This window comes from Setaria italica, chromosome VI, assembly GCF_000263155.2.
Source record: "Setaria italica strain Yugu1 chromosome VI, Setaria_italica_v2.0, whole genome shotgun sequence".
Classification (NCBI taxonomy): domain Eukaryota; kingdom Viridiplantae; phylum Streptophyta; class Magnoliopsida; order Poales; family Poaceae; genus Setaria; species Setaria italica.
The window spans coordinates 6,420,129-6,490,288 of record NC_028455.1 but is presented as its reverse complement, the minus strand read 5'-3'; the positions used below and the strand labels follow the sequence as shown (position 1 = coordinate 6,490,288).

The window sequence follows — 70,160 nt, the reverse complement described above, 5'->3', positions numbered from 1 at the left end:
GTGCTAAAATCACAGAGAACGTTGACACAGACATTTAGGAACACGTATCCATGCAGAAACGAGGAACCGTAGGCACATTACTCTTCGCATGATTTGAGAAAAAAAAAGATGGAACCATGAATGATGGACGGACTACAACAGAATGAACGAATACTGATAAAAAAACATTCAAGTTAACCGGTTCAAACTTTAACAATCTCCAAAGTCAAGTCAAATTAACTCAGGTGTACAGACACATTTGAGACACCAAGAATCCAAATAAAAGACACGCATGCATGGTCTAACTGCTTCTACTACAAACCTCTGGTGAGAGAGTGGCAGGTCGATCGGATGGGAGGACACAGAAAGAAGAAGAGAGTCAATGCCCGAACCAACCCCCTTGCAAAGTGTTGCGCCCCTCGCCTACTACCTCTGAATCAGAAGGCAACACCTTGCAAGGAGAGCACGCGGTGCGTTCTTGACTCCCCGCATTGCCAGATCCTCCCAAATCTCAATTTCATCTGATTTGATTTTGATTCAACCCGCTCTTCATCCCTCACCAGTTTCATTCATCACCTGCACCCACCAAATGCAAACAACAATTCATCAGCGGCCGAAGAAATTGATATTGATATGAATTCAGTTCAGCCATTCATGTGAGGAAGAAGCACTGGTGCTAACCATAGGGTGGTGGTCGGGCGCCACCGCCGGCAGTGTTGTCAGCAGCGAGGGCGGCCTTGATACGCTCGACGGTGCAGGCGATGAGGCTGTTGACGGTGGCGACGGAGCCCAGGGAGAGCTTGGCGGTGGGCACGGAGTCCACAAGGATCTGGAACGCCACGGTCAGGAGAGACCCACCGCCGCCCGCACCAGGACCGTCGGGCAGGATGGCAAAGCCCGATGGCAGCAGCGCCACGTAGTCTGGGTCCCCGCCGTTGAGCACCACATTCATGGCCACCACGTCCACGGGAGCATAGATCACGTAGGAACCTGTCTTGTCGGTGCAGCACTCCTGCAGGATCAGCATGTTGCTCTGGTTCGAGTTGGCGTTCTGCGTTCCACATCCACGGCCATGGCATCAATGTGTCGTCAGATCAAATGAGCAGGAAACAAGTATTAGCTACTAATGCAGGAGCTCAAGATGACATACATTGACACGGAGCAGTGAGACAGCGTTGCCGTGGTCTCGGCCGTTGGCGATGTGCGCCATCTCCTGCACGTCGCCGCCATTGGACAGGATGTCCCACTCACTGCGGGTGGCGTCGTCGCGGAGGAAGCCGAAGACGCGTGCGGGCGGCACAGGGAGCCAGAAGGAGGTGGCTGCGTTGAGGATGATGCCGGGAGGGCGGCCAGGGTCATCTACACTCTTGCGTGTCATCACGCGCACGTCCTCAGGGCCACTCCCCGACAGTGTCGTCCACTGGTGCGTTGTTGATGCAGTCACGCCACCACAGAAGCTTGCTACCATCCGCTCTGCAAGCCGGAGCATGCTCCGGCGTCCCTCAGCTGAGTTCACCACGCCTGCGGCATCACCTCCTGTGGATGCTGCAGGGACACCGCTGGCCATGGCGCTGGCAAGGCGCTCGCACTGCCTCTCCAGTGCAGCTGCCCACCGCTGCGCGCCGAACGCCAGCCCAGAGCTCACCAGTGGACGGTAAAGGTCATGCACCATCGCGTCATCTGCCTCCACATGCTCCACCCATGTCACGCGGGAGTAGCCATTTGGCATCTCTCGGATCAGGCAGCCCGAGGGGCGGCGGCGCCCACGCAAGCCCACTGCACCACCTGCACGCAGGCCGTCAAGGGACACATCCACCACTGCCCAGCTGCCGTCCGTGTGCTGCTTGCAATAGCGCACAAACTGGCTCTCACGGGTCGGCACCAGCGGTGACGGCACCTGGAACTCTGCTGTCATCTGCATCCATCGATCACCTCGTATTAGAAACAATCAATGAGATCAAACTGATGTGGACAAAATTAAAACTTTTGGAGACTACCAGCTGCAGTGCGCCATTGTAGTTGCCAGCGACACCGGTGGACAGCACCTCAAGCGTGGCAGCCCGCGACACGATGCTTGAGAACAATGTCGACCACTGGTTCTGCACACCATGGACAGATTGATTAGCAATCTCAACACACTGTATAGTGCATCTAGAAGGAAATTAGCATGTTCATTTGATTAAGTTGATTACCACATCCATGAGCATCTCGACGAGGTTGACATGGTTCATGATGACAACGACAGTCTCCCGTGAGGCCTCCGAGTGGAGTTCCGGTGACTTGGGCCCCACACCCCTGGGGAACCCATGAGCATACTCCTCTTCATTGAGAGTTTCAGTGGCAGCGCCGTCAACCAGGGCAGGGACCCAGAGTGGCTCGCCAAGCTGGGCCATCCGGACCAGCTCCTCCATGGCGGCCACAGCAAGCTCGATCACCAGAGGCTTGTCAAACCCTGCTGCAGCTCCACGATGGTGGAGGCCGCCAAACATGTCCGCTGCTCCAGGGATGATGTGGTGGGTGGAGAGCGGCTGCGGGTAAGGTGCGGCAGTAGCAACAACGGAGGAGATGTTTGATGAGTTGGGCAGCAGGCTGGCGACGGGCTTTCCAACGTACTTGGCGGCAATGGCAGAGATACGATCGATCTCATCGTGGAGGCGCGCGTTCTCAATGCGGAGGTGGTGCTCATCGAAGGACATCTCACCAATGACAGCTGTGGCAGGGCCGCCACAGTTGGGGCAGGCAGCATTGGCAAGTGCGTCCTTGTAGCGTGCGTTCTCAGCACGTAGCTTCTCGTTCTCAGCCCGCAGCTGTGTGTTCTCCTGCCGCTCCTGCTGCGTCTGCACCCATCCATGCAACAGCAAAAGCAAATATGTCATTAGCAACATAGCACGCAGCACAGCATGAATGCAAAGAGGTGATGATCAGCGATGATGCCAGTACCTTCATCTGGGTGCGCTTGTTCTGGAACCAAAACTTTACCTGCAGAGGCTCCAGGCCCAGCTCCCGGCTCAGCTCTTTCCTCTGTTTGTCGTCAGGGTGTGGGAACTCCTTGAAGAACCTGCATCATCCATGCATGGCAACATCGTCAAATACTCAAGAGAAAACCGGATGGATCACAAGCTACTGCATTGAGAATTTGAGATGAGACGGAGTGATGGACTTACGCTTCGAGCTCCTGGATCTGGTGCTGGGTGTGGCGGTGGTAGCGCTTCTTGCGGGGCTGCTGCAAGCTGAGGTCCTCCTCCTGCAGCTCTTCGCCACCAGAGCCTGACCCGGCACCGCCCTCCATGTTGTCGCTGCCGGACTTGCTCTCCATCAGCAGCTCATCGTGGCGTGAGCCATGCATGTCACTCTCGCTCGTGACAGGTTGCTGCTGTTGGCCATGGTTCTGATGCTGCTGCTGCTGCATCACCGCAAGTTGATGCTGCCCATCCATCATGTTCTAAATTAAACATAGCAATGTCAGCTGCAGTTCCTTTTCAAGCACAGTCGACCAAGATAACTTAAAATCCAATATGAAATTGAATCAAAAACGTGTGCTGGTGGTTCTTTGGCTTGATCTTACATCACCTCTTCAACTTCAACCTCTACGTTTTTTGAAACAAAATTTCTGAAGGTATATTGTTGTTTCAGAGGAAGGTAAACAAACATCATGTACTACAGTACCTTAGGTAGAAATAAAAACAGGAGCGGACGCATTTATTTTGCAGTAAAACGTGGATGGTTTAAGATGCCAGCATCTGTACTGACTTGCAAGACTGTAGGAAGTTCCGGTACGCTTTGGCGGGGCAATAAATTCGAGAAAGCACTGATTAAATTGGAGAACAAGGTGGGATTAAATCCGGAAGAAGAGCACGGCTCAGCACACTTGCTTGAGAAATAAAGGATGCCCCAACTTGAACATGTACAGGTATGCTGCTGGTGCAGCAGCATGTATGAACACAGAAAGAGCTGCACCAACCCCGCATTTCTCAATCTTCAGGTGAGTGATGAATGCAGTGATAGCGTATGCAATGCAGCGGATTAATCCTGGAGATACGTTGCCCCGCTTTTGGCATTTAATTATCTCCTACTTAAATGACCGCCTTCTTTTTTTAGCAATACGCCGCATAAAGGAATTCATATTAAGGATACCGATAAACCACCCATTTCCTCCGCTTTTGGCATTTAATTATCTTCTACTTAAACGACCGCCTTCTTTTTCTAGCAATACGCCGCATAAAGGAATTCATCTTAAGGATAACGATAAACCACCCATTTCCTCCTACTAGTAGTACTACATATAAAAGAAAAGGGGTTTATAACGTTTAAGAAAACTTTTTTGAGCAGAACGTTTAAGAAATCTTGACATTGAAGATACAGATTCATGAAAATAAAACATGAGAAGAAGATATCCTTCCTCCGGTTCTCACAGTACCCACGTGACCCACGAGTCGAGCACTCAAACCCGGGTAGCTGACCGGACTTCTCAACTAGAGGATCGACCAACTGAAGTATCACTTAGCTCCAAGATTCATGCACATACAGATCAGAATCATTGTTCGCGAGGACGAGATTAAATAAGCACCTTAAATAGCCCAAACTAAGCTTGCAGTATAGAACAGGTACTGTGTACTGCAGTTTTCCGTGAAAAATGTCTCAGCGAAATGAAACATAGAACCATACACACATGCATACTGAATCACTGATGACGGTGCACGGCGGTCGAGTACAACCAAGCAGAGAGTTTGCATAGAGGTGATAAGGATTGCTGCGTTACCTGGCCGAGGGAGGCGGCGTAGCTGGCGAGGCCGCCGATCATGGCCGCCGCCGTCGGCATGTTCCGGCCGGGGATCATCATCCCGCCGGGCATAACCAGCCTCCTCCTCTCCCACGAATGACGAACCCTAGAACCTCACCATGCACGCGCCTAGCTGCTGCCCCCTTCCCATCTCGCTCCACCGACCGTCCCCGAGCTTGGATCTACGCCTCCGCGACCTCGCCGGCTAGCTCCGATCCGAATATCCTATCGATCTTCTTCTCTTCCCCAGACGCGCGAGCCGATCGATCGGTCGATCCCGAGCTCACTGGCCGATGAAACAGGAAACTGGAGCTCAGTGAACAGACGAGGACATCGGAGGAGCTAGCCAGCGAGGGAGGGAGGGAGAAAGGGACGGCGGCGGCGATGGAGACGGGGGGATTGGAGGAGGAAGACGAAGTGGTGGTGGTGGTGGGGAGGGGAAGGGTGGAAGGTGCCGTATTGAATACCGGAGTTATTGCGGAGAGTAGCGAGAGGGTGCAACTGCATTCAATGTCGGCGTGGAGTTATTGCATGACACACAGCGCACACAGCAGCAGCCCGTCCGCCTGGACGCCCCCCCTCTCTCTCCTCACTGCGCTAGCTAGAGAGAGAAAACATGGACAGAGACAGAGAAACAGGTAATACTGTATGTAGAGAGAGAGAGAGAGAGAGAGAGAGAGAGAGTAGAGGGGGAGGAAGGGTACACGTATGGGAGTGATGTACGTATATAGTGAGCATCGATCGGCATCCATGGGTCGATGGATCCATCCATCCGTCTGCCATGGTTGACGCTTGTATAGGAGCATCTAGCGTTCTAGACATAGTAACTTGTGTAGCTGCTACAAGAAATCAAGAATAGTAGTCTGGACTGGAAGTATAGTACGACTGATACCGTAAAACAAGTATTTTTTTCAAAATAAAAAAGTCTGTTGTGTTTATACTCTTTTTTTTCGAAATGTTGTGTTCACATTCATGCATGCCTTATGCTATATATTAATGGGGAAACGCTAGGTCTACAATTTCAGTAATGTAATGGTGGACTTAGGGACTGTTTGGCTCCAGGTTGCTAAAGTTTAGCACCCGTCACATCGGATGTTTGGATACTAATCAGGAGTATTAAACATAGGTTAATTATAAAATTAATTGCACAGATGGAGTCTAATTCGCGAGACGAATCTATTAAGCCTAATTAGTCCATGATTTGATAATATGGTGCTATAGTAACCATTTGCTAATGATGGATTAATTAGGCTTAATATATTCATCTTGCGAATTAGACTCCATCTGTACAATTAGTTTTGTAATTAGCTCATGTTTAGTCCTCCTAATTAGCATCCGAACATCCGATGTGACACTGCTAAAATTTAGCACATAGTATCCAAACACCCCTTTAGTAGACAAGATATGCAATTGTATTAAAAATGATGAGTGTGTGTGCGTGTACACGAGCATATTGTGTTATGTAAAAAGAAAATACAATCGTAGAATGTGCGCAGCTCAGAGTGAGTTTAACTCTCAACTCTGACATTTTTAGAGACAATAATGACACTAGCTAGGCTAGTATTTGTGGTGTTCAACGCCAATGGAGCACCATAACACTCCGTAAATAGTTACAACTAAAGTTTCAACCGGACCACGTTCATGTAGGATGCAAAATGACATCCTTTGTTTTTTTTTTTTGCGTGAAGTGTACAATAGATCATCAAAGTTTAGAAAAGGACTGCGTGCAAAGTTTTTTTAAAAAAAATCTTTTCACTTCCGAAACAAGAGCTGACGTAGAGTAGACGCATCGGCTCCAGACTGTTATTAAACTTTGATTAAAAAACTTTACACTTGGTCACCTATCGTTAAAGATTTTTTTGGAATATTTACTTGTCCAAAAAACATGAGGGACAAACACAAAGGTAGGGGTTACCTGCATAAAACTCTCCACGTCACGTATCATGGTGGCAAAATACATCCACGAAACATATATACATGTGACCATATATGCACACAAGTGACAAGTATGTGTATCTATTTGTATGTTTTGCTATTTTATTAAACCAAAATGATACAACCGTACAAGTTGTTGTAAGGTGGGTGCAATTTATACTCAAAAGGTAAAGGTAAAAGTACTTCAACTTCGAGATGCATGCATGTATATATACAGTACACGACCCCATGACCATGAGACCAGCCAAAGAACATTATGTGTCAAGATCAAGGTATTTTGCATATTTTGGTGTCCTCTCATATATAGTTGGTGCTGATTCTATTCTGTGAGTCCAATTGTTAAATTGTTAAAAAGTGTAGTTTTATTTTTTAGAAAAAATATTCAGGGATAAAAATTGGGTTCCTCGTAGTTCATCGCAATTGGTTCTTAAAAGTATTCTTTTCCTTGAGAAGCATTAAGTCAATTCTATTAATTTACCACTACTTTTTTTAGCAGCACTTTATTAAGGTGTTGTGTCCTTTCATTACTCGTATGCCCGTTGCCTGTTTGGGCTCGATGTTGACAAGTTGTCACACAGCATGGGACGAGAAGCCTAGATAAACATATTTTTTAAAAAATAAGAGCTAGATTTTTTTATCTCATTTGATCATGTGTCCAATTTAAAAATTTCACGTCATGCATGAATTAAATATAGTGACACAAATGCAAGGGCTATTTCGTTTGAGGTTTCATTTCCCTCTAGATGATGTGTCAGTCTTGGAAATAGTGAAATCAATTCTCACCATCAACTGTGTGTTCGTTTCGATATGCTGGGATTTTTCAAGGCGAGCAACCAAAGGAAGAATCATAAAGTCAAATAATAAATATGTACTCAGTTGGCATATTGTATCTTGTTTTTTAGCTAACTCGATGAATAAAAACAACACCTACTCCCATGTCATAAAGAATATGATGCTCAGTTGGCGCTTTTGTTTTTTGTTTTGGTTGGGGGGGGGGGGGGGGGGAGCGGTGGTACTTTATACACTACACATGAACGAAGGGATTAAGAAAGGAAGACAAACAGTAGAGAAAATCATGACACCAGCAGAGAATTACCGTTGTGTCGAGATGTTTTCTTAGTTTTGGTCTGGTATCTATCGAGTGAGCCAGCTCCTTAAAACATACTGAGACTGTAGTTTTTCTAAAAGAAACAATAAAAACAAATAGTTCCTCGCAAAAGGTTCTTGAAAGTATATATAGTTTTTAAATATTGTAAAACATATATGTAATTCTATAAAATTTGCTATTACCTTCTTCTGCCGTACTTTAAGGCGTGTTGTTTTCATCTCATTCTTCTTGTGCCCATTTACATTATTATTGCCTAGCTGGGCTGCTGGTCCAAATGGTGGTATTGATAAGTTGTCATGCAGCAGGTGATGGGAAGCCTTTCAAGCTGCAAAAGCAATGCTGGAGAGTGAGCCCCCTGCAGCATTTCAGTTCTGGTCAGCAGAACCATTTCAGCGTGAATACACCTGCAGAAAGGTCAACCGTGCTTCACACTTGCAACTTTCCGGTTTTGCACACACATCAAGTCCTATGTCCCAACTTTGTTCGTTGTGACATAGTTTGGCCCCATTTTATTTGTTTCTCTCTCTCTAGAGCTGGGCCTATTCTCTGGAACTAGGTGTGGTCTAGGCGTGTAGTCCAAAGAAAAGAACAACTGAAGTGTACAATAGTGTCTATATGTAATGCCTAATACTCTGTTCTTCTCTTCGGAAGGTGTACATGCCTCTCAAGATTCATCAAGCCTTTAAATCTGTAGCTAATAACTAACCTAAATATTTGCAGATTAAACACATAATTTGAAATATCATTAGATTCATGTTTGAAAATACTTTTATATGATGCTAAACCTATGACCATGAGATAGTATAAGAGATGTATGTGCTAACGAACTTATATAACCGTTTGGAAGAAGTAAGTGCATATATAAGTTGTGACAAACTAAGGGGGCGTTTGGTTCCTCAAGCTAAAGTTTAGTCTGTGTCACATCGAATATTCGGAGGTTAATTACAAGGACTAAATATGAGTTAATTATAAAACTAATTGCACATATGGAGGCTAAACGACAAGATGAATCTATTAAACCTAATTAATCCATCATTAGCAAATGTTTAATGTAGCATCACATTGTCAAATCATGACCTAATTAGACTTAATAGATTCGTCTCGCCGTTTAGCCTCCAGCTGTGTAATGGGTTTTGTAAATAATCTATGTTTAATACTTCTAATTTTCTAATTAGTATCTAAACATTCGATGTGACATGTGCTAAAAATATTAAGTCATAGTAACCAAACGGCCCTAAGCAATTCTCCATGAATGATTGATTTGTCACACGACAACGCAATCGATACACGCATGGCTGCCTCCTCCTCATGTACACATGCACGCGTGATGTGATGTGACGCAGCAGCTGCAGAGGAAAGCCGGCCGGTGATGCTTGGGTCACTGCTGTCGTCTGCGTCGTTCTCAGATGTCAATCTCAGCTCACGAATTGAAGACCCCGGCCATTTCTCCTTTGCTTGCCTGCGTGTACCTTTCGATCAGATGGCACGCATCTGATTTGTAGGAGCAGGTGTGTTGCATTGTACACCGTCTAATTGCTGATTGGGTTTCTGGTAACATTGTGACCTGGCAACTAATTTGCCTACCTGATATGGTTGTTAAGTTATCTTATTCTGATTGTCATCATTTATTAAAATTGGAGGAGAGAGACGTCCCCTCCAACAATTTAAGTACAAGCTTGTCATTTCGAAGCCAATGGAGGAGCCGAACCTGGTTTGTTTTCGGTGTGCTTACCATTTTAGAATTTGAGGTTGCTTTTCTACGCGCGTCATCAGGGTAACTCAAATTATTTTAATAAGGTTCATTTACTACCCTGAGCAATCCACTTCGTCCGCGCTTAGCCGCTTGTCCTCCGAACTTTTCAATTAGTCCAATATACACTCTAATGAGGTTTGCATTTTTTGTCTCTTCATATATCAATTAAAGTTTAAGTTTTTAGTTCAATTTTTTTGGATTGACATATATAGGACATTGTAACTTATATTATGTTAGTAATATATATTAAGAATTTTTCATCATCATTTTCATAGATTAGGAACACCTAATTCTAAATTAATCCTAGATATACAAAATTCGTGAAACATATTATATGCATATCATATCCTCTATCATCTCACAAATTGAGCAAAAGGTAGATTAAATCTCAATAAAGGTAGATTAGAACAATTGAAATGTTTTTGGGGGTGGGGGTGTGGGTGGTAAATTGAGCAAAAGTTTTGTTCAAGGGTCAAATAGACACAAATAGACAACTCGGGTAGGATAATAGAATTTTTTCCTATTAACAATTATGCAAGTGCGCCATGATAATTAGGATTAACGTGACTGTTTTGTAAGCAAATCATGATAATTTAAATTATTTTGACCGCTCCAATTTACACGTCACAAAAAGCGTGGCTGCCAACCCTAGTCTAGTTTCTAGTACTGAGTTGCTTGGTCAAGATTAATCTGGGCCACTCAAATGCAAGTTCCTTTTATTTGAAATGATTGCAGGCAGGAAGAATAACCATGGTTATCCATAACTGTTGGACATAGCCCAGTCAGGCAGTCGACGTACCGTAACATCGATCATTCTCTGGCTAACCAGAGTTCATTCATGACCACTCGATCGCAGGTTAGAAACTAGAAAGGTTATGTGTATGAAATATTCATCTTGAATACGTTGACAGTGAGCTCTGAATCTTAGACGGCCATGCCATGCAATTTATTTTTCAGAAAAATCCAATACCATCCATTGCGCAAAAGTACTAAATGAACAAGAACACATTAATGTTCTTGAGGCAAATATGAAACACAAATTTCATATTTTTTTTATACTTGTACTGGTTAGAAGTGGTTTGTTCAGCCAATTCTCTCCGACACAAATTACTCTAAACCCCCCTTCTGTCCAACAGGCTAGTCACACCGCCATTCAATACCGCTGGCTTAGTGTATATAAAGCGACAGCAACACTTGACCCCCTCAAAGCCTCACAACCTACTACCTGCACCTTCTTCCCAATGGAGAATTCAGGCGAGGAGCTCTCTTCCACGGCCAACCGCTCCTTCTCCGGCGACGGCAGCGCCGCCGCTTCTGAGGAGGAGAGCGGCTGGACGTCGTACATCGACTACTTCATGAAGACGCAGCGGCGACAGAAGGGGGAGGCGAGTCTTTCCGCTGATGCTCTCTCAACTGACGATGCTGGAGGATGCCGTTCTACATCGGAATGCAGTGGTGATTGTGGAGTAGGAGCCTCCACACGGCTGCCGGCGCTCGTCGAGCCGTCGGTGGTGTCGAGAAGGTTGAGCCTCAAGGAGGGTTGGAGGAAGAAGAAGAAGGTCTTGTATGATGAGTCCTTGGAGGATACAGCAACATCTCCTATCAGTAGCCCTAAGGTTAGAGCTTAATTACAAGCTTATGCTACTTTAGATTTTTGTTTGCGTGTTTATTTGTTTTGCACATAAAAAATTGGACCCTTTTTGATTTGGGAGATTTAACTTAATTTTCTCGTGGAAGTAAATTTTATTTTATGATTCAGTTGATTGAGCCGAGGGATTCAGATGCCACCCACCAGAAGAAAAATAATCCCAGCGATGAGATTTTGCATTCTAAGGTGATGTCAATTATCTATCAGAACTTTTTTTTTTGCCTCTGCTCCATTTCTTCCTTTTTTTTTTCGCGGTATGTCGCATCAGAAACACCAACCTCGAGTACTACCACTAAATTTAATTGCAACATGTTTTGCAATCTTTTGGAGAAATCAGGCTACTGAAGTTTTCGCAATGAGCTGTTAGAAACTCATCATTTACTTTATTTTATTGAACGAGATTCGTCATTTACTTTGAGTCTTTGATATAGCTTGACCTTCAAGACACATAAAAGAGCATTTTAAAGAAAACAAAATCTCACTTTGATGTACATTCTCCTCAATTTACAGAAGAATACAACTGGTGATGTAAATGGGGCAAACACAACAACAGACACGACAATCAAAGAAGAAGACGGTGCATATGACAACAATGAGCTGAGGAAGAAAGGCCTTTGCTTGGTCCCAGTGTCTGCTTTCCGTGTATATAATAGCTGATCTGATCCCAGTAAACTCATTCGTTGCTAGCTAGCTGGTTGTACATTTGGTAATAAGCTAGCACCGAACCTTATCACACATTGCTTGCATACATGTACACACACTTGCACATATGAAAAGAAGGTTGATAACCTTGTGAAATTCTTGTAAACGTTAGTCTGTTCCTGTTCATGAAAATGGTACAAACTTTACATGTAAAAAGGTACAAACTAAAGGTTTAGTGTTAGGTGACGCATCACACTGGTGTGTTAGATACGGGGTCTATTCCATCTTGTGAAGGAGATTAGTTATTCTGTTCGTGTATGAGCTGGTTGTTGATCTATCTGTTCCTTCCTCCATTTGAGTTCAATCATGAATCCATGACCAAGATATACAATTGAAAGTGCACAACATGAAAACGACACGGTATCAGGATTTGTTTAAAATGGCAACGGCTTGATTGAGTGAAAATGAAAGGGGTCCAAAATCGATCCAAAGAAGCTGTGCACGCATGGGTGCACGCGCATTTGTCGGGTGGAAATTTCCCCATCATTTTCTGAGGAAGGTCGTCCGGTGTCAAAATCGAGCCAATTAATTCTAGACATAGAAATGTAAAGTTGAATTGTAAAGATACAAGTGAAGAAATAAAAAAAGTTCGGGAGATTTGAGGCAATTCACTGTGTTGTGGATGTTTTTGTTAGCAAATTGTCTACATGGTTGTCCACATAAATGTATATGTCTTCCTTATAAACAAGAGAGAGATTTAATTAAGTGGGTCTTGAATAAGGGACATTGTTCTGTAATTTACTTAGATTTTTTGAAATTCAAACTACTTATAGGATCTAGTTTCAATATGAATCAAATAGTTAGGAATTTTAATCCAAATTTTGCTATCCTGAAAAACATACAAGTTGTCGTACCTGCGATCTTTGGAAATTTGAACTGAGATACCATTATTCTCATAACAATATATCTGTCACCACTAAAACTTGACCAAAATGTATCCATGATAACAGGCAAGTGATTTCAGGATGCCTTTTGCATTAACAAGATGATTGGGGCTAGCCTTTTGTTTTCTGAGACATGCGTTGGCTATCTAGGTAGTAGACTAGTAGCTAGTACCAGGAGTAGAACAGGTAGAGCCATGTGCTGCAACAGATAGTCAGATAGGCAGTTGAGAAGAACAAGGCCGGCACTGTTGCAGTTGCCAGTTGGTCCTTTTCAGACTTAATTTTTCTATATAAAAAGAAGTGCATTTGCTATTGGTTATTGAATTCCATTCTTGACTCCTACTGGCAAACAGCCACAAACATTTCAGGCTGTGCACATCTTCCCCAACCCTGCCAAACTTCACTGTCGGATTTGACTAGGCGCATCACTTGTACAAACAAAACTTGATTTCAAACTCAGAAAGGTGTACAAGGGTGTTCAGTTAGCCCTGATAAAATTAATAAAGGTACATGCAGAGTTTTATTTTCGGTATGGGAATCTACATCAGGTGTGCATCTCTGGTGCTTTTCAGGATTAAGCTCAATATAACATCAAGCCAAGAATTTCATGATACCTGGACCCAATGTTGCTTGTTCAGAATCAGATTCCCGTGACCGACTGACCGTGTGCAACAAAAAGGAGGAGCTGAATTCCTTGTTTCGTTGGGTTGTGGATTATCTGCCAACAATGAATTTGTTGCCATATCTTTCACGCGGACTTCCAACCAAGCTTTAGACGTGCTGTCTCCAACAAAAAGGCGTGTCCACATTTTGCTGAAACATTGCACACTGGTGTTATTCTTTTTTTTTTTGCAAATTACACAGTACAAACGCAGCCGCTCACAAACACGCACACACACTCACCCCTACGAACACACATACGCAACCCTACACCTATGAGCACCTCCGAAAAACTGAGCTGGCAAATCCTCGAGATTGACGAAGTCACCACTGGGTGCCTCGCTGTCGACGGGCACGTCGCCTACCACTGAAAGAATAGTGCTGGCTAAACCTTGGAATAAATTCAGAAAAATACGAACACCAGTGCCGGATCGATTACACGAACCATGATGGGCATGTTCCACCACAAGAAACCTTACCAGCTAAGCTTCGCTCAGTTTGCTACAGTGGTGATATTCACATGAACATACTACCATTGAACATCTGAACTTGATCCTGTTTATGCTCATGTGCTTTATTTACCGATCAACATTTTATTGGACCCTTAATTTTGTATGTAAAATAGTTTTCTACACCTTGCAATCCTCCTCATTCTACCACACTTGCTGCTTTTATATTATCTTAGTGACTGGCCAAGAAAATAAGACACTGCTCCTTCACTCTAAAGATGACCAGACTAATCTAAAAATAAAATCAAGTACCCGTATACATGTTTATAACTTATCCATCACTGAGACTATGAGAAAATAACCATACAATGGTTTCTCTATTACCCACTTCTACCATTATTTTTAAAATAAATGAATAATTGGCTGCACCCTATATATATATGATTATGTGAGTTTAGAGTTGCAATTCAAATGATCTTTGGATGTCAAATGTAATAGAAAAAATGGCCCAATATGATGGGTGTAAAAGCAAAGAAAAAGAGAGAAGAACCAATACAAGAGGACGTCTGATTCCTTCGTGTTGTTTTTTTAAGACGTGCAGCACGTTTTTCATTAAGAAGAAAAGAGTTACAATGATGCAACTTCAGGAGAGATCCCAAAACGCAGAGTTACAAAAACCACCACTTGCGACCAGGAATAGAAACACAACAACAGAAAAAAAAAGAAGCCACATCACCACCACCACACTAAACACGACCTAAGACGACTGAAACCTACAGGAGATAAAGGACACCATGAACACACGCACATCACCGATTGCCTAACAACTCGGAGCCAGCGGAGGTAGAGCGAGAATGTCATGTAAGACGATGCCTCCAAGGGGGGAGCAACGCGTACGCCACCATCGTCCGTCTGTCCACGGAGTAGCAGACCAAGTCTTCACTTGGCAAAACCAAATGGATTTGGTGGCCGCAACAACGCCCCCAACGAGGTGAGTTACGTTAAGGAACACAACCATTGTCGGCACCGGCAAATGCAAGGCAAAGCTTTCGCAAAGATCCCCAAAACCAACTCCACACAGCAGACCGCCAAGGCCTGGATAAGAGCCAATCGATGGGATGGCAGCGAGAAATCCACAATAACGACAATGGCCTTGCAAGCAGACCGCCAAGGCCTTGCAAGCTGCAACTGCGCCCTCCTCTGCTCAGAGTAGGTGCAAGCTTGCCAGTGATGCATGTGTGCACGGCTCAAGCTCCTAGTAGTCATCTTGAGTTGCAATTATCCCCTAAAAGAAAAATAGTTGCATTAAGGCCTCAACTATGTGGAGTGACTCTAGGAAAAAAAGTCGAGGCCCATGTGAGAAAAGTTGGCATCTGTTTTGTTCCGTCATAGTGTTGCTCCTGGTTTCAACTTGGACACTTGGGGGAGTGATTGATGCCCAAACCTCCTCTCTTCATTTCAAGCAATACTCCAAGCAAATCCTTATAACAAAATAAGACAAAATAGTACTGTAGCTGCAGCAAAAAACAAAATAAGAACCCTTCGGGATGCTTAAAACACAATCAGCCATCCACCATGGACAAAATAGAACATTCCTACCAAATTCTTATATTTCTGGAGCTGGAGCACTACAATCTGCCAAACACGTACATCAGTTCCATGTTTTTCTGAAGTTGGTGGAGTGGAGCTGGGAAAGTGTGGAGTTGGTGGAGTGGAGCTAGTTTTTATGAGATGGAGTGCTGCCAAACACTCTAATTTCAGATATTAACAAATTTTGATATTAGGATCGGGATCCTATATATAAGTGATCTTACCAATTCTTTTTGATGGTACAGGACTATACACCAGTATCATAAATCATAATACCATAAAATTATGATCCATGATGGGTCCAGATCATTTCAGCTTCATGGGTCCTAGGATTATGAAATTCTATGGTCTGTAGGTGCACTAAATTCTTCCAGTAATCCTTAAACTTGCACACTAATCTCACCCACCCCACTATTATTAGCAAATTAATGTGTTGAACCAGCATCAAACCATTGCCTAACACGTGGCACAACAAAGATGAGGGGGTTGGGGAAAGTAATTTGCAACAAGTGAAAGGGTCGGTGAGGTTACCACACAAGTTTTGGCCATTTAGAGACTATTAATGCAATTTTCTCAAAATAAAATAATGGAGACGTTTTTCATTAAGAAGAAAAGAGTTACAATGATGAACCTTCAGGAGAGATCCCAAAACGCAGAGTTACAAAAACCACCACCTGCGAACAGAAATAGAAACATAACAACAGAAAAAAAAAGAAGCCACATCACCACCACCACACTAAACACGACCTAAGATGACTGAAACCTACAGGAGATAAAGGACACCATGAACACACGCACATCACCGATTGCCTAACAACCTGGAGCCAGCGGAGGTAGAGCGAGAATGTCATGCAAGACGATGCCTCCAAGGGGGGAGCAACGCGTACGCCACCATCGTCCATCTGTCCACGGAGGAGCAGACCAAGTCTTCACTTGGCAAAACCAAATGGATTTGGTGGCCGCAACAACACCCCCAGCGAGGTGAGTTACGTTAAGGAACACAACCATTATCGGCACCGGCAAATGCCGGACAAAGCTTTCGCAAAGGTCCCCAAAACCAACTCCACACAGCAGACCACCAAGGCCTGGATGAGAGCCAATCGATGGGATGGCAGCGAGCAATCCACAACGACGATGATGGAACATCCGCAGGCCAGCGCTTGCCATCACAACGACCCAAAGAGGACCAGGGGTGACTGCGATGACCAAAAGACGACCAGGGGAGAGGAGTAGAGCCGAAGTCCTCCCTCCTCCCCGCAACACTCGACGATGACGATAGGGGACGACCCGTAGTAGCAGTAGCCGTCGTAGGGTGGAAGCGACACGAAGCACCATGGGGAGGACGAAGACCCATCCTCCCATCCCTGCCAGCGAAGAAGACGACTGGAGGAGGCATGGCCCCACGAGTGACAACCATTGGTAGAAGAGTTAGGAACCCAAGAGCGAGCGACCCCAACGGCAAGACGGGAGGCACCGGTGGTAAGCGGGTCACCCCAAGGCCGTCCTTGAAGAGCAATCGAAGCATGATTAGGGTGGGGTGAAGGGAGGAGGGGGAGAAGGAAGAGAAACGAGAGACCTTGGAGCCCGCGCCACCCCGGCTGGAAGGAAGCAATGGTGACCTACGGCAGCGGTGCGAGGGAACCCCCATGCTGCCCCGAGAAGGGCAGACCGCACCGGTGGGAGGTGGATCCGACAACACCGGACGCATCAGTGACGGTGGCAGCGAAGGCTGCCGCCTGGCGGCTTGGGTGAGACCCTAGCATTGTGAGGGGAGCCCGCTGCCGCTCTCGCGGGTGGCAGCTCGTCGGGGAGCCCGACCCGTGCCGCCACCCCGCGGGGGAGGGGGGCGCCCGCCGGGCCGTGCTGCCGTTGCTTCAGGCGGCCGACTGCCAGGGAGCCCAACGCTACGCCGCGCGCAAGCAGCTGCCGCTGCTACCGCCTCGACCCCGCTGCGGGCCACCGACTGCAGTTGCCGCCGGCACGGCATCCACGCCTTGTCCCATCACGGACACACCAGATCCGGTCAAGATGGACCGGATCTAGGCCGAGAGACCCCAGATCCGCAGTCTCGACTGGCTGCCATGGCCATGGACGCCATTAGAGCTCTAAGCTCAAAACAGAGAGGAAGGGAAATTGGAGGGATGGGAGAGGGAGGGGATGAATTGCGAATGAGGCCAGCTTCGGCGCCGTTGCGGGCCGCCGCCGCCGCTGGACAGGCTGCAACGGCGGTGGCTGGAGGGGGCTGCCGATGGAGGCTTAGGGACGGAGGTGGAGTCGCCCCTCCGGTCGCCCAGAGAGGCGACGCGGAGGGGGTTACGGGATATTTCCCGAGCGTCTTTGGATGTGCTATTTCTTCATATTGTTAAAAACACCACCAATATATAGCCCAATACGTCCGTGGATCACTAAAGCAAGTCCCTCAGCTACAGGAGGAGATTGCTAGGGGAGAATATGAATGCCACTACACAAGGGTTTTTGACAGTGTACCTCAAGGTTGCAGCATCATGCCAATTGCGAGCAACATAGATGATAGATCGCCTACACATATGGTGGAGATGCGATGATAGAAGTTATCGACGATGCCATGGATTGGCTAGACATAGAGGTTAGCTTGGTCATACCTTGTTTTTGTGTATATATCATCAGGATGAATTATAAATATCACGTTACTAGTTTTTATGTATGGTGACTATCCTCTCTCGCTTCTCTCTCCCCATTGCTATCATTGTGTTACGCCGTTACCATAGAAATTTCTTAATTGGGAAGCACTTGGGAGATAGAGATAAGAGAGGAGAAAGTTTTCCATCTAGCATGTTCAAACATAAATACTAACCTTTTCTATTGCTTTTTGAGAGGACAAACCAACCAACTTAACAATTACAAATTTGAAACAGTTAAGAGGGAGCTCTTGCAGCATTTGCTGGATAGTAAGAACCTACCATTAAAGCTACACATAATTACCCACCTCTTCTTGGTATAAAAGGTGCCCATTCTCCTGAAATCCTACTACCACATTCCCCTCTATCTTCTCCTGGAAGTTCCATCATCGACCCTAATGGAGTCTGGTTGCAAGAAACAAGAGTCACATGGCAAGAAACAAGGCCAATCTGATGGCAAGAAGAAGGATTTCACTGGCAACAAACAGGTGTCCGGTGGCAACAAGAATCAAGTTTCGGGTGGTAATAAGGAGCACGACCCCAATAGCAAGAAACATGAATCGCATAGAAAGAGGTAAGGCATATTCTCAAAAAATCTTGGCTGCAAATTCTAATGAAATCAATGAACGTGCGTTTAATTTGACTTCTCAAGATTTTTATGCTGATCGAATAACTTCATGTGCATGAGTTTTTGGACAGCTTTGGTGATAAAATAAATAACACATAGTTTTGGTGATAAAATAAATAACACAACATTATACATGAAATTTGTCGAGATTGAATCTAGTTTAAGCTACATGGTCGTAACACGATGAATATGCGACATTTGTTTCCAATATAACAAGTTTTCTTAACTCTTTTACTCGAAACATTGATAGAATGAGATGCATGGTATAGATTTGACAAATCCTTGCCTTCTGTTGTGTTATATCATCAATTTGTTGTGCTTTGTATCTAGTCCCACCCCTTCTTCTTTAAACCCCCCAAACCTATTGTTTTTGCACACAGCATGGCCCACCACTGTAAACCTCCCATTTGGATATTACAAAATATACCCATGTGTTACAATGGAGGAATAGAAAAATGGAAAAACTTATAAAATAGTAAAAGCTGATGAGATAACTTCTTGTCAGCCTTGCCTTGGTCTTAGTCATCGATCCGAATACATATGGTCAAGATCGATTGCACACCAAACTTAACTAAAATCGGTCCGTAGTGGAATCTATAGTTAGGGCTTTGCAATAGGTTCGACTTTGCTCAAACCTAAAACCGGTCTGCAGTGGCATTGCAAAAAGATGCGATAGTTGGGGCTGCTGCAGCACGCGCACTAGAGCTTAATGCAGCGGTGCGAGATGGTACCGCGCAGTGGATGCTGCTGCAACGGTGCAATGACAATAGCGACACCATAGTCGACACAGAAGCACGCTCACACACTGCTCTCAAAAACCTAGGTCTGACTTTTCCCTATCTGGCCCGGTGATCCGTTTAGGCTAATGTCATAAGTTAAATCTCTACCTTACTCAAAATCTCCTAGCTCTTTACCTTAAAACCCCAATCCTAGCCTCCTAACATTTTATTTGACAGCAGATCGACCATTTCCTTTTTAGCGTAAGCTTTTCCCTCTATCTTGCATGTTCTTTTTTCCATATCAACTTCCTCTTTACCCATTTGATCTAGATTTGACATTAACACAAAATGATCTGGAATTAACCTAGATCCGAAATTCCTACTATATTGCCATTGCCGGAACAACTCCTCTCTTGTACCCTAATCTACTCACCTTTCTCACCCATTTTTTCTTTTCTACTAACACCAACACCGCCTCCCTCATCAGTAGCATCCTAGCCCCACCTATCAGCCTGTTGCCAGTAGGCATATCTCACTGTCTCACTGCATTAGAGACGGATTTGTGGTAAGGCCCACCAATGAACCCTTGCCCAACCTCTTTAGTGAGATTTCTAGTTAAATAGGTAATTTGGACTTTACTCATCCCAGAGTCACTTTTTTTCTAACTTGTTCTAACCTAGATCGAACGGTTCAGATCCTGCCGCTTAAACGTATAAAATCCCAACCCTCATCCTTACCGCCGCCGCCGCCACTTACCCTTGACCTGACTCCATTTGCCCTCGATGCATGCTACCTCCCTCTACTTCTTTGATGCATGCAGCCTCGTCGTTGCGCCTCCTTGCTGTTCGCTCCACCTCATGTGATTGTGATTTTCTTCTTCTACCATGGTAGGAGCTTCCTCCTACCACAGTCTCTCGCCCAGTTTTGGTACCCCCAGCCACCTATCGCCTTCGATTCGTCGCTCACTAGCGGATTCCCACCATAGCGGCAAGTTGCGGCCTTTGCATCTTGCGATTTTGTCCGCTACCATCAGAGGCCGATGAATCTCACCGTCGCTCCGACCCGTGGTGGCACATGTAAGCCTTGTGCCACTAGATCTTAATTTAAATCGACATCCCGTTCTCAATTTCTATTGTAAATTTTAGTGAGTCAATAAGCAATGTTTCAATCTTAATTTCTAACAGTTTACATTTTTACTAGATAAACAATGTTTCAATATGAATTTCTAGTTTACATTTTTTTTCCATAAGCAAGATTTCAATATGTTATTTTTTTTCCCCGGAAACCTCCTTCGCTCTCCTCCCGCTCCCCGCCCACCGGAAGGCCAAAAGCCCAAAACCCTCGCCGTCGCGCCGCGCGGTTGCCTCTCCCGCCGCCGCAACACTAGTAACGCACTACACCTGTTTCTTGCCCAATTCCAGCTTTGCATTACACCTGTTTCTTCCCAATTCCAGCTTTTTCTTTCAAATTTTAGCTAAAATTTGGCTCAATTTGAAGTCGGAGAGACCCACTTCGAATCTGCTTCCCAATCTGCCAATCATCTATATTATCCGTGCTGCACTGCGCTAAATCCCCAAATTCCCCAGTGCGGCGCCTCCACAGCCACGCCGGAAGAGGTCGCCGAGTGAGGTCACCGTCCCCGTCGCCGCCGCCTCGAACCCGAACCGCAGGCCGCCGCCGGTGAAGAAGAAGGAGCCGCAGGAGGAGGGGGAGAAGTCCGCTGCGGAGCCGGAATTCCTGCCGCTGCCGCCGGTGATGGCGAAGCTGGGTCCGGGGCAGGGGCTTGGGTGCGAGGCGGCGGAGGGGTCGCTCGTGCCCAGCCGGAAGCGGGAGTACAAGCCCTGCGGCAAGCACACTGAGGGGAAGCGCCCGCTCTACGCCATCGGGTTCAACTTCATGGACGCTCGCTACTACGACGTCTTCGCCACCGTCGGCGGCAACCGCGTAAGCCACCGACTGCTCTCTCTTATTGTTGACCTGTTTTTTTTTCCTTTCTTGAGGTCCGTGGAGTTTTTTGATGAAGAATGGAAAGGGAAAGGTAGGATTTTTCGTTAGGACGGTGGTCGATTTTAGGAAACGGGGCGCCTTTGTTTTTAGATTCGATCGAAAGCTTGGACCTTGGATTGAATTTTTTTGTTGGGGATTTGAGGTCTGTAATCTCTGACCGGATTGTGATCTGTTTTGCCCAAATATGGTGTAGTTTGCTATATTTTTGATTCGTTTGATAAAAAAATGTGACTTTTGACAGAAAGTTGAATAGTTGGGGAAAGGATATGGCAATCAGATAGCAGCAATATCATTTAGATTATAAGATAATTTTTGATGCCTGTTATGATGAAACAATGCTATTTTCACCTGCTTGTGTTAAGAAGTCGCCTATCTTGCCTCTTGATCTTGCAGGTGACAACTTACCGCTGCCTTGAGAATGGTAGCTTTGCTGTTCTACAAGCTTACGTTGATGAGGATGTAAGAAAGACAATACCTGATGCCTGTGGTTGCTAATCTACATTTGATAATGTGCATTTTCTAATGCTCGTGCTGCCTATTTTATCTCAGAAGGATGAGTCGTTCTACACTCTAAGCTGGGCTCGTGATCATGTTGATGGCTCACCGCTGCTGGTGGCAGCAGGAAGCAATGGGATCATTCGGGTCATAAACTGTGCTACGGAGAAGTTAGCTAAGGTATAGTACCCCTAGTCTTGTCTTTGTTCCTACGTCAAACTTGAATGAAGCTTCATTTGCATAAATCAGTACTTCAGTTACTTACCTGACAGATACCATCTATGATATCCGATCCAGAAGGTCATTTGAATTTGGTTTGATTAAGGAATTGTCTGTTTGCTATGCCTTAATACCATTAGCAAACTGTAACTTTTGCTCACAGAAGATTCTGGTTTTGGATACTTCAGCATGTCTGTTATAGTGAAGACACGTTCAACCTAGTGTATCTATTTTGGTGTTATACATATATAGTCAGGAGACTGGGCGTGCCAATAAATACTATCCTATCCTATGAATTAGACCGTGCACGTGTCTTATTTGTTATTTCTATTTATGGAATTCTGCAGAGCTTTGTTGGCCATGGTGACTCAATAAATGAGATAAGGACTCAAGCGTTGAAGCCCTCGCTCATCATTTCTGCAAGCAAGGTTAGCAGATAACCTGTTCTTAGGCTGAATGTACTTTGTTATAATTGTTCTGACACTGTTTCATATGGCATTATTCATTATTGAATAGGATGAATCTGTTAGGCTATGGAATGTCCATACAGGAATCTGCATCTTGGTATTTGCTGGAGCTGGAGGTCATCGCAATGAAGTGTTGAGTGTTGTAAGTAGCTCCTGCCTCCTCTTATGGTATTGTTTCAGAATTTTACTTGCTCAAAGTGCCCTGAAGCTACCACTCTTTCAGCTTCTGATGTTACTGTTTGTTATTGAGCATTACATCAGGGATAAGTCCTGGTGACTACTACGGCTTTGTACTTCCATTACGTTAGGCATAAATGTACTGATCAAAATACATTATTTTGGCTAAGGACTTCCACCCTAGTGATATTGAGCGTTTTGCAAGTTGTGGCATGGACAACACTGTGAAAATCTGGTCAATGAAAGGTTGGAAAACTACTTCAAAGTAGCATCATGTTTACATTTGCATGCTGCATATCACTGATAGAGTTTGCCAATGTTGTCACAGAATTTTGGCTATATGTTGACAAATCATATTCCTGGACTGACCTTCCATCAAAGTTTCCAACAAAATATGTCCAATTTCCGGTATGTTTAGCATCTATAATAATCTTAGATCTATTCTTTTGCAAACTACAGTTGGTGTTTAATCCTCATGCCATCAAACCAACTTGTTTCTTTCCTTGCAGGTGTTGATTGCTGCAGTACACTCTAACTATGTTGATTGTACAAGATGGCTTGGTGACTTCATCCTGTCAAAGGTGAAATTCCTTCCCTTAAATGGATACAAATTTCTGCTATAGTACAGTCGTCATTCTTTTGATGCTTCAAAATACCACTGTATCTGGATCCTATATTCTTGTACTGTGCATGGGTTCAGTCTTTCAACCTTTTTTTCACAGTGCCAATTTTGGTTCCTGTATAATGAGGAATCTGATCTATGCTAACTTGGATTTACAGAGTGTTGACAATGAAATTGTGCTTTGGGAACCAAAAACAAAAGAACAAAGTCCTGGGGAGGTGATACAATTTAACATTTCTTGAATTTAACTTCCAATGGTTTCTTTGATTTCTAGTCACTGACTGCCCATTCCTCTGAAGTAATATGACTTTCTCTTTCCTCATATAGGGAAGCATCGATATTCTTCAGAAATACCCTGTGCCAGAGTGTGACATTTGGTTTATAAAATTTTCGTGCGATTTTCACTTCAATCAGTTGGCAATAGGTAATGTCTATCATCTGGGCTGTTTTCTGACATAAAAGTTATATTTAAGTTATTGATTTGTGAATTTCACACACCAGAAGTTATAAAGAGGTTTTGGCATGGTAAAATGTTCAACTTAAATATATGACTGGATTTTCATAGAAACGTTTGCTGATTAATCATCCTTCGCTTCAAACAGGAAATCGTGAAGGCAAAATCTATGTGTGGGAAGTACAGTCCAGCCCTCCTGTCCTAATTGCCCGGTAATTTTTAATGCAAGAATTTCAGTTATTCTTGTCCTCCACTTGTATTGGTGCTGCGTATTAGTAACTCTTATGCTTCTGGATGCAAATGCTGTATCATTTTCAGGCTATATAATCAGCAATGCAGATCACCAATAAGGCAGACTGCAGTGTCCTTTGATGGAAGGTACTTCACTCTAATGCTCCTCTTGGTGTATTGCCTATTCTAGTTTTCTTTTATACGGATGGAGAAATTCTCAATTGCGTGTAATGTTCTTGCTTATTTTCTTTTTCTGTTTTTGCATTGGGTTGATTAAAAATGTGACGTTGTCTTCCTTTTCTAGCACTATCCTTGGAGCTGGTGAGGATGGCACCATCTGGCGATGGGACGAAGTGGATCATGGCAGCTCCAAAAACTGAAGCAAGTGCAGCTGCTCTGCTACCAGTGAAAATGCGGGACTGATAATTTGGTTCTGAACTGGTTAGTGTTATGGTTGTTCAAGACTGCAACCTGGTTGCGCTGTAGTCAAAATGGTTGGTGTTAAGTGAATGTTGAATGTTTAGATATTGGCTCTGTTATGCTTCGAATGTTGTAACCTGGGATGCTCGTGCTGTTATATTGCGTCATGGACAAGATAAATTTAATCGTTGTTGCAACTTAGGAAAACCGTTAAATGTTTGTTCTGCATCCTCTAGCATCGGTGATGCGTGCCGGATTTATGTCCTAACCTGCTACCGGTTTTTGCATGCTGAAAGATAAAGCAGCGCTCATCGTTTTCTTTTTTCATTTCTTAAAAGGTGAATTTCAGAAAACTTGAGTTTTTCTGGTATAAGAAACTATAAACTTCAGGTATGTTTTGTGAAATTTACTCTACTTTCTTTTTACTGTTTATCCAGTTCTCAACTTGATTTGTGCGTCAGCTCCACCTTCCTCGGTTCATAGCCGCTTTACTTGACTTGGAAGTCTTTTTTCTTTCCGAAATGGAAGCCTTTGATAGTTGGAGCTCCACTTCCCAGGTCACTATTATGTACTAGTGGTGCTGAACGATACCGACAGCAACTATGGAAAGTCTCACAAGTTGTAACAAGTCGCTTCCTTAACTTACTGTCATGATCCATTGCTAGTGTACGTCTGTATCTTACCCTTACTTGATTGGCGTGTTTACAGGGGCAGAGACTTGGAGATTCTGAATTGCGACCATCACTTAAGCTCATGGAAGAAGCCTTGTGTGAAACTACCGCTTCACAAGATGTACAACTGAGGGATATGGGTACCCCATAGGTCCCACCGATCAGGATGCTGGTCGAACCTGACAACTAGGCCTGCCCGACCAGGGCGTGCGAGCCAAGGACATGAAGTTACTTGGAGTGCACGACAAGGCAACTAGACTGTCTAAATCTACCCGGATATTGTGGGACGCGTATTGTAATCCGACTTAGAATACCTTCCATGTAAAGACCGAGTAGATTAGGTATAAACCGATTTGTAATTCTTGGTCGCCGGACTATATAAGGTGGTCAAGAGCGCCCTCTTGAGGCATCGAATCATTGAGCAATACAATCCACCAACACATAGGATGTAGGGTATTACTCTTTCGAGGCTCGAACCTGTTTAAAACCCTCGTGTCCCCTTCGTGTTCTCGTGATCACCACAAGTTCTTGGTTTCGTGACCGCCCTCGCCTATAAATTAACCACTTGGGTAACCCCAGGCGGATTGCCGGGCTCATAACTCCGATAGATGGCACGCTAGGTAGAGGGGGTTGCGAGATCTGCTTTTTGTGATCTCAATGGCATCCCGCCGTCCCGACGTTGTTTTTCCATGAAGGACTTCCTCGACAACCCGGTCCAGATCCAGTTCGGGACCATGCTGGCGGATTCAATCCCGACCACTTTCTCCATCAACTCGATGGTTTCTGCCAACTCGGCGACGCTCGCTTAGCCGGCGACTTCCACCGACTCGGCTACTTCCGTTGACTTGGCAACTCTTGTCAACTCAGCTTCCGTCGAATCAGTTCTAGCGAAATAGGTTCTTCATCCAAGGGTCATCACGCCGCTTGTGCAGCAAGTCGACAAGCTCTCGCTCTCGGAGAGGGTTCCAGACCGGATCATCGACGCTCCGCTCGGACTGCGGAACTAGGCTTCCGAGTACTCCACCAGGCTTGGCCAAGTTTTTCAGATCCGATCTGAAAACCCTCTCGAAAATGCCCAGTCTTCGGATTGTGGTGAATTCCAGGTGCCCCGCATCGTTCTCACACCCAACCCTTATGGAAGCGACGACGAAAGCAACTCATCTACACCATATCGTCAAGCCTTCATTGTCTCCATTGACGAACCACCTTATGATTGTGAAACGGAATCTCAAGAAGAAGGCCGTAATGCCAGAAACCGAAATCGTGCAGAACGACATCAACAAGAGCAAGCCGGCGTCCAATAGCAACCTGCAGCAATCGCTAACGTAGCAGGCGACCAGTGCCAGCAGCTGCGCCATGAGCATGACAACGATGACCAAGGCGGTGGTCGGGAATGACGTAGTCATCATGCGCGAGCCCGCAATCTGCTAGCCGGCCTCAATCAGGCCGGGAACAATGTCCTCGCTACACCCCAGGCCAACCTGGGGGCTGTAGTGGCCGACTTAGACAACCTTCCAGATTCAGATCAGGTCCGATGAGCTAAAGCGTGACTTCAGGCTGCTACTGTCTAGTTGGAGGTGCGATCCAACGAACGACATCCACACTCCCGGTCCTCATCCTTCGAGCATTCCCGCAGTAGGTCTGGGTACAACAAATCTGACCATCACCGAGGTGAACGCAGGGATGGCCGCCTACCCCGAATCAACGAAGAAGAAGTAGACCAAAACATTGTTCCAGCCGCCAATCCACAGGCCGGACAAGCCACCAATCCACAAGCCGGACAAGCTGCGAATCCACAAGCCGGACAAGCTGCGAACTTACAAGCCGCCCAACCTATCAACCCACCAGTCGTCCAGCCACCGAATCCTCCAGTTAACAACGCCGTCAACAATGATCATCAACAACATAACAACGACAAGCGCCCCCGCGGCGGGAGAAACCACGATGGAGACAAAGGCCGATCAGAACGGCAGCACGATCTCCGAGATGACCTGCACGAGCTTCGCTAGAATCGTGAGATCTGCACCGACTTAAATAAATGCCACAATGAGCGCGATGAGTATGAGTTTCGTCGCCGTGCTGAGTACGATCGCAACTATGGCGCTCCTATACCAAACCACGATGCGGCGCATAATGACAGATGCCGTCAGGAAGATGAGATGCGCCGTTGCGCCGACTACGACCGTGCATACGATGCACCCGGAGGCGCCCACGACCCACCCAGGCATGATTACAACTACGAGGATGTCTACAATCCGCCCAAGCAGGAGTATGATTATGAAGACGATTATTATCCACCTAGACGCAACTATGGTGGACGCGGAAGGGTCAACCCTGACCAATACTACTTCGACGATGACTACAACAACGGCATGGCAATTGATGGCTTTGCCGCCTTTAAGCCTCACCTCAAGGCTGTTGTATGGCCACCTACTTTCAAACCAGCTATCAACGTAAAGTACGATAGCCGTTCGGACCCAACTATATGGCTCAAGACATACAGTATGGCTATGAGAGCCACTAACGGCACCTACGATCAAATGGTTGACTACTTCCCTGTAGTTATGGGTTTTGCTTCGCTCTTGTGGCTGGAAAACCTTCCCCCAAATAGCATTGAAAGTTGGGGTCAGCTCGCTAGAGCTTTCACTCAGAATTATTAGGCCACATACAACCGACCTGGCAATAGGGAAAAGCTATGTCAAGTCCATCAAATAGAAGGCGAGCCACTTCGAGAATACGCCAACCGCTTCTTCGAGAATCGCAATAGGCTTGTAGGCATCGATGATCGCAATATCATCTAATATTTTCGCTCGAGTTTGATGAATCAGAAATGTTTGAAAAGCTATATGAGGCAAAACCGAAAACAGTCGGACAGATGATGGAAGTGGTCGATGAGCAAGCCGATATTGAAGAGGCATCAAAAGTTCAGTTCCAGAGGCACCAATAGAGCGACAACTACTATCAACCACTGCATATCGAGCCCCAAGCACGTCCAGAGCCCCATTTCCGCAAAAGAGCCCCGGAAGTCTATGCTGCTGGGGCGAACCCGACTACACCTTCAATCGTGAGGAATTTGATGGAACTCTGAGTGGCCTATGCCCCTTCCACAAGGATGCGCACCATACCTTGCGTGACTACATGGCTCTGAAAAAAGAGCTCGGTGCCCCGATGGAATACAAGCGACCTGTCACACCCGGTTTTAAAGGCAAAACCAGATGACTATCATATGTGTGCCAGGATCAAGTTTCACACATATGATGACTTCAGTAAATATCAAATACAGTGTTATAGCGTAAAGAGAGAATTACATAAATTATGTAACCAGAATTGAGATATAAATCTCTAATATAGGCAGCGGATCTCCAAAAACTCCACAGGCAGCTGACTGGTGGACTCGCCTAGAACTCTTCCAAAAACTTTAGTAATCTTCAAAATTCTCCAGGTCTGAGCAGCAATCCGAATGTTGTAGATGCAATATATAAAACACAAGCGTGAGCACATGTCGTACTCAGCAAGAGAGAAATATATATGACATGCAAGGCTTTATATGGTGGAAGGCTGACAAGGTTAATTGCGATTAGCACTTTTAGTTGGTCAAATTTTATTCATCATCTAATTACTAGAAAATGTAAGTTTATACCATCCCACAATTAATATAGAGCAATGATATACCATAAGCATGAACATAACATATAACACAGTAGTATCATCTTCAAGTAAATTAATCATGTGAGGGTCCAGGCCGCTCTTGACCGTGAGCACGGCTGTTATAACAGTTTTACACTCTGCAGAGGTTGTACATCTTTACCCACAAGTCGCGTAAAAGTTCAGGTGAACTTTAGACCCAACCATGCTGTGCAAAAGTAGGCACAATACCACACTTCCGAGGTGTGATTGCGTAGGGACGCTACGAGGCCTTTACAAAGACTTCCCTAGTGTGTTCCAGTGCACGAGGTTCCGCGAGTCATGCTCCCCCTTAACACTAGTCCAACACTAGAGTCCTCTAATTAGTTAGCCAAGACCAGAGCCATTTAGTCCTTGTGGTTGTACTGTTTTCCTGGGTGGTCGCTCCATGTTCCGATTAAAATATATGGTCTTGTAATTAAATCAGGAACGCAGAGTAAATAGATAAATGAACCATGTTGTTTATTTACCAACCCAGTTGAGCAAGCTAAGCATAATCTACCCTCAAGATTAATTAAACAACCCGGCTGCAAGGTATGATCAAGAGAAACTAGGCATTGTCCTTAATAGGAACCCATCATGTTAATGCACGCGGTAAATAAATATTGTGAATCAATGCATGTCAATTAGGTATAAACGGGAATGACCAAGGACACTTGCCTTCCTCAAGGCCTGCTGCTGCTCAGAGTCTTCAGTCTTCCTCTTCTTTGGATTCCTCGAACTACGCTTCTTCTATACGCGTCACACGTGCACATACAAGCAAACAAATGCATTTAATTAAAAACAGTACACTAATCATCAAAAATAGTACTTAAAAGCAGTACCAAACTAATCTACTCGTTAATACGAATGTGTGAGCGAAAGAATCACTCAAAACGGAGCTAGAACGAAGAAGTTATGAGATAAACAAGGTGGTAGGGACCCAGACGCAATTAACCATAGACGGCAGGGGCTAGCAAGAAAGATTTGCAAGACACATGTAAAAGTGCTTGCAAATAACAGAATTTATAGGGTTATATTTGCAAAAGATCTCGGGTAGGGCTGGAACTTGAGAATCTAGCTTTTCCAGGGTCCTTTTTACAAAACCACAAGACACAAATCTTCCTTTCAGAAAATATCATTTTCCGAAGGCTAAATCGCAAAACCGTCATCTTCTTCCTTCATATGCACACCGATGCGCTTACCAGGAAGTCCTCCTGCCGGCGGCGACGGCCAAGCCGGGCGGAGCGCACGCCTGCGGCGGCGCCGGGCAGAGCGGCACGGTTGGCGGAGTGGTGAGCAAGGTGGCGGCGCCGCGAGGCAGGTCGGCGGCGGTGCGCTGCAGGGCGCTGGAGCGGAACAGGCGGCCATGGCTACGGTACAGAACAGTAACGGGAAGAAATAGAGAAAAAAAAAGAAAAGCTGAAAATAAAGTCCGATCTCGCGCATGAATAGCAAAACGGAACGAGATCGACGATACGAACGCAACGGTGTGCTCACCTTCGGCCAAGGACGAACGGATTTGCCAGATCTGCTCGTTGGAGTTTTGCGGGCGGCCGAACTTTGACTTCAAATCTACGGAGCTCGGAGAGTCAACTCGAAAAAGGATTTTAGATCTGAAATCCTCGCGTTGAGAGGAACGCGGTGATATATATTTATAGGTCAGGTGGAGGTCAGGATTTATTTCTTTTTTTCGAATTAATTTTGGATTTAAAAATAATTTCAAAAAATCCTGAAATCATAATTAAATCGTGAAAAATGCTCCGAAAGTTTCAAAAAATTCAGGATAATTCTTGGAGATGATTTGGGACACACGGAACCCAAATAAAAGACTTGGAGCTTCGGAAAGGATTTATAGAAACCTTCAAAAATTGGATTAAGCTGAAAGAAAATGAGAATAAATCCTAGAAAAATCTGAAAAATTCTCAGAGGAAACTAAACATCGCCTAAACGCATTTTTAAACCTTTTCACACTCAAAGAATAAGAAATGCAACCAGCATGCAATGCAACACACTTAAACCTATGGTGCATTAAGCTAATTTAAGAAAAAGATTTTAATGCCTAATAAATTCACAGAGAAATCTTAAGGCCTTAAACAAACTCAAACAAGTTAGGGTGTTACACGACCTCGGCATAGCGATGACCGTCAAGACAGTAACTGGCGCGAGTATCGCAATCGTAATAATATTCAATGCCAAGATAACCATGGCAGTCGTAGCAACAATGATCATGACGACTGCAACGACCGTAACAACGGTAGGTGCGATGACTGCACCGACCAGAACAAGGAGGAACAGCGTAATCAGCCGCGTCATGATGCCCAACGTCCTAATGCTGACCAAAACGGAGACTTCTAGTGACCTGGGCGTCAGGTCAACATCATCGTGGGCGACCGCAACACCTCCTGCAGCAATCGCCAGCAGAAGCTGCGCCAGCGAGAGGTCCACTTCGTTTCAATATAACAATCCAATATCTGCGCTGGTCCGAGCAGTCAATAACCTTCTCCAGGCAAGACCATTGGGTCCATATCCCGGATCTTGGGTCCTACCCGTTGGTAGTCTGACCGACCATAGATTGGGCTCTACTGCCTAAGGTACTAATCGATGGAGGTAGTGGCCTCAACATCATCTAAACTGAGACATTGAAGCATATGGATTTTGATTTTAAGCAGCTCTAGCCTTGTGAAGAACCCTTCTATGGTATCGTACCCGAAAAAGGATCCTATCCCATCAGCCGAGTAGTTTTGCCGGTCACCTTTGGCACACAGGCCAACTATCGCACCAAACACCTCATGTTTGAGGTAGCCAACTTCAAAACATCCTACCACGCTATTTTCGGTAGGCCAATGCTGGCAAGGTTCATGGCAATCCCGCACCATACCTACCTTGTCCTCAAGATGCCAGCTCCTAACGGAGTACTTTCTATCTACGATGACGTGGAGACCTCATATAAGTGCAACACTGAAGCGTCCCCACATAAGTAGAGACTAAATGTGATACAAATATCAGTCCCAGGAGGCTGATAACACATTTATTCGACAGATAATTCAGTTACCGTACAACTCCCGAGGGAGTGGGCGTGAGAGCCACGCAGCGATAAGAAGTAAATAGACAACAGCGGCTAACCAAGCGACTACCAAAAGACAGCACTCGGGACTACACGGTAGCAGTAGCATCTTGGAAAGGCCAACACAAAAGGCAACGTTGGGTGCGGACACAACCTCTACGCAAGGTCTTCGGTGATGAAGTCCGGGTCTTCCTCTGTAGTAACAAAGCAAGGGTAAGTACGAACATACTCAACAAGTCCAACCCCATCCACGGAGGGGGATACAAGCAAGTATATGCACAGGATATAACAAGGATAGGCTAGGGTTTATTTGCAATAAAGCTAGATTTTCAACACATGCATGGGTTCATTTTCAAACAAGTTTTCGTAAAACTTTTCTTTAGTAACCGAAACATTAAGTGGGGTTGATCCTACCCAATAGGATCCAAGTTTTATCACTATCGGACTCCCCGTCCGCCATAGCTCACGGCACAACTGCCGGACATTTCCAAAATCCAACACACACACACACACGCACGCGACATCCATGCCCAAGTGCTAGTTATGTGACCAAGACGTAACTCGTCCAATGCCGTGGACACGGCTACTCGGATAGGTTTTAACTCTGCAGAGGTTGTACACTTTTCCCACAAGTAGGGTACCGCAGCACGATCACCTTAGTGCCGGTGCGGATCCTCACAAAGCCATTACCCACCTTAGCTGAGACTGGCTAGTCCTCACGGAAACACCCAAGGGGTTCACGGCTCGTCCATGAGACCGTTACCAGGACCTAAGTCACCAAGATCTTACTCCTTTTCCATGGGTTCCCGTTGCTCACCAACACCCCTGAAGACTAACAGTTTAGCTAGTGGGATTTATGCTAAGCCGTTGCCCATACAATGGTCAAGTGGTTGCACGATGGTGGAATTAGGCAAGATGACACATCAACTCGCTCCTTAACCATGACAAGATGGATATCTCCCGACATTGCTCAACCACTAAGGTACGAGCACAACATCCTGGCATTTCACACAAGAAACACCCATCCATCTTGTCTACACATTCCTTTCCTCTGAACCCGGAAAACCATTTTCCCAATTGCACACACACACATTTATTTTCCAAATAAACCGTTGTAATAATGATTGTAGTCGAGTAGCTATTTCCTAAGCATTCTAGCAGTGGTTATCGCCTAAATAGAGCGGGTCATATTTAGAGACAACCATAGGATAACAAGGAATGTTCATAACAATCAAGGGGTGGCTATCCAACCATGTCTTGCAATAGAACAATATGCATTTTATAAAACAGGCCAATAGGTTGTGTTTGAAAAACTAGGTATTAAGTATGCATCAAAGGGTGAGATTGGACTTGCCGTCTTCAAAGCCTTCCGGGAGTTCCGGCTCGTGCTGCTGGTCCTCGGGCTCGGGCTCGCGGTCAAACTCCTCCTCAGGCTCCTCCTCGGGTAATCCGCGATCTACGACACACATAAACAGACACACAAATAAATAAAGAAAATTGGTTTTTATCCGTTGAGCTCCGAACAGAAAATGCGAATGAAAAATAGGTAGAGGGAATATTTTTGGGAAATTTGGATATGGATCGGCAGAAGTATACTGGAGGATGACGTGGTCGAATTTGGGATTAATTAGAGGAAGTTTGGCGCATGAAATGATGAGTTAAACATGGTTTAAGGGCTTAATAAGGAGGTTTAGGACTGATTTGCGATAAACCAGGGACCTATTTGTAAATAATCCTGGAGGTGGAGGGGCTTATCCGCGAATAGGTTTATGAGAGTGGTGGAAGGACTAATCTGTAAATAAGAAGAAAGAGGGGGTCGGATCAGAAATTTGGGCATTCTTATCTTCCTCTTCTCCAGGAACTTGGAGAGGGAGAGAGAGAAGAGGGAGCCAGCGGCGGCCGGCCGGCCGGGCCTCGCCGGCGGCGAGTCGAGGGCCGGGGGCGGCGGAGGGAGTGGAGGGGAGCCCATTTTTCCTCTCACCTTGGAGCTTTGAGGATGGAGAAGGGGCGGCCGGTAATGGCTAGGAGGCGGTGGCGCACGGGCGGCGGCGGGAGGCGGCGGCGCACGGACAGCAGCGGGAGGCGGCGGCGCACGGGCGGTGGTGGCGAGCTGGGGCGGTGGTGGAGTGGCAAGGGAGGCCGGGCGGGCGGCCCCTTTTATAGGCTGGCGGTGGGGTGGGGGTCCGTGCAGGGTGTGGCGCCGGCGGTATGGGCGGAGGCAGGGTCCGGCAGGTGCGGCAGGGCTCGGGGTGGCGTGCAGCTCGGGCCGGCGGGCGACGGTGGCCGGCACGACACCGGTGGCGTGGCTGGCCGGAGGTGGCGCGCGGGTGGGGGTAGGGGCCGGTGGCGGCGCGCCGTGCGCTTGGGGGCCGGCGGGGCCGGGCCGGGTGGGACTGGCGCCGGGGCGGCGGCATGGGGCCCGGGGGGCGCGGCCCGAGGCGGCCAGGCGGCGTGGCACCAGTGGAGGTGGCGCTAGGGGGAGTTAAGGTGTTGGGGCCGGTCGTGCGGGCGCCAGGAAGAAGAAGGAGGAGGAGAGAGAAGGAAGGAGGAAGAAGAAGGAAGAAGGAGAAGAAAGGAAGAAGGAAAAAGAGAAAGAAAAAGAAAAGGGGAGGGGAAAAAGAGAAAGAAAAAGAGAGAGACCGGCGGCGTTCGCGGCACGCGGTCGGAGCACGCGCGTGGCGTCTGACGACGGCACGCGGCGAGAAAAACGGGCACGGGTAAAAATGATGGCTGTCGGCTTGGGTGCCGGGACGGCGAAATTGCCGGGAAGATTTTTGATTTCTGGGAGCTCAGCGGTAAAAAGATTTTGAAAGCGATTTTTAACGGGTGATTTTAGGTTGGTGATTTTGCGGATGTTATAGACATAGAAGCAGTCCAACTTGCAGAAACTCTGGAACTGTCGGCAATCACCACCGCCATGGTCGCCGAGGCTTAGAAGATCAGCACGGACCAGCTAACAATCCTTGAGAAGGAGCTGACGTCCACATCCCTACAGCATGAGCCCCGGGTCAAGAAGATTTGCCTTGGTCTTGAAGACCCAACCAAAATGGCTCTCATTGGGGCCGACCTCTCGGAGAAATAGGAACTCGCGCTCACCAGTTTCTTGCAGGATAACTTGGACATATTTGCATGGAATCCATCAGACACGCTCGGTGTCCTCAAGGAGCTGGTTGAGCACTCCTTGGAGAACTTGAGCACGACTGCATGTCCGGTGAAACAGAAACTATGACGCTTCGCCCAAGATCGCAAGTAGGCCATTAGGGTAGAATTGAATAAGCTCCTAGCAGCCGGATTCATCCGTGAATGTAAACATCCCAACTGGTTAGCAAACCTAGTCCCTGTAAGAAAGAAAACTGGTGAATGTAGAATGTACATTGATTATACCGACCTGAACAAGCACTGCCCTAAGGACCCCTTCCCTCTTCCGCGTATGGACCAAGTCATAGACTCCACCGTGAGAAGCATCCTGCTCTACTTCCTCGACTACTACTCGGGCTATCACTAGATTGCCCTCAAACCAGCCGACCAAGACAAGACGGTGTTCATAACGCCCTTCGGTATATACTATTACAACACTATAAAAACACTGGTGCCACCTACCAGAAGGCCATCTAGGGTTGCCTCGCAACTCAGCTGCACAGAAACATCGAGGCTTACGTCAATGATGTGGTCATCAAGACCAAAGATGAGAAAAGCTTCATAGCCGACCTCGCGGAAACCTTTAACAGCCTCTGGGCCTATCGCTGGAAGCTTAATCCCGGCAAGTGCGTCTTCGGTGTCCCTTCTAGCAATCTCCTGGGCTTCATGGTTAGCCAGCATGGCATCGAAGCCAATCCCGCAAAGGTAGATGCAATCAGAAGCATGAGAAGACCTGCCAACAAGAAGGATGTCATGAAGCTGACTGCCATGATGGCAGCTCTTAACCGCTTCATCAGCAAACTTGGAGAGAAAGGCCTGCCCTTCTTCAAACTCCTCAAAAAGGCGGACAAATTCATATGGGACGACGAGGCTAGCAAGGCGCTTGAAGACTTAAAAACTTTCCTCATTACATGCCCGGTCATGACGGCTCCGGCCGACCAGGAAACACTCTACCTCTACATCTCCGCTACAACACACGTGGTTAGCATCGTAATGGTGGTCAAGCGACAAGAACCCAGTCACACCTACTCAGTATAGCGGCCAATATACTACGTCAGCGAGGTCCTCAGCGACTCCAAGACCTGTTATACCCAAGTACGAAAACTGCTCTATGGAGTGTTAATATCTTCAAGGAAGCTGCGCCACTACTTTCAGGAACACAAAATATGCGTGGTCTCCTCGTTCCCCATTGGTGAAATCCTCCACAACAGAGATGTTAACGGCCGAGTTGTCAAGTGGTCTGTGGAACTCGGTGAGTTCGATCTTGAATTTTGCCCACGACATGCAATCAAGTCTCAGATCTTGGTCGACTTCATGGCAGAGTGGACGGAAATCCAAAAAACCACCTTCCCTATAGAGGTTGGAACATTGTGTTATGTACTTTGCTGGAAGGTGTGACTTCCGAAGGAATGAATTATGCTCTAGTGAAAGTGAAGGATCTGTGATCTGATGAGGTGTTGCGGTATACTGTGGCTCTTTCTTCTGCTGTTACTTCTTGTACTTGTTAACCTTCTTTTGGGTAAATAAGTGTGTTGTGCTCAAGCATCTGGCCTTGCACAAAACCTGCGCTATTGTCAAATGTGAGCTAACCTGTGTATCCGGCCTCACACATGTATATTGATTTCCAACTCTGTTTTTTTTTCAACATTGTGCCAGACATACATCACCATTATAAAAATCTCTATTCAACATTTTGCAAAACCTAGATCAACATTTTTTAAATACTAGATTGAACATTATTTTTGAAACCTAGATCAACATTTAAAAAATGATGTTCAACATTTTGCAATACATATATCAACATTTCAACAACATTAGATTTCACATTTTTCAAAAACTAGATCAACAATCTGAAACAACTATATTCAACAATTTTCAAACCATAAATCGACATTTTGGAAAAACTAGATCAAAACTTTTTATGTCAAAATGTTTACATGTTATATAAAACATGAATCAATTTAATTACAATGTTGAAATTGTATACTCAAAATATTAAATTAGTATATCTAACATGAGCTAGTATATTTGATTTTTTGAAAAAAAACGTATAAGATATTTACATTGGACCTTATTTGTTGAATCGATTCAAAGAAATGCCACAGTTAAAATTAAATAGATTTAAAAATAACTTGTGATTTAAGACATAAAGTTCTTTTAAAGATTAAAATTCAAACAAACCACTCTCACCCATTTGTCTCACCACGTCCAACATTTCAGTTGATGACATGTGTCCATTGTCCAACTCCATGGTCACATGTACAGTCAGTGCATGCATTTCATGCTCCCCACAGTCTTCATGGTCTATTTGCACTGCACCAGTCTCAAACAACAGGCAATATGTAAGTAATCATCTTTCAGTAGATATATAGGAAAGCCATGTAAATAAAATACCGACCCAAGGTATAATAGGCATTTTTGTAGCTTCTTGAAGTAGGACCAGCCCGACCAATTGGGGCATGTGCCCCCTACAAGCCCTCCCACTACCATGGAGGCAATGGCAACTATAGTGTCATATGGATGAAGCTACGAACCTTGGGAAGGCTAGCAGAGAGGAGAGCAGTGTTCTCATAGTAGGAACCAGAGGGGCGGAGCCACAAGGGCCGTGCAAGGGCCTGACCCTCCTTAACCTTGCTGTAGTTTCAGTGAAAATCCCCCCTTAATCATACTATTAATCACCGCAGCTAGTAAAGAACAGCCCCTCATGATGTTTCTTCTTGCTTCGCAGCCCAATGCGCCTAAGGAAACCAGGTTTTAGGCCTATTTTTTTACCTCTAGACTTGGCAGGCCCGTACTTTGTTTGTATGTATATTATGTAGACTCTACGCTTATTTTTCATAGAAGAGGTGCAAAAAAACATCAAAATTTCACAGAAAACACAACTACAAATTACCACGGTACGTTAGGAATATACACGAAAGGACAAACCAGCTACGTACAGAAGAATGCATCACTGCTTGATGCGCTCTATTTTTTTTAAAACGAAAAAAAAATCCAAGATATCATGCATGTACAACATTTCTTCTCCCGGTCAGGTGGAGTATAATAGCGTTGGCATTATAGAAAGTTTTGTATAATTTTTTTTCTTTTACAGTGTTTGCCCCCCTATACGAAAAATCCTGCCTCCACCACTGAGGAACAAGGCATTCTTAACACATATATTCCATGGCTCAGCTGTATCCCATGGTGCAAGAAGGGAGGCCACCAGGGCGAGGATGATTACACCCATGACTGGCGGGGAACAGGGTCTCAAGCTAGCAGGGAAGAACATGTACAATACAGTAAGGGAGCAACATACTATGGACATGGCTTTTAGGTTGGAGGTAACGAATGAAAAAGAAAATGGAAGTGATTGTGTGAATGATAATTATTTGTCACAATTATATTTGCATATTAGCCTGTCCGGGCGAAGTCAGAAAAAATCTATGAGAGGACCATCCAATGACAGATGAATTATTAGCAAGGTAATTTTATTTTTTTCCCTAAATTTACATGGTGAAATCGTGTGTGTGGCATCAAAGTGCCCCTTGCATAAGGGAAGTCTTGTTAATTTTGTGCTTGCTTCTGCTCTCTTTTTGCAAACCTGCGGAGGAACTATACGGTTTTAGTACCAAGCTCCATATATAGGGTCTATTTGCAGTGGTTCCAACTCCAAACCGCAGTTCAGAGCTGAGTGGAGCTAGCCAAACACCCCAACTCCAAAAAATATTGAAGCAGTCTAACTTCATGGAGTTACTGGAGTTCTAGTTCATTTTCGTAGAGCACCTCTTTCACAGATCCAAAACACTGCGAAACGAACCTAGACGCGGAGTTAGAAGATACTTACCCACCACTGCCATCGGTTACACAAGAAAATATTTTGGTTCTATTTTTTCCCCCGCTTCATCTGTCCCACAACCTTCATCTCTCTCGCGACTACCAACCCATGCGCCACCCCTAGCCTAGGACCGCCCCCAAGCCCACGCGCCGCTACTCCTTGATCCTTGCCGTTGCCGCCATCCAACTATGCGCCGTTGCTATCGCCTTGCACCTCCGCCATCGCTCGTGAGGGCTGGAGCCATCGTTCCCCTTGCGCACCGCCATTGTCCTACACGTCAGCCTCATCCTATGCACCGCCAACCCCATCCAGCACCGCTACCATCCTGTGCGGTGGCTCCGTCCCGCGCACCGCCTACCCATCCTACATGCTGCTGGCCCCACCCCACGTGCCCCATCCTGCACGTCGCCAGCTAGCCCCATCCTGCGCTGCACCCATTCTACACCCCACAAGCTCTATCCCGTTCATTGGCAACATCCTGCGATCCGCCTGCTGCTGACCTAGAACTGTTTGCCACTGCTAGCCCCCATCCGGTGCGCTGCTGACTCTATCTGGTTACTAGCTTGGGTAGGGTGAATCGAGCAAGGCCTCGCGGGCCGTGGGCGAGCGAACGAGCTGATTCAGTCCCGAGGAAGAAGATAAGCTCAGAAAAAAGGAAAAAAATAGGTATATACATGATGACATGCGGGGCCATGGGGAAAAAATGGCAATTACCTATGAAAATCCTCTTTTTTGAGCTGGGCACCCTTCTACCAAACATCCCGTCCACACAACTCCAACTCCAAGCAAAGCTAGCTCCAGCTGAAGTTGAGGAGTGGAGCAGCAAAACCTGGAGTTGGAGCCATACCAAATAGAGCCATACTCCCTCCGTACTAGTAAAGGAAGTCGTTTAGGACATGATTGTGCTTACCAAGGAGTGATTAATTAGAGGGTATTTTTTCTTGTCTGCCCCTATTAAAAATGGTTGCGGGTGCATTTCATACGAGAAACAACCATAGTTCAGACGGCTAGTGCAGCGAGGTGTTTGCCCTAAGGACCCGGGTTCGATACCTGGCGGAATTAGGTGTAGCTATATCACAAGCTCATGTTTCTACTATCTCAATTTGTATTTACTTGAATGATGCTACAAATCTCCATCAAAATGAGTAATTTCATAATTGCATAAAAACGAGGAGCCAAAAATTAGAGGGGGGAAAGGCAAGCGCTGTGGCTGCATGGGATTTGATTCTGCTGGGCATGGTGCGCGCGCTGAGCCGCTTGAGCACGTTTGTGCTCGCGTTCTGGGCGTGTTGGGCACCATGTTTTCGTTAGTTTTTCACATGCAAATGATTTTCACTGTGGCGCCATGGGGTTCTAATTTTTTGCGCTTGATAGCTCCGATGTTTGTGTTCCACCATGCCTATTTTAACGGAGTCTTTCCCTGGCCTCTTCTCTTTCCATTACCGTGCTTCATCTCCTCACTTTCCCTCTCTTCTCTTCACTACCGCATGCAATGGCTGATCCTAGAGTTGTTGCCTTTGATCTGAACGTTCGCTTAGAAGAAGATGACAATGGCAATCTTGCCTTCGATCTCAACGAGCCAATATTGGAGTCCGGCAAAGACAATGGTAATCACCTCCTTGTTTGAGTTTGTTGTTTCTCTCAAGCGCCATCTTTTCTAATTTTTTTGTTTCATTTTTGGATAGGATTTGATTTGAACTTGCCATTAGACGAATATGGTGTGGTTGACTTTGATTACATACAAAACCTCGCTGGTAATTTTTTTTAGTTTGTTCTTTCCTCTTTTGATTATTTTTTATGTAATCTGTGGCTAACAAGAAGAATGTTCTTTTTTTTTCTTTTAATAGAACAAGATGTTGAGGTTCCCGATAAAATACACCATAGAAGGAAGGACATGACAGAAGAAGTCACAAGACAAGTGTACCAAGCATTGTTGGCTAGAAGCAAGAATGGGACACTAGGCAAGAAGGATACAAGAATTGTTGCTGATCAATTTGGAGTGCACATTTGGTCATTTCAGCGCTTATGGAAGCGAGGTAAACACCAACTTGCTCATAACATTCCTGTTGTGGTTGCAAGTAAAAAGAAGGGTAGATGTGGCCGTAAGGCAGTCCCTCTTGATTTGGAACAATTGTGCAACATTCCTCTCAAACAAAGAATGACCATAAAAGATGTGTCTAGTAAACTTGGTATGAGCAAAGCTAGGATACAAAGGTATTTGAGAAAAGGTTTGCTTAGGCTTCACTCTAGTAGCATCAAACCATACCTCACAGATGCTAACAAGAAGACTAGGTTGAAGTGGTGTGTTGACATAATTGAGTAGGGTTTGCTTGGTGATCCAAGATTTAAGGATTTTTTTGATTTTGTGTTCATCGATGAAAAATGGTTCTACCTCTCTCAAAAATTTGAAAAATATTACTTGCTACCCGAGGAAGATGAACCACATCGCACTTGTAAAGACAAGAATTACATCCCTAGGTTCATGTTCTTGTGTGTTTGTGCTCGGCCAAGGTTTAGGAATGGAGAATGTGTTTTTCATGGAAAAATAGGTTGTTTTCCACTTGTCACTTATGAACTTGCTGTTATAAGAAGTCACAATCGTCTTCTCGGAGAACAAGTAATCAAGCCAATTTCTTCGATCACAAGAGAGGTGATTAGAGATTTCATGGTAAACAATGTGCTGCCTGCCATTCGTGCCAAATGGCCAAGAGAAGATGTGAACAAGACAATTTTCATACAACAAGATAATGCACCTTCCCATTTAAAAGTGGATGATCCTATTTTTTGTGAGGCTGCTAAGCAAGAAGGGTTTGACATTCGCCTCATTTGTCAACCACCCAATTCTACGGATTTTAACATTTTAGACTTGGGTTTTTTTCAAGCTATTCAAGCTATTCAATACAAGAAGGATGCAAAAACAATAAAAGATCTAGTTCCAATAGTCTAACAGGTAAATTGATCAATTGTTCACTTGTTCCATTGTTTCTTGAACAACTAATATACTCATTGATTGAATTTTTGAACACATGTTTTGCAGGCATTCTTAGAGTACTCTCCATGGAAAGCAAACATGATTTTTGTAACACTTCAGAGTGTTTTGAGGGAAGCCATGAAAGTTAAAGGGTGCAACAAGTTCAAAATTCCTCACATGCAAAAAGAAAAACTAGAGAAAGAAGATCAGCTACCATTGCAAATCTCTTGTGAATCTTCCTTGCTAGTCGAAGCAATTGCTAGCCTTCCTGTAGCAAATTAGAAGAAGAATATTAGAAGATGCAAGCATGTTAGTCTTTGCAGCATGCTAGCTGAAGCAATTGCTAGCCGAAGCAAGAATATTACTAGCAAATTAGTTTTTGCATGCCTGTTAGGTCGACTGAATGAGACATGTACCTTACTGTTCTTTCTTTGCATCTTCCAACTTCTTCATATTGTAGATCTCATCCAACTTCTTGATAATGTGCTCAGGAAGAAGTATTGTGTCACTATCCATTTGAAGCTTCTCCACATCAGGAATGTAGAGCTCACAATCAAATTTTTCTATACCATCAAAGATCCATGTTGTGAGATCGTAGTCTCTGTGTACAATACCGCAACGTGCACACATGCTAGCTTCGCGGCAAGCTTGGTAGCAGCCTTCGTCGTCGTTGTTGGCTCCACGTGCCGCAGCAAGCACACAGAGACTCTGGCATCACCTCGACGGAGTCCGGCGCCATCTCGACCGAGTCCAGCACCGTCTCGACTGACGAGTCCAGTGCCATCTCCGAGGCCAACGACATCTCCGATTCTGGCATCATCTCTGAGTCCAGCGCCTCCTCCGTGGCGTGAGCGACCTCCATGGCACCGGACTCCATGGTGCGAGGAAGGAAGGGAGTAGACCGGCGAGTGGTGAGGAAGACGTGTGGCGAGTGGCAAGGAAGGAAGGCGCAGCGTGAGGGCGATGAAGACATGCGGCGAGCAGTGAGGAAGGAAGGTGCGCGGCGAAGAAGGAAAGCGAGCGTGCGGCGCGAGGAAGGAAATTGAAGCGACCGTGCGGTGGTGAGTGAAACAAAGAGGCGAGATCAATGCAGTGGATTGCGAGTGCGTGATTACTGCGGATGGAAGTCGAAACGCAGGGGCAATCGCGTCCAACTCCTCACCTCCGAGTGTGCGATGACATCCTTTGAGAAAACGGGCCAAGAGCCTAGAACGTCTTCCTTTACGAGTACAGAGGGAGTATTACACACCAAGAGATGTAAGCTGAAAGTTAAGTGGCCATGTCTCTTAATATGCCGTGCTTGGATTTCCTTCGATGGAGAAGGAGTGGACACCTAGATTTGTGCATCGGCACACTAACCTCCCCCCCCCCCACCTCCAAGTTGTGGTATCCTCCCCCGATGTACCGCAGAGGAGTCACACAACAGCGGAAGACCATACATTAGTGGCAGGATAGAGGGAAGGGGATGGCTAACGTGAGGGAGGCAGGGGCACTATGGTCATTGCCATGCTCAATTCACACTAGAATGAGGACGTGGCTCACCACGTCAGCAAAAATGGTAAAAGTGTAGAATAATTCTTTCTTCAATGACAGATGTATAGGAATTCGTTAGAGTTATTTTTGAAGGAGCATCATCTGTAAGAATGGCAAATAGTTAAATATTCCGAATTTACTTGCTCAGATCTTAGCTGTTCCTTACCCTGTAGTGTAGGGAGCTTCGGTAATCAGTGGTGGTGGTGGGGTAGGGTGGGGGAGGGCCGGATGTGGATGAGTGCAACTGCGGCTGATGCGCACCAAATCTGGCGCGGTCAGCACTGTCCGCGGGTGCCCGCTTTGAAAGCTGCTGATTGGAAAAAAAAACAAAAAGGTTCTGGTGTCATCGTCTTATTGGTCGTAGGCAAAGGCGACCTGAGGAACACGCATGTGACGCGATGTCGGAGGAACGCCATGGATTGGATGAGCTCTAGACATGAACACTGCAACATCTCCTTCGAGAAGACGAGAACTACCACGGCTGGAATACTGCGATTCACGAGCATCCATGGTGGTAACCTCGACAAGTTTTAGCTGCGGCTCAACTGCATTTTTACTTGCTCCTTCTCGCTGATTCTTGAAGCACCACTATCATCTTCAGCCACGTTTTATGCGAGATAAAACGAGTCAAGTCAGTGTTTTCCACAGCAGTAGGATCTTGATGCCGCTCCAGTCCAACCAAAAAAAAAATGAAGCACATCAGATCAGTATATTTGATGTTGTTATCTGCGGAGTGCGGACTAATTCATCCCAATGCGCAACTTGATTTGATCTTCAATTCCACCTTCCTCAGAATGTAGCGGCCGGCTTAGTTGACTTGGAAGTCTTGCTATAGTGAGACTTCCAATTACCGGTCACTGTTGTAGCAGTGGATGATACCAACAGCATTTGACGAAAGGCTAGTCAAGTCTCCTCAGGTGTAGCAATTGCGTACAGCTAGCCCATGGTACAGTCAAGTCTCCTCAGGTGTCGCAATTGCGTACAGCTTAGCCATGGTACTCGTAAATTAATTAATTTATTAATGGACAAAGACTTGACAGCAGCTGGAAGCTGCATAACAATCCTTTATGTATCTGCCTTGTGCCTCTTTGTAAGCCTATCATCGGCTCATACTGAGTTGCTATGGCTTCCATCGGCTGGGTGTTACTGCTCTTTCTTGCTCAGCTCCACACACTACTCTCCACCTCTATTGCCCACCGTGCTGATGGTGGTAACCTCACTCACCTCCCTGTCTCATTTTTGTGCCATCCAAACCAAGCTAAGGCGCTCCTCCAGCTGAAGAAGTCCTTCTCCTTCAGCAGATCCACCACCAGGCTTTCATCATGGCAAAATGGTACCGACTGTTGTCTCTGGGAGGGTGTTGGCTGCGACCCTTCCTCTGGCCATGTCACCATTCTCGACCTCAACAACCGTCGCTTGTCAACTCATGGCTTGGATCCTGCACTCTTCAGCCTCATATCACTTCAGCGACTCGACCTTAGCATGAATGACATCGGTGGAGGCAACATCCGTTCTGCTGGTTTTGAGAGGTTCACTTTTTTAACCCACCTAAACCTTTCCAATTCAGGATTATATGGTCAGATACCTCCTAGCATCAGTAAACTAGTGAACCTTCTCTCATTGGATCTTTCAACATACAATATTGATTATTCTCTCGGTTTTTATGGTCCAAACTATTATGATTATTATAACAATTTATGGGAATCAAGTTTTGATACCTTTGTGGCAAACCTCAGCAACTTAAGAGAGCTCTACCTTGACTCGGTGGATTTGTCTAATAGTGGAGAAGAGTGGGGCACATCTCTTGCTGCATATGTTCCTCAACTTCAGATACTTAGTTTGGCTGATTGTCACCTGAGTGGTCCTATTCATAAAGCGCTCTCGAGACTCCATTCTCTTGTTGTGATCAAACTCCAAGAAAACTTTTATGAACCTAGTGGTCGTCCATTTCCAGAGTTCTTCATGGATTTTCCCAATTTAACCGTGCTTCAACTTTCTCAGACAAATCTTGAGGGGCGGTTACCATCTAGACCCTTTCAATCAAAAAATCTAAGGGTCCTCGATTTGTCCTATAATATGAATCTCTCAGGCCATGTGCCAAACTTTTCTAATGCCAGCTCTTTAGAGACTTTGAGACTTGATAGGACCAACTTTGTATATGCCATACCAACGCCTTCTAGTAATTTCACGTCGTTGAAGGAGTTGGGCCTTAACAGGAATTTAATTTCTATGGATTTTCTCTCTGCATTTGGTAGACTTGAGTCTCTACACCAGTTGGACCTTGATTGTTTTTTGGATAATGAGTTGGACCACGATTTGGACTCAGGAAGCGACTTAGGTCCAATTTTCTCATGGATTGGCCAGCACAAAAACCTAACAAGTTTGGGACTCTTTGGATGTAACTTCTCTGGGGCAGTTGGAAACCTCACGGGCTTGCAAACACTTGAAATGCATGATTGCAACACATATGGCTCCATGCCATCTTCTATCGGCAACCTCACAAATTTGAGAAACTTGTATATATTATATGGGTTTTCAGGACCAATGCCAACTGCAATTGGTGAACTCACAAATTTGAGAAACTTGTATATCGAGGGTGCTGATTTTTCAGGACCAATGCCAGCTGCAATTGGTGAACTCACAAATTTGAGAAACATGTATATCCAGTATTCTGGGTTTTCAGGTTCAATGCCGGCTCCAATTGGCAACCTCACTAACTTGGAAGCCATGGAAATTAGTGGTCAGATTTCTGGGTTGATACCTAATGCAATTGGGCAGCTCAATAAGTTGAGATGGTTAGTTCTTCAAGATTGCAATTTTTCCGGAAGCATACCAAGCTCAATAGTTAATTTGACCCAGCTAACAATGCTGGATCTTTCTTTTAATTCTCTCAACGGTACGTAACAATACCCCTACCCACACACACACATATTTGCGATTGCAAAATGCTGTATTATCCATTCTGTGCTATTTAGTTAAAAAAAAACATAGCCCTACGCCCGACATGCCACTAGTGACAAGTTAAACCGTGACAGATGTGTGAGGTGGCCGGCGCCTCTGCTCCCTCCTTGACCAAACTACACCTGCTGGAGGGGCATGAGTCTGCTTGCTCTGGAGAAGCTAGTCACACATCATACAATTTCTCACACAAAATTTGCACATGTGCAGTATATAGGATTTGAACCAAGATTGCTCTTGTCACACCCGGTTTATTTTAATTAACAAAACATATGCAAAGGAGGATACTTTAGAACGAAAAATAACCTATGTTGGAATCAATGCAAATTATACTTTATTTACAAAAACTGAGGTAAAACATAATCAAGTTTTATTCATAAATGTTCATATATAAATTATACCCGTTACACACTTAACGTTAGAAAGATGAACACATCTAATCGAATTAATACATGTGTCGTGTTGGGCCAAACAAGTTTATTTAGAAAACACATTCATATTGACATTGGTCATTTTATCAGTAATTAGGAAAAACCAAGTTATAATTTATCCATATTTTAATTGTAAATATTGAAGTATAAATTATATCATTTAAACATTTAACTTTTAGAAAAAACAAACTATGTGAAACATCTAAACGTATACTTTATGATTCAAGCAGATCAAATTGTTATTCAAAACATAATCATGTTGGTATTAATCAAGTTAATATTTATTTATAAAAGCAGGTGTAAAAGCCTAATCAACTTTTATTTAGAAAAGTTGACTCAATGTTGAATATTAAAATAATAAACATTAGTTTATGAAAAACCGAGGTGTAGCTCTACTTAGCTTTTATTTAGAAAAATATATGAAGTAAGAATTAATCAAATTAACATTGATTATGAAAAGAGGTGTATAACTCTACGTATCTTTTAATTAAAGAAGACATGTTTAACAGGCATCATTCAAATTAATATTAGATTTATTTTTAAAAACATGCAAGATAGAAACATCATTACTAACGTGTAATTTATGTTATCATCAACCTAACACAACAAGAACGAGGTTAAACGGAGCTAAAACAAAGGATCGATGAAACAAGCTGCACAGGTCTAATCGTGACTAACCCTAGACAATAGGGGCTAGCAGAGAAGATTTGCAAGACACATCAAACAGTGCTCGCAAAATTGATAAGGCTTGAGGTTAGATCTGTTAAAGATTACAACTTGGTTCGATTGCAAGGATCAAATAAAGTCTAGGGGGTTCACTGTAAAAGGTGCAAGACATAGGAAAACTTGTAAACATTATAGGATCTCCAAGGGGCCTAATCCCAAAAGCTCAAAGAGCTTCAAATGGCCATGGTGGCCGGCTTGTGACAGGTGGGATTGGGGTAGTCCGGCTGCGAGGACGAGGATTGAAAGAGGAGGTCGAGGGGACTCTATGGAGGTGCTCACCAACGACGGGGCAGACAGATTCCAGCTAGAATTTTGGCTGACGGCGGACAGCAGACGGTGGCTGGATTGGCGTTGCGAGGTGGTGCTGCTCCGGTGGCCTTTTGGTGAAGCAGATGCCTTAGTTGGAGGCAGCCTATGTGGCGCAACTCTAGGAGGTGGCAGCTTGGTCTGGGGACGTCGGGGTGTGGCGGATCGAGGCGGCGGTGCAGCTCGGCTCCGGCGGTGGCAGCGCTTGTGCGTGCAAGGGCAAGGCACAGCACAAGCACGAGCTGGGGCAGCATGGCAAGCAGGGGACACGGCTTCGCTATTTATAGGGGCAGGGGTGGAGCCCTGGCGTGGCACGCACACCCAAGTTGGCTGGGGAGGTGGCGACGGAATACTGTGTCCGGCATGGACACCAGCAGCTGCAGAGCTCAGATGGGCCTAGCAGGCTGGCTGCTGGGCCAGAGCAGGTCGATCCCACAAGCCCGCCCCGAAGGAAAAGGGATTTCCTTCTATTTCATTTTCAGAAATGTTTCCCGTGCAAAAATAAATCTAGAAAATTCTAGATAAATCAATGAAACCACAAAAAATACTCTAAAAAAGCTAAAATTCTAGGAAAATTTCTTGAGATAGCTTGGGACACGATGAATCCAAATAAAATACTTGGAGCTCAAGAAAGGGATTCTAGGGCCTTATAATAAATAGATTTAGCTCTAGGAAAATGAGAATAAATCCAAAAAAATCCGAAAAATTCTTAGAAGAACCTAAACGTTCTAGAAACTCATTTTTAAAATGTCTACACTCATGAAACACGAAGATACCTCAGCATGAATGCAACACATGAAGAACCAATTTATTTAATTTAGAAAAAAAACAACCAATCACTTTCCTAAACTAAATTTCCTGTCAAGAAAATAAATGTTGGAAAAATTAAAATTATTAGAAAACTATTGTTTAATTATTATTTCAAATCATATCCTGAAATCCAAAAAATTCATGGTATGACAGCTTTCTTCACACATAGATCTCTTTACGAAACACATATTAACTATATAAGGGATTCTTTTGATTTCACTTCTTTGAATATTGTACTATGTTTGACACTGTAATGATCATAAATTTAAAAAATATCAATTACAAATTTTTAGATCTCGTCATGCACTACAACTTTTGTGAAGAGCACATCTCCTTCCATGGCCATTTTGGAAATCATAATTTATTTTTAAAAATAAATATAAGAAATGGTCATGAATTTTATTTGGGCCTGTAAATAGTCTTAAATGAAAAGGTTATGAACTATGAAGTTTGAGATGTCATCGAGCTCTATAGTTATGCTAGTAAATTTGTCGTCATCCTTCTTCATTTAAAAAAGACTATTATTTTTAGAGGCAATTGCTTATTAGGCTTGCCTCTAGAAGTCAATTTCTAGTAGTGGTAGCTTAGGTGGTCTGCCTTTCGAAATTGATTTTCAGATAGTTACTAAATTATGTGGCCCACCTCTGTAAATACTTGTATTTTTGGAACCCTTGCTAGAGACGGTTGTTATTAAGCACCGCTGTAAAAAAAATAGAATGATCGCATGCACAAATGATTTTTAAAGTAGTGCCAAGTGAAACAATAATGAAAACTAATTGAATAAATTATTCTTACTAGCAAACAAAATATACAAAAATTTATTACTGAAAATAAAAAAGAAAAGAAGCATAAAAGATAATAAAAATGGAAACAATAAAAGAAATGAAAAGTTAGAATTTCCTAGTAGAAAAAGAAAACAGAAAAGAAAACAAAACAAAAATAGAAACGAATAATAAATATAAAGGAAATAAAATAATATGCAAAATAATATAAAAGGAAATAATTAAAGAAAATGACAAGAAAATGTAAAACCAAAGAGAATGAAGAAAGGAAAAAAATAGAACATGGACGTTAGTTGGGCCACAACTAAACCTAACTTGGGCTAAAATTAGGTCATATTGGGCTGCTTGTGCTGCCCCCACCACGTGTGCAGTCACACGCCAACTTGAGGATCTCTTAGAGCATCTTCAGCAGTTTCCCAATCAATTTTTTCTAATAAGCTAATGGAAATGTCCCAATATTTCTTTTATGGTTAATGGAAAAGTTGTTTTTGCAGTTCCCCAATAATCACAATCCAAACTACCGTATTGAGATACTCTTTTTTAAGGATAAGTTAGGGTGGATTATTGGTTTGTTGGAATACTATTTTTCATTAACCCTCCCAATACGGTAGTTGGATTGGGGAGTAAGGATATGCTAACATGACCTTAGTTTGTAAAGGCATGTAACAGGTCAAGGACATCCCTCCACCATAATATATTGCTGCAAATCAAGTGGGCTAGCCTGCGAACCCACTTATAGTCTATTCCACAGTTGCCAACATGATCCAGCCCTTCTAACCCGTTTGCATCCCTAAGCGTCACTACTCCACACCACGAGTTGCCAACATGATCCAGCCCTTCTAACCTGTTTGCATCCCTAAGCGTCACTACTCCACACCGTGGGCCTTGCAAGCTGCAACTGTGCCCTCCTCTGCTCAGAGTAGTTGCAAGCTTGCCACTAACGCATGTGTGCATGGCTCAAGCTCCTAGTAGTCATCTTGAGTTGCAATTATCCCCTAAAAGAAAAATAGTTGCATTAAGGCCTCTACTATGTGGAGTGACTCTAGGAAAAAAAGTCGAGGCCCATGTGAGAAAAGTTGGCATTTGTTTTGTTCTGTCACAGTGCTGCTCCTGGTTTCAACTTGGCCACTTGGGGAGTGATCAATGCCCAAACCTCCTCTCTCCATTTCAAGCGATACTCCAAGCACACGTTGTGTGAAGGGCCTAACGAACCCACAAGCCTAACCCCATTGCAAAATCCTCCCTTAAGGTTCCTTCTTGATGCAACAACCACACATGTTGCTTCTATATGAGCTTGAGTGTTCATTTGACAGGGTAGAAAGGACAATGGAAATCTTAAATGGGTATTAGGGCTCATAAAGCTTTTCATTTGCTCTAGTTTACTCTAAAAGAATTTCTTTGGCGCAGTTGACACGATATACTTCTCTAACCCCGGCCCTCTTATACAAAAGCTGGCAGCTTATATAGATCATTGTAAGAGGTTAAACACAACAAATGAGTTTGACACTGTGTCAAGAACTTTGGGGGAGGATTTTGCAGCGTAATGAGTAAAAAATGCATATATTAAAAAGTTAAACAAGTTCTTGAAAAGAAATCTACAATGCTATTTTTATAAATTTATTAATTCTTATAAACTCGAGTCCACTTATTCATGTCAATGTCAATTCGACATTTCAACTTAACTCCAAACATTATCATAATTTAAAACAATTTAATGGTCAGATGTCATGCAAAGAGTAAAAGATGTCGAATTAAACTGAAGAAACTTATATAATTACTCATTATATAATTACTCATGGATTTACTTAATTTCAGATATTAACAAATGTTTATGTTTGGATCGGGATCCTATATAAGTGATCTTACCAATTCTTTATGATGGTACAGGACTATACACCGGGTATCATAAATCATAATACATTTTATGATCCATGATGGGTCCGGATCATTTCAGCTTCATGGGTCCTAGGATTATGAAATTCTATGGTCCGTAGGTGCACTAAATTCTTCCGGTAGTCCTTAAACTTGCACACTAATCTCACCCACCCCACTATTAGCAAATTAATGTGTTGAACCAGCATCAAACCATTGCCTAACACGTGGCACAACAAAGACGAGGGGGTTGGGGAAAGTAATTTGCAACAAGTGCAAGGGTCGGCGAGGTTACCACACAACTTTTGGCCATTTATTTAGAGACTAGTAATGCAATTTTCTCAAAATAAAATAAATAAACTTGGGATATATATTTCTATGGTACGATATCAACTTTTACTTTTCTCGAGAAAGGGTCAAGTATTCATGTTCTGAACAAAATAGGAGGTAGCATCTTCTGATTTTAATTTGTAGAAGGGGAAACACTTTCTAACCTAATGTTTTCTATTGTTCTTCCAGGGGAGATTCCACCATCCATTTTCAGTCTTCCTATATTAAATCACCTTGATCTCTCTTTCAACCAGCTTTCTGGCCCTATACAAGGCTTTGACAAGGCAGGTCCACAGTTGGAGACCGTGAGGTTCGAGAACAATGAATTGTCAGGTTTTATTCCCAAAGCCATCTTTCAACTAACAAGTTTAGTATGTATAGATGTTAGCTCAAACAACTTGATAGGTTCCGTGGACCTTGCACATTTTCGGAGATTAACTTACCTCACTGTTTTGCATCTTTCCTACAATAAGTTGCATGTCATGGCCTCAGAAGATAATAATCCAGTGGAAACCAGCTATTTGGCTGGACTAGGTGAATTAGGGCTCGCATCTTGCAAGATAACTCAATTTCCAAGATTTTTGAGGCATGTTGACTGTATAACGTATTTGGATCTTTCATGTAATAAAATCAGTGGGGATATACCAAATTGGATCTGGGAGAAGACATGGAATGTTGTGCAATCTCATTTGAATCTTTCACATAACATGTTCACGGGCATGCAACTTAATTCGGATGTTGTCCCTTTCAATACATCAATCGGAGTGCTTGATCTTAGTTTCAATAGACTTTCAGGGATGATCCCTATGCCAAAATTATCAGGAGATGTCTTGGATTATTCCAACAACATGTTCTCTTCCCTTCTGCCAAACTGGACCTCCTATCTTCGGGACACCGTTTATCTCAGCATATCCAAAAATAATATACCTGGATGTCCTTGATCTATCATATAACTACTTTAATGGCCCGATTCCACCTTGTTTTATAGAAAATATCCCCAGCGGTGTTTTAAATTTGAGGGAGAATCGCTTGAAAGGGATGCTGCCTTCCAATATAACAACAAGATGTGCTTTACAGATGATAGATTTACATGGCAATAAGATCGAAGGGAGGCTTCCTAGGGGCCTTTCTAACTGTACAGACTTGGAGGTTATAGACTTTGGAAGCAACAAAATAGCTGATGCTTTTCCTTCTTGGTTGAGGGGGCTTCCCAAGCTTTCTGTACTCGTCCTGAGATCAAACCAAATGTATGGCACCATAGGTGATATTGTTGGGGACACAAAACGTGAGGAATGTTTCCCTAGCTTGCAAATTATCGATCTTGCCTCAAACAATTTCTCTGGTACTTTGAGGCCACAATGGTTCAAGCAGTTAAAGTCAATGATGGCAGAGTTTAATAGTTCTGGGAAAACTCTCGAAATTCTAAACACTATAAATGTCAATGACAGAGAACATTCATATCAATATTCTGTTGAGATCATGTACAAGGGGGCAGATATGCCATTTGGAAGGATGCTGACTACCGTAACAGCAATTGACTTCTCAAAAAATAGTTTGGAGGGTACTATTCCTGAAACATTTGGAAGCCTTGTATCACTACGCGTACTGAGTCTGTCACACAATGCCTTCACTGGAAAAATTCCAGCCCAACTTGGAAGCATGACTGATTTGGAGTCACTAGACCTGTCCTGCAACCAACTCTCAGGGGACATTCCACAAGAGCTAACTGATCTCACCTTTCTTGGCTCCCTAAACTTGTCATACAATCACTTGGTGGGGAAGATACCGCAGTCACGTCAGTTCTCTACATTTGACAGCAGCTCATTTGAAGGGAATGCTGGATTGTGTGGGCTGCAATTGCCAAAATTTCCTTGTGGTAGTTCACCTCACTCTCCAGGTGTGGCACATGGGGACAAGTCTTCTCGTCATATTGATGTGGTTTTGTTTCTCTTCGTTGGGCTTGGCTTCGGCGTTGGCTTTGCAGCTGCTATTGTGGTCAAATGGGACCGGTTTGGCAGACGTTTCTATTGCAACTGCAAGAGTCTCGCGTACTTGATCACCACTAGAAGGTGATATTTTTTTTCTCTGCAAATACAGCATTATACTTTCCTGGAAGCTAAGGGAGCTATGATGAGGCACTAAGGTTTATTGCACTGTACCTAGCTTCCAGTTGTATTTCTAAGCCTATTTCCATAGTCATTACTTCGGTATTGTACTTATATGTTAATCTTCCTTTCGGTACATCAAGAGCGCAGTGCTAAAGTATCTGGCCTTGCACGAAATCTGAAACTTAATTATGAAATGCGAGCTAACTTGTGTAGCTGGCTTTACACAAGTCTTTTTTTATACTGACACAAGTATTGTGCTCTGTTGTTCAATGTAAGCTGGCTGCTTAATGCTACTGTTACTACTAGTATGGTATAGTATGAACACTACTGAAGTCTCAAATAGGTTGTTACTTGTATATCTTCTTACGTTAATGTTTCCATCCATGGAAAATATTGTTAGAAAAAACCAATGGGTATAAGATTATGCCTATTTTATTGATAAAGAAGAAGAGTTAGGCTAATAGCTAAAGAGTAACAAAAAAAAATTACTGCGCTAAAAGTTCCATTAGGTTTTTGGCCCCTGCCCCCACCCAAGCAGCCGCTTCCTTTTTAATTTTTGCCATCAAGGAAATCGAGGAGGACTCACACAGTCCGAAAAATCTAGAGTTTCGTTCTAACCAAATTTCCCAGATGTTGAGGAGTGCTAAGCTCGTATCGCTTTTCTCAGGGTACGAGGTGAAGTGGTTATGTTTGTAATATTCCAAAATTTTGTAATATTTATTTGAGTGAAATTTTTAAAAATTTAAAACTTTTGGTTGAACTGTGTGCTTGTTTGAAAATGGTAGTCAAATTCTCTTCTCATCCCAAAATTCCATTTCAAAACTTGCATGGAATGACTTGGATCTTTTGGATTTTATTTGGATCTCATATTTGAGTGTGTGTTTGAATTTTGAATCTGATTTTGATCTCATATTTGATCTTATATTTGGATTTTATGTTTGTAATATTCCAAAATTTTTGAATCTGATTCAAAATTCAAACTAAATCTAAATCTAAATCTAAATCTAAATAAAAACAAAACCTATCTAACCCTCTAACCAACAAGGGCGGCCGCAGCCCAGTGGCTTGGCCCGCTCACGCCTCACCCTCATCGCCTCCGCCCCGGCCCAGCCAGACAGCCGGCCTGGCCTGCTCCGCCGCCTCGCCTGCGCAGCCCAGCGACCAGCCTAGCAGGCCTCCTAGCTAGCCCAATGTAGCTTTGCCCCTGCTTTTCTTGTCCACTGTGCTGTTGCAAACCGAAGAAGCCATTGACGACCTCTGTCTTGTGATGGAGGTTTGGAGATGGACAGTCAGCAGGTGCCAGGTGTACTGGTGGGTAAGCCTGGCACCGATGGGTGTTGCCGGAAAGCATGGATCCCTGTTACAGTTCAGCGGTCAGGCTCGCGATCGCTTGCTTGCTGTCCGCGGGCGACCGTTTCAAAGCTGCTGGGAAAAAAATGCTTTTGCGTCGCCGTCTTCTTCGCAGTCAAAGGCACGAGGCCCATCAGTTTGCAGCCAACAAAACCACCACCGAGTAGGTCCGGAACTTGTCTCATTTGGTGGACTAGTGCTGGACTTTTTTTATTTTTTTATTTTAACATTTTGCAAAAATAGTCTGATGAAAAAATTGCAAAACTAGGCTATTGTCACCGGCTGCCGGCGGTAAGGCTAGGTCGCCGGCTGCCGGCGGTAAGGCTAGGTCGCCAGCTGGGCGGAAAGTGTGCTGCCCAATTTCACATCTAAAAATTGAATTTTAGATCTGAAACTTGTGTCGATTATTTGAGCACCAATATGACATCAAATGAAAAATATTTTAACTACAAAGTTGTAGATCTCATCGAGATCTACAAGTTTTATATAAATTTTATCTCCATCCGAGCTGATATGAATTAGTTATGATTTTTTGAAAATGTGGTATGGAGGGGTGTACCGCCGCCGGCTGGGCCGGCGGTAAGGCCCTTCCGCCGGCCCAGGGGGCGGTTGGGCCGGCGGAAGCGCCTTACCGTCGGTCCAGCCAGTGACAATAGCCTAATTTTACAATTTTTTCATCCGACTATATATTTTTACAAAATACCAAAATAAAAAATAAAAAAATTCACTACTACTGGACTCAGTCGCCACCCCGGCCCAACCGGCTCAAGATACAACACAAGCCGCACCCAGATGCCAGGTCCATTCCTTCACAGCTCACGCCTTTTGACCTTTCCTCTCCTAAACCTACCAGTCTTGCACTCGTCGGCCGCCGGCGGCGGGCAGGAAGAGATGGTGGTCCGCGCCCGCAGCCGCAACGAGCCCATGCGATCCTAGCTTATCCCGATGAATAATGGATCTCTTAGTTACTCCGCCGGCCTCAAGACAGCTCGATCAAGTTCGATGGAACCCAAGACAGGACCGATCGAAGAAACCAACGCCGAACTCGTGTCATCTTCATTCGGTGCTCTCACTGTCTTCCCGTTTCATCGATGAAACCGAAGCAAATCTGCAAATGCAATACCGATTGCCCAGATCGGCAGGGCATGCAACCATCTAGCTAGATATATCCAGCGCCATTCCACGTTGGGTGCACACGCAATTTGATCCTCCACCTCTCTGCCCGATCTCTCTTACGATCCCTCCGGTGAAAATCACCAGTCCGGCGGTGGGAGGGCGAAGGCCAGTAATCGGTGGCACCATCATCAGGTAATCGCTCGCTTCTGCCCCTGCCCTGCTTGATCGAGTGCCAAGCAGGAGGAGGAGGAGGAGGAGCTCCACCAACGCACCAAGATCTAGGAGCGCGCGCGACCATGGACACCGTGCAAGGCATCCTGTTATTCGGGATGAGCATGAGCCAAGCGCCGACCCAGCTGGAAAACGAGCTGGACCAACTCAAGACCAAGCTGCTCACAGCTCGCTTGCTCATCAGTCGCAGCGAGTGGGGCATGGTGGAGGCCCATCTCTTACAGCAGTGCAGTGCTTGCTGAGACTGCTAACTGTGGCAATGTTTCTGTCTTGCCAATTTTTGGCATTGGCGTGATGGGGAAGACCACCCTGGCTCAGTTCATCTACAGTGATGAAAGAGTGAAAGGCCACTTTATTACTGTAAGGATACGGGTCTGTGTTTCGGACCTGTTTGACATTGAAAGGATGAAAAAGGAGATCATCAAGACCATCCAGCCAAACTTCGACTTGTCTTGTGGTTTAGGTGTTCTTGAAGCAAATCTGTAGCATATGCTGAAGATCCAAAAGTTCCTTTTGGTGCTGGATGATATTTGGGAGATTACCACAATGGGAGTCTTTTTATATGCACCGTTGAAGAATGGACTTGAAGGTAGCATGATCTTAGTGACTACAAGACCCAAAAACATTGCTCAGAATGTCACCGCATGGTCCAGATGCAGTTGTAAGCCTGTCCAGCTCGAAGGATTGCCCGCTGGTGTATTTTGGGAATTTTTCGAGAAATGTGCGTTTGGTAAAGAGTGCCCAGAGTCAGAGCATTTCCTCTAAGTTGCATGGTACTCCTTTGGCTGCCAAAACTCTCGGACGCTTGTTGAATAGTAATCTGACTGAGCAACATTGGAGGACTATCAAGGACAGTGAATTATGGGAGCAAGAACAAAAAGATGGCGAGATATTACCAGCACTTCGACTGAGCTACTTGTACCTCCCAACTGAACTTAGGAGATGCTTTGCATTTTGCTCCATATATATTTCCGAAAGATTATAGCTTCAAAAGACATGAGATCGTTGACATTTGGGTGGCAGAGGGCTTTGTTTCACCACAAGTGAGCAAGCGTCTTGAAGATGTCGGGATGAACTATTTGGATGATTTGAGAGGCAGGTGTCTTTTCCAAACTGATCCAAAGTTCCCTAATCAAGATAAATACGTAATGCATGACCTGATCCATGATACTGCGCAGTATGTTACTATCCATGAATGTTTCTCGATGAAAGATTTGAGCGGAATGACAAATAAACCTCGCCACATGTCAGTCGAGGTGGATGGTAAGTCCTTGAGCACAATGACAAACATTCAAAATTTGAACAAATTGCGTTCACTTAGGCTTGGTACCAAATTGGATGTTGAGATCACCTGGTTCAGTCAGCTTTCTAACATCCTGTTTTTGAGCCTAAAAGGTTGCAAGCTGAAAAGTCTACCCCAAAGCATATGTGGGTTGAATAGCCTCCGATATCTTGATATATCCTACAGCAATATAAATGAAGTGCCATCGAAATTCTGGTGCCTTAACAGCCTACAAGTTGTTGTTGCATTTGGTTCATGTCTGAGAACAATTCGTCAGGATGTAACAAAGCTAATCAACTTGCGTCAACTAGCACTTCCAGTAAAAGCCTCTATTGACTTATCAAAGGAACTTGAGATATTTCACAGTTGAAGCACGGAGGGGGGCAATTGGTGAGCTGAAGGGCATGAATCAGCTTAGCGGAATGCTATGCATCAAATCTATCCATACTGTGAGGAGCAAGGAACAGGCTGCTGAGGCTAGACTCGTTGACAAGAAATACCTCATGGAAATAGAGCTGAACTGGCGAACTAATCCCAGAGTTTTCGAAAGAATGAAGTGATCGATGGCTTGTGCTCTAATGAGAGAATTGAATGCCCATGGCTTTTGGGGTGATAGCTTACCAAGTTGGTTTAATTCAAAAGACCTACAAAACTTAAGCTTCCTTTTTAATTTTGCCACCAAGGAAATCAAGGATGACTCACACAGTCCGAAAAATCTAGAGTTTCGTTCTGACCAAATTTCCCAGATGTTGAGGAGTGTTAAGCTTCGTATCGCTTTTCTCAGGGTACGAGCTGAAGCGGTTATGTTTGTAATATTCTAGAATTTTGTAATATTTATTTAAGTGAAATTTCCAAAAATTTAAAACTTTTGTTTGAATTGTGTGCTCGTTTGAAAATGGTAGTCAAATTCTCTTCTCGTCCCAAAATTCCATTTCAAAACTTGTGTGGAACGATTTGGATCTTTTTAGATTTTATTTGGATCTCATGTTTGAGTGTGTGTTTGAATTTTGAATCTGATTCAAAACTCAAACTAAATCTAAATCTAAATAAAAACAAAACCTATCTAACCCTCCTAACCAACCAGGCTAGCCGCAGCCCACCGGCTTGGCCCGCTCGCGCCTCACCCTCACCTACCTTCGCCCCGGCCTAGCCAGACAGCCGGCCTGGCCTGCTCTGCCACCTCGCCCGCGCAGCTCAGTGACCAGCCCAGCAAGCCTCCTAACCGGCCAGCTGGCCCAGCCCGCAGTTGCCACCCATGCCCCGCTCTCCCTCTCTTTCTCTCTCGCTGCCGCACCGGACCTGCCCGTCAGGTGCCCCTGGTCCTCTTCCTTCTTCCTCCGGCCGTACCGCTCACGCGTGCCTCGCGTGCGCACCCGTGACCTCGCCCGTGCCCTTGCTTTTGCGCTGGCGGCCTCGTACGGCCACCACGTCGCCCGCACCATGCGACACCACATCCCAGCCATCCACATCACCAACGCCATGCCCCCAAACCCTAAAGTGCCACCGCAACCTCCCTCCGGGACCCTAGCCGCCTCTCCGCTATAAGTAGAGCCGCCCGGGGCCTCTCCTCGCCATCCACTCGGGGCTTCGCCCTTGCGCCATCAACCACCTGAGTGAGAGAATGGGGAAGGAGTAGAGGAGGAGGGAGGAGTAGGAGAAGAGGAGGAAAGAGAAGGAGGAGGGGAAGTAGAAGAGAAGAAGAAGAAGAGGGGCCATCTAAGGGAGGAGCCTGAGCTGTCGACCACCACCCGACGCCACCCGCTTTCGCCGTCTCCCTGCAGTGAACCTCGCTGCCCCTCTCTTTCCTCTTGTTTGCTTGTCGTATGCCCAGCCTTCAAGCCACGGTAGTAGTGCCGCCGCTTGCCTCGCTGCCAGCCACCGCGGGCCTGGGACCCCGCACACCGCCGCGGTCGTGCCGCAGCCGGGGACTGCCTCCTGCCCGCGCACACGTGCAGCAGCCGCGCCGTGACGTCGTGCCACACCATGATGTCGTGGGCACGATCACCGCTGCGTTGCCGCCAATCAGGCCTGCGCCACACCCGTGGCTACACGTGGGTGGCGGACGGGATCCGGGTGGCGCGCGGATCCCGGCCAGCTGGGGACGACCACGTGTGCGCCATGTGGCAGTGCCACGTAGACTAGATGGCCACGTGGCTGCCACGTGGAGCCACGCGACGTTGACATGTCCGAGGCACGGACCCACTGGTGGGGCCTAGTTGACCGGTCAACGCTGACGTCAGCTTGGCGTTAGGAGACACGTGGCGCACTCTTATGCTCCCACATGGCACAACCAGGCACTGACATGTGTCACCGTAATAATAAATATTTTCTAAAATTATTTAAATAATTAAATAAATCCTTTAATCTTTAAAAATTCATAACTAATTCATTTTAACTGCGAAAAATATGGAACCAGTTGCATTAAATTCGTAAAATGGAGCCCGTGTTGTTTGTAACTAGTTTGGTGTTATTTGGATCTGCTAAATTTAGCTTTCTTGGAGTTTTTTTCTAGTTGTAATGCCGTTTAATTTATTTTATATCATATCTCGGTCTGTTCAGACCCGAGCTATGACCCGGAAGACCCTCAAGACTCCGACTATGCTGAGGAAGATCCAAACAACTACGAACAAGGTGCCATGTCACTCCCAATCACATAGATTATATGCATGCTTAGTTGCTAGTGCTTTATTTATGATGCTTGATGATGTTGAATTGCATAGCCAATGTTTTAAGCCATGCCTTGATAATTTTGTATCATGTTTTCCTTGTTACCTACTTTTGTGGACTAGCTATAGACCCCTAGCTAGTCCACCGCTCATATATCCATATACATGCTTTTGAGTTATGGATGAGCATATGCTATGATTTTGGTGATAGGATTCATTGAACACTCTCGCTTGAGTTTTGGGTGAGTGTGACTCCTTGATATGTTTTGGCGGGAGCGCCATGGTTAGTACTAAGGAGTGCCTTGCTAGGAGAGAGCATTCTGGACTCTCTCTATACCCCGTACTTGTGGCAGGTACCTTGTTTGTTACTGAGGAGCAGGTGGCGTACTTGTATGTTGCATGTGTTTCGGCATATACTTGTGGAGTAGAGTGCTCGCTCTCAACCGCTTAAGCACCAAGTCAGTTTACCACTAGTCACAACAGCTATTTTACTTACATACCGCTCGCTTACGTTATGGGCAGGGTTCGGTCCGAGACTAGTGGTGGATAGTGCTCAGCCTCTAGGCGGATTGGAGGATCATGTAATGAGTTTAAGGCGTTGGCTTGCTCTGACCAGACTACACCCTGGCGTGGGTAGGTTTCATAGCTTCGAGGTCCTTACTGGTGACGGTGTGCCCTGCAGCTGCGGATGATTCCAGACTCGTCGAAATATGAGATAGCTATCCACCTACTAGGGCTCTGGCTGTTCGGTGGGGTTTCAACAGATCGCCACCATTTAGACTCCATCCGTGCAGGTACAGCTGTACATCCTCTATAGAGTGTATAAAGTTGTAGCTATAATCCGTGTCCACTAGTTATGGACAGTGCTGTTGACTACCGCTATTTCTGACTAGACTTTGCTTATTCTTCTACTTGGGTTTGAGCTGTCAGTGTCAAAGGCTCACCGGACTGCCGCCAGAAGGGCTGTGTGTGAGGTGCATGCGCAGCTCCGTGACAGGTTGGCTCAGACTCCCTACCGTTGCCTAACCAGGGCTTGCCGTGGGCCGAGGGATTTCGAGAGTTTAGCCCATCAGTACTACGAGGACACATATGCAGAGCCCAACGAGAAGTTTTGCGTGGCCTCCCGCTGTATTCACGCTCAGGACTTAGCGCTGTTCTGGAATGACAGAGAGGTGGAGGTACTTCACAATGGTTGGGACAACTGCATCGGTACCAATGCCATACTTCAGGGCAAGATAATGGGACTTGAGCACTATTTGACTGACCTGGACCAGACGAACCGTCGCCTACAACACGAGGTGGACACTGCACCGGACACCTACGACGAGAGGGACTCGCTGAGGATTGCCACGCTGGAGGTGAGAGTTGTTTGGATGGAGGAGGCACTGAAGGCTAGGGACAGAGTGATAGAGGAGAAGAACGCCTTGCTCAAGAAGAAGGAAGAGCTGATTGATACATTGGATGCCACACTGGTCACCAAGAATGGAGTCATTGAGCAGCAGGAAGCAATGGGATCATTCGGGTCATCAACTGCGCTACGGAGAAGTTAGCTAAGGTATAGTACCCCTAGCCTTGTCTTTGTTCCTACGTCAAACTTGAATGAAGCTTCATTTGCATAAATCTGTACATCAGTTGCTTACCTGACAGATACCATCTATGATATCCGATCCAGAAGGTCATTTGAATTTGGTTTGATTAAGGAATTGTCTGTTTGCTATGCATTAATACCACTAGCAAACTGTAACTTTTGCTCACAGAAGATTCTGGTTTTTGGATACTTCAGCATGTCCGTTATAGTCAAGACACGTTCAACCTAGTGTATCTATTTTGGCGTTATACATATAGTCAGGAGACTGGGCATGCCAATAAATACTATCCTATCCTATGAATTAGACTGTGCACGTGTTTATTTGTTATTTCTGTTTATGGAATTCTACAGAGCTTTGTTGTCCATGGTGACTCAATAAATGAGATAAGGACTCAAGCGTAGCCTTCGCTCATCATTTCTGCAAGCAAGGTTAGCAGATAACCTGTTCTTAGGCTGAATGTACTTTGTTATAATTGTTCTGACACTGTTTCATATGGCATTATTCATTATTGAATAGGATGAATCTGTTAGGCTATGGATTCCATACAGGGATCTGCATCTTGGTATTTGCCGGAGCTGGAGGTCATCGCAATGAAGTGTTGAGTGTTGTAAGTAGCTCCTGCCTCCTCTTATGGTATTGTTTCAGAATATTACTTGCTCAAAGTGCCCTCAAGCTACCACTCTTTCAGCTTCTGATGTTACTGTTTGTTATTGAGCATTACATCAGGGATAAATATAGTTCTGGCGACTACTACGGCTTTTGTACTTCCATTACGTTAGGCATAAATGTACTGATCAAAATACATTATTTTGGCTGAAGGACTTCCACCCTAGTGATATTGAGCGTTTTGCAAGTTGTGGCATGGACAACACTGTGAAAATCTGGTCAATGAAAGGTTGGAAAACTACTTCAAAGTAGCATCATGTTTACATTTGCATGCTGCATATCATTGATAGAGTTTCCCAATGTTGTCACAGAATTTTGGCAATATGTTGACAAATCATATTCCTGGACTGACCTTCCATCAAAGTTTCCAACAAAATATGTCCAGTTTCCGGTATGTTTAGCATCTATAATCATCTTAGATCTATTCCTTTGCAAACTACTGTTGGTGTTTAATCCTCATGCCATCAAACCAACCTGTTTCTTTCCTTGCAGGTGTTGATTGCTTCAGTACACTCTAACTATGTTGATTGTACAAGATGGCTTGGTGACTTCATCCTGTCAAAGGTGAAATTCCTTCCCTTAAATGGATACAAATTGCTGCTATAGTAGTAGTACAGTCGTCATTCTTTTGATGCTTCAAAATACCACTGTATCTGGATCCTGTATTCTTGTACTGTGCATGGGTTCAGTCTTTCAACCTTTTTTTCCCAGTGCCAGTTTTGGTTCCTGTATAATGAGGGATCTGATCTATGCTAGCTTGGATTTGCAGAGTGTTGATAATGAAATTGTCCTTTGGGAACCAAAAACAAAAGAACAAAGTCCTGGGGAGGTGATACAATTTAACTTTTCTTGAATTGAACTTTTCTCGAATTGAACTTTTCTTAAATTTAACTTCCAGCGGTTTCTTTGATTTCTAGTCATTGACTGCCCATTCCTCTGAAGTAATATGACTTTCTCTTTCCTCATATAGGGAAGCATCGATATTCTTCAGAAGTACCCTGTGCCAGAGTGTGACATCTGGTTTATAAAATTTTCGTGCGATTTTCACTTCAATCAGTTGGCAATAAGTAATATCTATCATCTGGGCTGTTTTCTGACATAAAAGTTATATTTAAGTTATTGATTTGTAAATTTCACGCACCAGAAGTTATAAAGAGGTTTTGGCACGGCAAAATGTTCACACTTAAAATATATGACTGGATTTTCATAGAAACGTTTGCTGATTAATCGTCCTCCGCTTCAAACAGGAAATCGTGAAGGCAAAATCTATGTGTGGGAAGTACAGTCCAGCCCTCCTGTCCTAATTGCCCCGGTAATTTTTAATGCAAGAATTTCAGTTATTCTTGTCCTCCACTTTTATTGGTGCTGCGTATTAGTAACTCTTATGCTTCTGGATGCAAATACTGTATCATTTTCAGGCTATATAATCAGCAATGCAGATCACCAATAAGGCAGACTGCAGTGTCTTTTGATGGAAGGTACTTCACTCTAATGCTCCTCTTGGTGTATTGCCTATTCTAGTTTTCTTTTATACTGATGGAGAAATTCTCAATTGCGTGTAATGTTCTTGCTTATTTTCGTTTTCTGTTTTTGCATTGGGTTGATTAAAAATGTGACGTTGTCTTCCTTTTCTAGCACTATCCTTGGAGCTGGTGAGGATGGCACCATCTGACGATGGGACGAAAGGGATCATGGCAGCTTCAAAAACTGAAGCAAGTGCTGCTGCTCTGCTACCAGTGAAAATGCGGGAATGATAATTTGGTTCTGAACTGGTTAGTGTTATGGTCGTTCAAGACTGCAACCTGGTTGTGCTGTAGTCAGAATGGTTGGTGTTAACTGAATGTTGAATCTTTGGATGTCGGCTCTGTTATGCTTCAAATGTTGTAACATGGGATGCTCGTGCTGTTATATTGCGCCATGGACAAGATAAATTTAATCGTCGTTGCAACTTAGGAAAACCGTTAAATGTTTGTTCTGCATCTTCGAGCATCGGTGATGCGTGCCTGATTTATGTCCTAACCTGCTACCGGTTTTTGCATGCTGTAAGATAAAGCAGCGCTCATCGTATTCTTTTTTCATTTTTTAACAGCGAATTTCAGAAAACTTGAGTTTTTCTGGTATTAGAAAACTACAAGCTTGAGGTATGTTTTGTGAATTTTACTCTACTTTCTTTTTACTGTTTATCCAGTTGATTTGTGCTTCAGCTCCACCTTCCTCGGTTCGTAGCCACTTTACTTGACTTGGAAGTCCTTTTTTTCTTTCTGAAATGGAAGCCTTGATAGTTGGAGCTCCACTTCCCAGGTCACTATTATGTCCTAGTGGTGCTGAACGATACCGACAGCAACTATGGAAAGTCTCACAAGTTGTAACAAGTCTCTTCCTTAACTTACTGTCATGATCCATTGCTAGTGTACGTCTGTATCTTACCCTTACTTGATTGGCGTGTTTACAGGGGCAGAGACTTGGAGATTCTGAATTGCGACCATCACTTAAGCTCATGGAAGAAGCCTTGTGTGAAACTACCGCTTCACAAGATGTACAACAATTCTGTCACCCATTACTAGACTAGACTACCATTATGTATCTGTGCCATTTTGGTGCTTGTCAGCTCATACCTCCATTGGACCATGGCTTCCATCGGCTGGGCGTTACTGCTCTGTCTTGCACAGCTCCTCACACTCCCTGCCACCTCACCATGCTGATGGTGGCAACCTCACTCATCTTCCCTTTTTGTGCCATCCAGACCAAGCTAAGGTGCTCCTCCAGCTGAAGAAGTCATTCTCCTTCCATGAATCGACCACAAGGCTTTCATCATGGCGAGATGGTACTGAGTGCTGTCTCTGGAAGGTGTTGGCTGCGACGACGCCTCCGGTAATGTCACCGTACTTGACCTCAACAATCGTGGCTTGTCCAGTAATGGCTTGGACCCTGCAGTCTTCAACTTGACAACCCTTCGTTGCCTTTGTAGAGAGATAGAGTTTAGGAAAACACCACACACCCTAATAGGGGCGTGACCTCTATTATATAGCTAATATGGTTTGGTATACAAGGAATACAATAAGTATACATGGAAAGCTATGAATCAGCTATATACGGCTATACATTGCCTAATACCCGCTCGCAGTCGCCGCGGGAGGTTCCCGGATGCAAAGACTGGACCTAAAGTCAGTGAACAGCTGAACTGGAAGGCCTTTCATCATGATGTCCGTGAACTAATGGGACGAAGGCACGTGAAGCACTCGAACTGTCCCAAAGCAACCTTCTCCCGGACGAAGTGGATGTCAATCTCGATATGCTTCGTGCGTCGATGATGAACCGGATTGGCTGTCATATAGACAACACTCACATTATCACAGTAGACAACAGTGGCCGAAGCGAGGGGGACGTAGCTCCTGAAGAAGCTATCGAAGTTAGCAACACTCTGCAACAGCGTGAGCCATAGCCCGATATTCAGCCTCAGCACTGGACTGAGACACTGTGCTCTGGTGCGTGGAGGACCAAGACACCAAGTTATCCCCAAGATACATGTAGAAGCCGGAGGTGGAGCGTCGAGAGTCGGGGCAGCCAACCCAGTCCGCATGGGAGTAGGCTGTCAGGGACTGGACAGGGCCGGTGCCGATGTGAAGCTCGGAGGACAGGGTGCCTTTCACATAGTGCAGGATGCGCTTGATCAGTGTGAGATGAGGCTCGCGGGGATCGTGCATGAAGAGGCACACCTACTGAACTACATATACCAGGTCAAGTCGAGTCAAGGTGAGGTACTAGAGAGCCCGTGCAAGACTCCTGTACTCAGAGCCATCCTTGAGCTTGTTGCCATCAGTCGCCGAGAGCTTGGCATGAGTGTCAACAAGACTCGCCGTAGAGTGACACTCAGCCACCGACATGCTGGAGGAGGTCCAGGGCGTACTTTTACTAGGACAGGAACAGGCCATCAGGGGAGCGCGTGATGGAGATGCTGAGAAAGTGATGAAGATCACCAAGATCTGTCATGGCAAACTCAGAGTGAAAACTAGCCATGATGTGCTGGAGGAGCATCGAAGATGAGGCGGTGAGGATGATGTCATCGACATAGAGCAGCAAGTAGGTAGCAAGTTGGCGAGGCGAAGCTCCTTCAAGGTGAGCATGTCACGAGCCTGGGCGAAGGACGGGAAGTCAGCGGGGGAGTTGGCGATGTCGTCGGTGGTGTTGGAGTAGTGCGGGTTGAGGCCGTGGAGAAGATTCAAGACCAACTAGGAGTCCTGAATAGGGTGACCAATGTCATGGAGGGCGTCGGCGAGGTTCTTCATGCGCTGGCAATACTACGAGATGGAGGAGTCCCCCTAGGTCATGGAGTGGAAGTCATAGCTGAGGAAGATCGCCTGGGATTGCTTGTTGGCGCGAAAGAAGCCTTCAATGGCGAGCCAAAGGGCCTTGGCAGTCTGCTCATCGTCCTCCATGGTGAGGTCCATGACTGAGTCGTCAACGGAGCCAAAGATCCAGAAGAGGATGCAGCAATCCGCTTGATCCCAATCGGGGTCGTCAGGATGGGGCGCCACGGTGCTGTTGATGTGCAACTTGAGGCTGAACTTGCCACACATGGATTTGAAGAAGGAAGACCACTTGGAGTAGCTAGAGGTCTTCATCGTCAACATCATGGGGACGTGAGCCTTGACGGAGATCGTTGCGTAGGGGTGGATGATGGTCAGCGGTGCCTGGTGGACGAGAAGACCGCCACCAGGGGGCAGTGCAGGGCCATCGCTGGAGCCACCCGGTGGTTCAAGTCCAGTGGGGGGTGGTGTCGGCGGAGATGGGCAAAGAGCCATCACCAGGCACCGGCTTGGGGCCACCAGTGGACAGAAGGCCGCCACCGGACAGGGAGGACTCGAAAGAGGAATCGTTGGCCATGGGAGGAAGGGAGGTGGGGAGGGGCACTAGCGCAGGGGAGAAGCGCCACCACACAGGAGGTGCGCCTAGGGTTAGGTGTGTCAGGGAGAGGTGGGGTGGAAGGAAAGTCCTAGTTAGATTGATCCCGATCTCATGATACCATGCAGACAGATAGAGTTTGGGAAAACACCGCGCAACCTAATGAGGGGGTGACCTCTATTATATAGCCAATATGGTTTGGTATACAAGGAATACAATCAGTATATATGGAAAGCTATAAATCAGCTATATATGGCTATACATTGCCTAATAGCCTTGACCTTAGCATGAATGATGTTAGTGGGGCACAAGATGAAGCTATGCCGTCACACAACATCGCTGCTACTGGAATCGATAGGTTGGCTTCATTAACTTTGTAGGAATCTACATTACTTAATCTTAACTAAAATAGGATCTTTGCACATCTAGAACATGAACACCACTCAATGAAGATGTTAGAGTACAACCAGCTACCACGGCTTGTGACAATCCATCCATTAGGGTCGTGGATGAGGCCGGGATGACAGATGTCGTAGGTGTACTAGCTCGGAGTAGATCGCATCTCCCTTCAAGTCTCCACCTCATCTGTCCATGGACAGTGATGGTGGTGCGACAATGGCCTTTGGCCAACTCCAGCGCCACCGTGATCGGCATCAATCTTATCCTTCCTATTTTCCTCTCGGCCTTTTGACCACCACGTTATTTTTTCAACGTTCTCCACTTTGGTCTAAAGGCCTATAACTCATGCCATTCTTAAAGAAGAATTATGCAGGGAGACAATGTGTGACAATGATGATTAAAATCCCACTGTGACACAGTTGTCCACAATGTATAAAACTACCTATCATGATGGGAGGCGGTTGTCTTATGACCCTCCAAGATCATAGGCTATCCGATAATCCTATGCCGGCAACATGTTCACTGGATATAATGGGAGGTAAGCCTTTTGTTAATGGATCCGCAAGCATCTTCTTAGTACTTATATGCTCTAACTCAATGGTGTGATCTTGGATTCTATCTTTCACATCAAGATACTTAATCTCAATATGCTTTGCAGCATCACTTGACTTGTTGTTATTCGAATAGAAAACTACTGACTTATTATCGTAGTATAATTTTAGTGACCTACTTATGCTGGCTACCACCCTTAATCCTGGGATGAAACTCTTAAGCCATACAGCTTGTCCCACAACTTCATAACATGCCACAAACTCAGCTTGTATCGTCGTTGCAGCTGTTAATGTTTGTTTGGAGCTTTTCCACGATATAGCCCTATTTGCAAGTGTGAAGACATAACCTGATGTGGATCTCTTTGTGCCTACACAACCCTCAAAATCAGCATCTGAATAGCTGATTATCTCTAATTTCTCAACTCTCCTATACGTTAGCATGTAATTCTTAGTGCTTGCATGTAACGTAAAGCTTTCTTAACTCCTTTCCAATGGCCTATTCCTAGATTAGACTGATAGCTTCAAAGCATCCTCCTTATAAAGGCCAAGTTAGGGCGTGTACACACTTGTGCATACATTATACTTCCGACAGCTGAACCATAAGGAATCATTCTCATTTGATCAATTTCTAATTGATTCCTAGAACGTTGGAATGACCCAAACTTATCGCCCTTGACAACTGGAGCAGCTGTGCCTGAACATTGGTGCATATTATATCTTTCAAGGAGGCTCTATGTAAGCTCTTTGAGAGAGTCCTAATACACCCTTGGACCTGTCTCGGTGAATCTCAATGCCTAAGACATAAGCGGCATCATAGAGGTGCTTCATATCAAAGTTCAATGAGAGAAAGCCCTTTGTCTCATGCAACAAGTTCTTATCGCTGCTTGCTAATAGGATGTCATCCACATAAAGCACTAGGATGATTATAGAGCTCCCCTTAGTCTTAACATATATGCAGTTGTCTTTCTTATTTTCAATGAAGCCAATTCTCTTAATTACTTCATCAAACATAAGGTACCATTGTTTGCATGCTTGTTTCAATCCATAAATGGATTTTTATCGTTTGCATCCCAAATGTTCCTTGCCTTCCATGACGAAACCTTCAGGTTACTTCATGTATACATTCTCATGCAAGTCACCATTAAGGAACGTAGTCTTAGCATCCATCTGATGTAGCTCAAGATCATAATGAGCTACTAAAGCCATAACGATTCTAAATGAATCTTTCTTTGAGATAGCCGAGAAGGTTTCATTATAATCGACTCCTTCTACTTGAGTGAAGCCCTGAGCCACGAGTCTTGCTTTGAACCTTTCGATCTTCCCTTTAGAGTCATATTTCATTTTGTAGACCCATTTACAGCCTACTATTTTGGCTCATTCAGGAATTTCTACGAAGTCCCATACTCTATTTGCTTCCATGGACTTCAACTCTTCTTCCATGGCCTCGCTCCACTTATGCAAGTGTTCACTTCTTATGGCCTCCTTAAATGAGTTTGGACCGTCCACCTTCCCTATGTCGTGCCCTTCTTCACTTATGTACACATATTCATCGGAAAGGGTGGACTTGCTCTCACGTGTTGACCTTCTCAGATGTTGTGGTGTTACTTCCTGTGGTGCTTCTGCTTGAGCAGGTTCCTGCTG

General features: G+C 44.9%; 6 protein-coding genes across 8 annotated transcripts; 5 read left to right on the top strand and 1 right to left on the bottom strand.

Annotated features, from left to right (window-relative positions):
* Positions 1-133: 133 nt before the first annotated feature.
* On the bottom strand, positions 134-5,234 carry LOC101778839 (homeobox-leucine zipper protein ROC7). The gene is made up of 8 exons (XM_004972852.4): positions 4,739-5,234; positions 3,144-3,421; positions 2,920-3,037; positions 2,172-2,816; positions 1,977-2,078; positions 1,130-1,894; positions 661-1,030; positions 134-555 (listed from the first exon to the last, which is right to left on the bottom strand). Exons 1-8 carry the CDS (start codon positions 4,829-4,831, stop codon positions 545-547), a joined length of 2,382 nt encoding a protein of 793 aa, XP_004972909.1. The 5' UTR covers positions 4,832-5,234; the 3' UTR covers positions 134-544.
* Positions 5,235-10,750: 5,516 nt separating this feature from the next.
* Positions 10,751-12,198, top strand: LOC101778440. Its single transcript, XM_014805401.2, has 3 exons — positions 10,751-11,171; positions 11,315-11,389; positions 11,714-12,198. The coding sequence occupies exons 1-3, from the start codon at positions 10,797-10,799 to the stop codon at positions 11,858-11,860; spliced, it is 597 nt and encodes a 198-aa protein (XP_014660887.1). The 5' UTR covers positions 10,751-10,796; the 3' UTR covers positions 11,861-12,198.
* Positions 12,199-20,752: 8,554 nt separating this feature from the next.
* On the top strand, positions 20,753-24,812 carry LOC101777620 (polycomb group protein FIE2). The gene is made up of 14 exons (XM_004972850.4): positions 20,753-20,878; positions 21,079-21,436; positions 21,893-21,958; positions 22,049-22,174; positions 22,561-22,641; positions 22,730-22,822; positions 23,028-23,103; positions 23,186-23,265; positions 23,367-23,438; positions 23,638-23,697; positions 23,807-23,903; positions 24,082-24,145; positions 24,252-24,311; positions 24,469-24,812. Exons 2-14 carry the CDS (start codon positions 21,248-21,250, stop codon positions 24,542-24,544), a joined length of 1,140 nt encoding a protein of 379 aa, XP_004972907.1. The 5' UTR covers positions 20,753-20,878; positions 21,079-21,247; the 3' UTR covers positions 24,545-24,812.
* A 19,715-nt stretch (positions 24,813-44,527) lies between these two features.
* Positions 44,528-52,033, top strand: LOC101778043 (receptor-like protein kinase 2). Of its 3 annotated transcripts, none has more exons than XM_012847088.2 (2): positions 44,528-44,973; positions 51,849-52,033. In XM_012847088.2, the coding sequence occupies exons 1-2, from the start codon at positions 44,567-44,569 to the stop codon at positions 51,895-51,897; spliced, it is 456 nt and encodes a 151-aa protein (XP_012702542.1). In that variant the 5' UTR covers positions 44,528-44,566; the 3' UTR covers positions 51,898-52,033. The 3 variants fall into 3 exon arrangements, with proteins under 3 accessions (XP_012702542.1, XP_022683309.1, XP_004972908.1); XM_022827574.1 differs by lacking the exon at positions 51,849-52,033 and adding an exon at positions 51,345-51,822 and having other exon boundaries at positions 44,528-46,340; XM_004972851.3 differs by lacking the exon at positions 51,849-52,033 and adding an exon at positions 46,480-46,918 and having other exon boundaries at positions 44,528-46,340.
* A 703-nt stretch (positions 52,034-52,736) lies between these two features.
* LOC106804405 (receptor like protein 30) lies at positions 52,737-54,011 on the top strand. The gene is given in 3 exon segments (XM_022827722.1): positions 52,737-52,808; positions 52,862-52,954; positions 52,956-54,011. Coding segments are annotated over 3 exon segments (942 nt in total). The 3' UTR covers positions 53,733-54,011.
* Positions 54,012-62,578: 8,567 nt separating this feature from the next.
* Positions 62,579-64,339, top strand: LOC101771274 (polycomb group protein FIE2-like). The gene is made up of 9 exons (XM_014805435.1): positions 62,579-62,608; positions 62,821-62,896; positions 62,979-63,058; positions 63,160-63,231; positions 63,437-63,496; positions 63,638-63,734; positions 63,915-63,975; positions 64,083-64,145; positions 64,303-64,339. The coding sequence occupies exons 2-9, from the start codon at positions 62,863-62,865 to the stop codon at positions 64,337-64,339; spliced, it is 504 nt and encodes a 167-aa protein (XP_014660921.1). The 5' UTR covers positions 62,579-62,608; positions 62,821-62,862.
* The last annotated feature ends 5,821 nt before the right edge of the window (positions 64,340-70,160 follow it).

Bases quoted from the DNA above. Each gene is read 5' to 3' on its own strand.
- LOC101778043 (XM_022827574.1), top strand. From the start codon at position 44,567: ATGGCTTCCATCGGCTGGGTGTTACTGCTCTTTCTTGCTCAGCTCCAC. The intron at 46,341-51,344 runs GTACGTAACAAT...ATGATGGTACAG, and splicing joins TTCTTTTAATTCTCTCAACG to GACTATACACCGGGTATCAT.
- LOC101771274 (XM_014805435.1), top strand. From the start codon at position 62,863: ATGGACAACACTGTGAAAATCTGGTCAATGAAAG. The intron at 63,497-63,637 runs GTGATACAATTT...TTCCTCATATAG, and splicing joins AAGAACAAAGTCCTGGGGAG to GGAAGCATCGATATTCTTCA. The intron at 64,146-64,302 runs GTACTTCACTCT...TTCCTTTTCTAG, and splicing joins GCAGTGTCTTTTGATGGAAG to CACTATCCTTGGAGCTGGTG.
- LOC101778440 (XM_014805401.2), top strand. From the start codon at position 10,797: ATGGAGAATTCAGGCGAGGAGCTCTCTTCCACGGCCAACCGCTCCTTC. The intron at 11,172-11,314 runs GTTAGAGCTTAA...TTTATGATTCAG, and splicing joins CTCCTATCAGTAGCCCTAAG to TTGATTGAGCCGAGGGATTC. The intron at 11,390-11,713 runs GTGATGTCAATT...CTCAATTTACAG, and splicing joins ATGAGATTTTGCATTCTAAG to AAGAATACAACTGGTGATGT.
- LOC101777620 (XM_004972850.4), top strand. From the start codon at position 21,248: ATGGCGAAGCTGGGTCCGGGGCAGGGGCTTGGGTGCGAGGCGGCGGAG. The intron at 23,266-23,366 runs GTATGTTTAGCA...CTTTCCTTGCAG, and splicing joins CAAAATATGTCCAATTTCCG to GTGTTGATTGCTGCAGTACA. The intron at 24,312-24,468 runs GTACTTCACTCT...TTCCTTTTCTAG, and splicing joins GCAGTGTCCTTTGATGGAAG to CACTATCCTTGGAGCTGGTG.
- LOC101778839 (XM_004972852.4), bottom strand. From the start codon at position 4,831: ATGCCCGGCGGGATGATGATCCCCGGCCGGAACATGCCGACGGCGGCG. The intron at 3,038-3,143 runs GTAAGTCCATCA...TGGATGATGCAG, and splicing joins CAGATCCAGGAGCTCGAAGC to GTTCTTCAAGGAGTTCCCAC. The intron at 1,031-1,129 runs GTATGTCATCTT...TGTGGAACGCAG, and splicing joins TCTCACTGCTCCGTGTCAAT to AACGCCAACTCGAACCAGAG.